At 28.8% G+C, this 72089-nt stretch overlaps 2 protein-coding genes and 1 non-coding gene across 3 annotated transcripts in view; all 3 read left to right on the top strand.

Moving 5' to 3' along the window:
* The first annotated feature begins 20282 nt into the window (after window positions 1-20282).
* Window positions 20283-20389, top strand: LOC149516189 (small nucleolar RNA R71). The gene has a single exon (XR_016346757.1). It is a non-coding gene; the product is annotated as a small nucleolar RNA R71 (small nucleolar RNA).
* Window positions 20390-42336: 21947 nt separating this feature from the next.
* LOC111290654 (uncharacterized) lies at window positions 42337-47382 on the top strand. Its single transcript, XM_022882058.2, has 2 exons — window positions 42337-45737; window positions 46720-47382. Exons 1-2 carry the CDS (start codon window positions 42878-42880, stop codon window positions 47220-47222), a joined length of 3363 nt encoding a protein of 1120 aa, XP_022737793.1. The 5' UTR covers window positions 42337-42877; the 3' UTR covers window positions 47223-47382.
* Window positions 47383-71302: 23920 nt separating this feature from the next.
* LOC111291134 (2-oxoglutarate (2OG) and Fe(II)-dependent oxygenase superfamily protein) overlaps window positions 71303-72089 on the top strand; it is a 4461-nt gene continuing 3674 nt past the window's right edge. Inside the window, exons 1-2 of the mRNA XM_022882734.2 lie at window positions 71303-71630; window positions 71780-71935. Coding sequence (XP_022738469.2) covers window positions 71421-71630; window positions 71780-71935 — 366 coding nt within the window. The 5' untranslated portion in view covers window positions 71303-71420. The remainder of the gene's footprint in view (window positions 71631-71779; window positions 71936-72089) is intronic.

The following is a 72089-nucleotide window of genomic DNA, read 5'->3' as shown; positions in this document are numbered from 1 at the left end:
AAAATACATAAATTAATGTAGCTTTTTAAAATCCAACCACTCATTTCACATTTTTTGCGCTAAGTTATCCCTCCATATAATCTATACAATAGAAGTCTCAATGCATTGAATGCTATATGCATATTGTAGTGTTTCAAATTCAACACATCCTTCAAAAATTTCAATCACAAGTTAATCAAGTGGCATTTTCTTTTTTATGTGATTAAAGTAGTTAGCGTGCTTAAGAGTTGACACAAGTGGTTGAACAAATGATGTGTGACACATTGAATCTCATATTAAGAAAATGTGAAGATGTGACAATATATATAAATAGATACTTAAATCCATACTTGTAAGGTATCTTTTATAGGATAAAATCATTAGATTTTCAAGTGAAAATGGATAATATCTTACCGGTTAGTGCGATCTTCAAAATTCGTACCGGAGTGATCATCAACTAAAAATTTGATAGCTAAATATTATTATGTAAGAGCCACCTCAAGAATTTTAGTGAGTGGGAGTTAAATGCTACATGGTAAAAATTACTTTTAGAATCTCAACTCCTGGAGGGTCCTAGTCTTGATTGAGCTTGACAAAAACATTAAGTTTTAATGAAAAAAGATCGAGACACCTCTAATCTAACATTAGAAAAATGTAAGGATATGATGTAATATATAAGTTGAAACTTAAATTCATACTTGTAAAGTATTTTTTGTGAGATAAAACTATAAGATTTTTAGATTAAAGTAAATAATACTTCGTAGGTTAAGTGTGGGTCTCCATAATAATATTATAATGTCACTAATGCTTGATTAAAAAATAAAAAGATATGATATGATATATAAGTAGAGATTTAAACTTATATTTGTCAACCGTCCTTTGTAAGATAAAACTATAAGACTTTTGGGTCTAAATGAATAATATTTCACAAGTTGAGTATGAGTTTATATAATTGGTATTTGAATAATTACTAATCGAAAATTTGAGAGCTAAATGCAACATTATAAGAGCTACCTCTAGAATTTAGTGAGTAAGAGCTAATTGCTACATAGTGTGAGCCAACTCAAAAATCTCAACATTTGGCATGATCTTAATTCTGTGTAGGACATCAAGTCTTAATGAGAGAGATTGTGAGGCCTTCAAGCCCTCATTGGAAATATATGATGACACGATATGATATGTATATATACATATATATACACACACATACAATATATTAAAGCTATCCCTTCCTTTTGGTTTAAAACCAAATCAACTTTGCCATTAAAAATGATTGTATGATAATTTTGGAAAGAACTTGTGATAAGTGATAATGTTTTTTGTTTAGTTAAAAGTTTCACATTAAGCCTTTATTTAAATAGTTATACATAGAGAACAACATAAAAGTAAAAGAAAACTTAAGAACACAATCAATGCGATAATCAAGGAAACACACAATTAAGAATCAACAATAAATACAAAAACCCAAATCCATATAACACAAAAAAAATTTCCACAATCTAATACAAAGGAAATTAGCAACCACAATCGATAATCAAACTCAAAGAGTACGAACAAAAAAATCAACAAGCAAAATAGTCACACAATAATCATAATCAATATAGTAGAAATACTCATAAGCAATATATAAGGAATTAATGAAACAACCCATAAGCAACACAGAATTGGTATCAACAAACCCAAAATCAATAATTGAAACTCAATCATAACTACTACACAATAAACAAACAAGTAACATACAATGTTAGTAAAAAATGCATAGAGTTTTTTTAGGGTTTCGTGAGATAAATTCATGAGTTTCTTTTAATCTTTAGGATTGAAAAAAGCAGAGAACAAGATAGCATTGCCAAAGTTAAAAAGGTTGTTTTAGGCATTTAGAAGCAATAATTGAAGGTGAAAAGAAATTGCAATCCTCATATTCTAAGCTTTGAACTCTTTTTAAGGTTTTTTTTTTTTTTTAGGTAACTATGACTGAAAGGAAGGCTGAAAGAAAAAAATGGACCTTTTTGGTGGCTACAATGGCCGATGATCAAAGGAAAGCGTGGTTAGTGACTAAAGTCTCAAAACGTTTAAGAGAGAGGTAGAAGATAATGATGCCAAATAAAGAAAAAGAAGAAGCAAAATAATTAAGGCTTTAGTTGTTTTTATATTCATATGTTAAACGATTGTGTTTTAAGTACATAGTAAAATTCAAAATAAAACATGGAAAAGAGAAAGAAGAGGAATCAAGTCAATTTGGTATCACATGGAGCTTTTACTCCAAATTTTTGGTATTCTTTTTTTTTTTTTTCTTATTTTGTTTTCTTATTTAATTTTTTCTTATTTACTTATTTACTTATTTATTTATTAGAAAAATATTTTAATTATTTGATAATAAAAAATAAAAGAAAAAAATGATTTAATAAATCTATAAATTTATTTTTTTTGTTTGAATAAAAAATTCCACTCACAACATAAAGACAAAAAAATAAAAAAAAGTTAATTAAATTAATTTCCTTAAGCAAATGAAATAAAGATATTTGTGTTAACTTTCATAAGTAAATGAAATAATATATATTTATTAGAAATATTTTTATTTCATATTGTTATTTATAATTTCAAAAAGAAATAAATGAAAGTATGAAAATAATATATTAAATTAAATAAGATAAGATTAGATAATACATTTAAAATATTTACTTATTTTATGGGTAATATATTTTTATAAGAAATGATATAATGCATGAAAATTATATTCATACTTAATTTTATTTTTAAGTATAATTAAAAAACAGAAATAAAAAAAAAACTCTTTAATATGAATATAGATATTTATCATTAAATAAAATGTTCAAGTACTAATTTTATTTTTTTGAGATGTTTAATTAATAATATCAACTAAAGTAAAATATTCATATTTTTAAAAATAAAAAACCTTATAACTAAATAAAAACTTAAACCTCATCCTTGTAAGATACATTTTACAAGATAAAATTATAAGATTTTCATATTAAAATAAATAATATCTCACAAATTAAGTACGGATCTTTACGTAACATAACTCTTAGTTCACTCCTTATTTTATTTATTTCTAATAGTTATGAGTTCAACTATTTTAGTTTTTGTAAAAGCTACAAGTTTATATGTATAAATAAGATACCATTTAATAATTTTAATCAGGATTTATGGATATGAATTATTTGGGCAAATAAGTTTTGTAATTTTTGTGAAGTCATATTACATTCAATTCAAGGAGTGTCTTGGTTGATGACCAATGAGGCCGAATAAAAAAAGTATGGGACCAAATGGCCAAAATTAGGTTGTTATTTATGAGATTGTTTTGAGCTAGAATAACAAATGGGCTTGGCCTGGCAAATAACAATGAATGCTTACAAAACCAGTGAGGCAGTGACCGGGTGGGTTCTTTCTTGAAGGAGTATTGAATCTTACAAATGGATATGTGTTTGTTAGGCCTTTCCACCACAGCTTGCTCATTTTGCTTGGGTTTTGTTTTTACTAATTTGGGCTTTTGATTTAGGCCTTGAAAATGAATAAACACAATTTGCTAAATTTTTAAGATCCTTTCATTGGTGTTTTTGCTTTTTTTTTTTTATTTGTCTTTTGTTTTTCATTAATTTTTATTTTTTGCTTTTCATTTTCTATTAGAAAAAGAAAAAAACAAATAAAAAGAAGTATCGTCCAAATAAAACCTTTGAAAAATTGAATGAATACATTTTACCTTTCACATAGAAAACTAAAGGTTACCAATCAATTTGCTCTTTTATCTGGACGAACGAGTCTCTGTTAAATGAATAAATTAACTCACATTGCATGGCCAAAATAGTCTATTATATTATATCCAAATTTTATGTGATAAGAAAAAGTAAAAGGGTAGATTATTTGCACCTTAAAAAATTTTTCAATACATCCTATAAAATTAATCAAATAGAAAATTATTAAATACCTATTAGTTAATTATCTTTTTATCTTTTACACCCCTTCTCAATAAATTATCGAAAATAAATTTTTGGAAACTTTTTTAGTGTATCAAAAATGCATTTTGGAAAACTTCTTAACTATACCAAAAATTCATTTTCGAAAATCATTATAATTATCCAAAAATGCATTTTCAAAAAGCATTGCAATTATCCATAAATACATTTTCGGAAGTAATTTTTTACTTCAGTTTTTTTGTTGCGATCTTCAAATGAGTCTGTAATGATTTTTCCAATATATATGATGTTCAATTTCGATAGTAAAAATCTCTAATCTTTTAGTCAAATACTATTCATTCAATAATGTTTGAAAACATTTATCAATTATAATAAAAATGCATTTGAAAGGAATCATTGAGTGCGAAAAGCACTCATGTAAGTGGTTACTGCATCATATGTGATGAAATAGTCACACTTTATCACATATAGTGTAGCAACCAATTTGCACAAGTGCCTTTTCACACTAAATGATTTCTTTCAAATGCACATTTTTCATAATTGCAAAATGTTACAAACGTTATTAAACGTATAGTGTTTGGTGATCGAAAGATTAAAAATCCTTATTGATGGATTTGTCAATCTGATAATGATATAATGAGGTCAATTTTTATATATTGAGAAATTATTTGGTCTCTATTGGTGGTTGAAGATTATTGTGTATTGAAAATTCATTTTCGTTAATTTTTTTAAAGATTCCGGAAGTGAATATTTAGAATCATTAAGAAATTCTGGAAAACACTTTTGAAAATTCTCAAAAGTTTTTCAAATTGGATTTTTGAAAAGGGATTTCAAAAATGAATTTCTAGTACTTTGAAAAAGTTTTCAAATATCTATTTTCGAAAACTTTCAAAGCATTTTGGAAATTCATTTCCAGAATACTCAAATCATCATCTAAACTAAAAATCTTAAATTTTTAGAAAATAAACACAAAATCAAATGAAAAAATAGAAAAAAATAATATTCCTATGATTCCAAGTTTTCTAACATCAAAATCAAGGTTGAGGCTTGATTTGAAACTCTTAAAGGGTTTAGATTTTAGTAAAGAGGAAGAGAGGGGGTGTGATATTTGGTTTTTTAAAAAGTTAATGTTTTAGATTGGAGTATGACAAAAAAAAAAAAAAGAAGAGATGAGTGTTAACAATAGTAGGGTTTGAAAAGACGAAATGGAGGTGTAAATAATCTCTTTGAAAATAAAATACAAAAACCTATTTTAAATTTAGTAAAAGATAACTTACTCCCATTTAATTTGAAAAATAATTTCTCTCTCTTAGTTTTTTTCATTTGAAAATAACCCTGTTACTCTCCTGCGACTTGATTGAAATTACACAATTCCTTCAACAAAATAATGCTAATAATTAACTTTAAACAAAAGAACAAGCATACCCTTTCTTGATTATTTGATTTTCAATTTAATTTTTTCTTTCCTTTTTTTTCTTTTATCCAAGAAATTTTTAACATCAAAATTTCATATTTAATTAGTTTAAAAATTATCCTCAATTACTATTAAATTTAAATTTAAGTACAATTTCTAAACAGAAAATTATATTTTTCAAAAAAATGAGATTTTTTATTATTTGATTGACTTAATACAAATATTTTTTATTATTTGATTATTTTCGAAAAGATCTTCACTTTTATCAAATCAATAATACTGACTTAAGTATTAAAATATGAAAATATTTATTCTTAAAATATTAAAACTTTTATAACAATACTCATTATTAAAATATAAAAACACTATTATTATTCAAATATTATTTATATTAAATTTTAAAATCTTTAAAATAGTACTATTATTATTAAAATATTATTTTTAACAATATAAAATATAAAATAATCATTTTTATTATGAAAACATTAAAAATATTAATACTATTAAAATAATAATATTTTATATATTGAAAATATTTATTATTAAATCATAAAAAGTATTATTGATTATATTTATTATTGAAATATTACAAATTATTTAAATATTAAAACAACTATATAATTTAATGTGAAAATATTAAGAAATCATTAAAATATGAAAAATATTCACATTAAAACTAAAAGTTATTATTAAAATAGTAATATTATTGTATAAAATAATATTTATTATTAAAATAATAGAAATATTATTTACTATTAAAATAATAGTAATATAATATTATATACTATTTTCAATAATATTCAAAATAGAAATATTTAAAATTAAAATATTAAAAGATACTTTAATTAATATTTTAATATTTTTGAAATAATTTTAAACAAAATTATTTTTACTAATATAATAAATTTTAGATTGTGCAAAACCAAGTCCCAGCCTAGAAAATCATATGCAAGGCATGGTTTAAGTCAAATTAAACTCATGAATCCAGCATGTAGATACCCTTTTATGAAAATTGTTTTCTCCTTTTCAATAGGGAAGACAATTTAAAAAATAAATAAATATTTTTTTATTTTTATCAAATTGTTTTTCATTGACCAATCTATTTTCTATTAGACAAATATAAGAAGCATACCCTTAAATTATAACTAAGTTATATATTAATTTTGAGACGATATTTATAATTTATTAAACCAAAACATAAAGCTTTGAACAAAAGAAAAAGGAAAAGAGAAAAATGGATATATTTGTCTTTTGATTGAAGTTAACTTGGCAATTGACATCTTTAAATTAGTAATTTTCAAAGTAACGGAACGTAAATATATATTTTTTGAATGATTAAAATATTTAAAAAGTTCCTGAATTATTTTAATTTTTTAAATAAATCATTATATTTTATTGTATTTAAATAAGTTTTATTTTTTAATTTTTATGTTCAAGTAAGTCATTATTTTAAATAAAAAATAATTTATATTAAGAATATTTTTATATAAAAATTAAAGATTAAAGGTTTATTTGGATATAAATTAAAGGTTAAAAATTTATTAAGGCATAAATTAAAGTTCAAGGACTCATTTAAATGTAATAAAAGTATAAATATTTATCTAAATAAAATAATTAAATTTTAAATTTTTTTTGTTATTTTAGCGTTTTTGAAACAATGGTAAATACATTGTTAACCAGGGGACTTTTTCCTTTAGGAAAAAGAAAAAAAAGGTTAAAGCTTGGGTCTATGGTCAATTATTATAGGATTTGGCTTTTAATATGTTAGACCACATGGACTTGTAGTTAGCTTAAAATTCAAGCAAAAAATAGATGGGCAAAGAACAAGTCATGTGCTTGGTTAGATAATATGATCAAGACAGAGATGTTGAGGTATACCCATATTTGGAGGCTGATGTTGTGGAATTATGCAATCCCCATTCTCATTCCATTAGTAACAACGTGATTATCATAACAAGATTGAAAAATAAAAGCAAAATTTAATAATTTAATGTTATTGATTTATGTAATTTACTATACACTAGTTTACATGGATTTATAATGTTATATATTAATAATATGTTTGATGTATAAAATTATGCATATAATTAAATAAGATAAAATAAAATTATGGATATAGGATTAAATTGGATTAAAGATATAAGTTTTTTCTTTTTTCCTTCTGTGAGCAAGGGGCCAATTGCCTGGGTCGAACTGGCCCTTTTTGTTCTCAACATGGTTGACGGAGCGTCAGACGGCTTGGGAGGGCCCATGGCCCTCACCACGTGTAATATGGTGCAGGAGCCAAATGTGGCCGCTTTCGACGTTGATCTGGCATAAGGCCACTGCTTCCTCATTCGTAGAAGTTCGCTTGGTGCTGAAATCTAGTCGACAGTTGTGGAGGAAGGGGAAGGGAAGGAAGATAAAGGAAAAAATAGAAAAAAAAAATCATTGCATAACATTTGTAATTTTTACCAATGGTTTATATCAATTTATTAATGTAATATTTTAAAATGTAATAAAAATATAAAATTAATCTAATAAATTAATAAAATCATTTTTATTTTGAAAAAATTGAATTATTTTATAAAAAAAAATAATTTTTGGTAAAACGATAAAAAAAGTCATCAATCGAAAATTTAATAATAATTTAAACTTATGATATTTTATTTTAATCAATTAAATCTTAAATTTTCTATTTTTGATTAATTAAACTTTTAAATATTAATTTTCATTAAATTAAATCTTTAAATTTATATTTTTATTTCAATTAAGCCATCGATTAGATGAAAATGGACGTTGATGTTAATCAATTTTCATCTAATAAAAATTTAATTAATGAAAATAGATGTTTAAGAGCTTAATTTATTATAATAAAATGATAAGTATTTGAATTATAATTAAATTTTTATTTGAGGTTTTTTTTTTTAAAAAAAAAAACGTTTTAACCATAATCTTTCATGCAATGCAATTATACCCTTTAGATACAAACTAAACATTAAATAAGATAATTATCATCTTATCATTTTTATCATTTTATACAACAAATATGTCATAAATTTATAAAGTAATTAATAAATTGACCTTTAATCTGGGGTTCATTAATGCCAAGTTGCCCAATGCTAATACTATTGTGTTTGTTTCGCAAACAACACTTAGAGTGAAATCACATTCCACATTGTAAAAAACAATGTCTATTTCTTAATTTTTTTCCAATTTTTTATTTGAAAAAAGGAGAAATTTAAGCTTACTTTTTGATTAAGAAATCATGTATAAATTAATTGAATTTAAGGATGTCAATTTTATCTATATCTCATGAAAAACTTGATTTTTAATCTGAATACAAATGAAGATGGATATTACATTATAGGTATAAAAGTGAGAATATATATAATTTTAAATTTTTATTGGATATAGAGATAGATATGGAGACAAATAATATAACACTTGCACCTTATTTATACCTTACATATATATTTATATATATTTAGTAAATAAATTTTTTATTAAATAATATAAATTATTATTTTAGATTAATTAAAATTAATATATTCTTATTAAAAGATATAGTTAATATATATTTATAAAAATTACTTAAATAAACAAGATAAAAATAAAAAAAACTAAAAAATAAATTTTTATTTTTTAAAAAAAGTTACGAGAATGAAAATTACTCATACTCATTAAATATCCGTAAAAGATGAAATATTTATTGAATATGGATATGTAAATATTTATAATATAAAAATTTAAAGATGAGAATGAAAAATGTTTTACCTTTTTTATACCCAACCTATTAACATCCTTAATCAAATTAAATGCTTCGATTAAATTTTATAGTGTCGTACAAGACCCAAAAAAATAAAAAAGTTCACTACACTTTATTTGATAAAAAGGAAAGGAGTAAAGAAAAAAAATTATAATCCAATAATTGAGCTGTAAATAACATGTTATTTTGTAACTTAATTACTATATTATAAATTTTTAATTTTTTCTTTTTATCAAACAGTGTACAAAGGCATGTTCAACTTATCCTGCGTTGTTTTTAAGAAGCCAAAATGTTTTTTTCCAAAAAAAAAAAAAAAAATTGCTGTCCATGCCCAAGCGCAAAGGAATTCTGTCTGTTCGGAAAGGAAATTGGTTTTTTTTTTGCCATCAAAGGCGGATCAATATTCGTAAAGGAGATAAAAAATATTGTAATTAACAAAATCTCTTTTTGCAAGATAATTATATTTATATGGATTAAAGAAGTGAATTGGTAGCCCAAAGAAGAAAAGTAAAAGAGGCCATTGATCTTGAAAGAAGGGAAGAACGTTCCAAGAAACAAAGAGAGCTGAGCGAGCTAGTGGAAGATCAGGATTCAAAGGGAAAAGAAGACAAAACCCACGTAGGAAACACGCACACACACACATAAGTCGTTGAGGAAATAATTGCTTTCACAAAGTACTCAATATATATGTAGTATAATTGTTTTCAGGTATTAAATAGATTGGCTATGCTTAGAAAAGGTTTCATAAGGAAAAAAAAAAAAAAATCATATGGTTGACTAACTGTTGATTTCAGACCTTTTTCATTGGGATTGTCTCTTACACAATTATTGCTAAAAGGCAACCAATCAACGGAACCCTTTGCTTTGCCCCGGCACATTTTTATATTAATGTTAATGCCAAATATCAAGCATAGATAAATTAAATGTTTATTTATAAATTAGATGCAAAGAGTCAATTTTAAGATTGAAAGTTCCGAATTCAAATCCCAGTCAAAAGATAAAAAAATTAAAGTAATGTTTGGTTTTGGAAAATAAAGTTATCTTTTATTTTTATTTTTAAAAAAAATAAAAAATATGATTAAAAACATATTTAGTAATTAAAAATAAAAATAAATTTTTAGAAAATAAAAATGAAAATAAGTTGAAATATGAAAAAAAAAAAAGATATCTTGAATTGTGAAAACAAGAAATGTATATTAATTTTTTTCTTGTATTTTACAATTTTTCTTATATTTTGCAAGTTATCGTATTTGAACACTTTTTAATATCATTTATTAATAAATATATATTATATTTATAATTAGATGTCACTTATAGTAATATCATTGAATATTTTATTTATTTCCTTATTTTTGCATGTTAGAAAATAATTTTTATTTTTTATTAGCAAATATATTTTTAGAAAACAAAAATAAAAAATAAAAACTATTTTTTAAAAAATAAAAATACAAAAGAAAAATGAAAAACATTTTTCTTAAACTAAACAAAGCCTAAAGGTTTATATGATATTGAAAAACCTAATTCTATATTTTTGCATTTAATTTAGATGACTTTAAACTCTTAAAACTCTCTTAAAGCTCAATTCAAGATCTAAAATTGAGCTACTTGAGTTTACATATGAAGAAACACACATCTAATCAAGGTCATAAATTTTGCTTAGTTGATAATAGAAGTCTACTAATCAATCAATAAAGCAATTAACTAGTTTGTATTAAAAAATTTTAAGAAATCTTAACTTTGAAAACTCCCTTCCCTTTTTAAATCAAACATTCAAACAAAAGTAAACAATAAAAAAGGTATGAACAATTGATAGTATTAATTATCAATCATTACATCATCTTTCAACATCTTTAATTTGTCCATTATGCTTACTTTCAAGTTTAAAATTAAAAAATGATCCAACCTTTTCATCATTTAGACTTTCCTAGGCTTAAAAATATAAATCAGTGAGGTTCTACAGATTAAAGAAAAGAATGTCTGAGCAAATTAAATAGCATGGTTGAAATTCCATTTTGCATTGTTTGACTGTTCTTATGCATGACTACTACAACCAATTACCCTTTCTTCTTTTCTCTTTTCTCTTTTCTCTTAACAAAGTCACAAGATTGCAAATAAGGGAGATCCATTCATTAAATTATCCCAAAACTTCTTTACTTTCTTTTGAAGAATCAAGGAATCTTCCAATTAGGGATAGGATTGATCTGCATTGCTAACTTTGAAAGGGAAAACTAACAAATATGTACATGCATTATATATATTAGAATTTTCACACATCACTAACAGATAGTTGGCTTAAGTGGGAAAAATGTGCTCCTTTATTTGTTATTTGGATTTGAATCTATTGGAAAACTACTAAAAGGTAATTTTTTTATGAATTCACTAAATTTGGCATAGGTAAACTTACTTGAATCAGTCCTAAGAAGAGATTTATTGGATAAAACTTAAGAATTACTTGTCGCTAGATAAATTTTTTTTAACACATCCATTACATGGATGCTTTTTTTTTTCTTTAAAAAAAGAAGTTTTGAAAAACATAACATATATGAAAATCAGAAGAATCAAAGAAAAAAATGTATGTTAATAGAAAGAAACAAATGGAGAAAATGAAAAAGATAAAAAAAAAAAGAAGAGAGAAATAAAAGAAACTAAGCATAAAAGGAAAAAGGTAATCATGGTTCCTAGGGAGAAAACGCTCCTAGCTGACTTTTTTATTTTGCAAATAAGTTTTTTAGACTTTTCATTTGTTACGCCTAATTACTTAGTTAACAAAGTCAACCTTCATACTCGTCCAATCAATACATTCTTGCATGCCATGTCACTCACTTAAAGAGGATTGACATGCGATACATGTTTGCTTCCCAAAGTTACTCGATTACCTGTACCTCTTTGGCCATAGATACAGCTTGCTCAACTACCTTCACTAATGTCTCATAAACAGGTCACTTTATGGTAATCCAATTTATCTAAGATCATTAAATGCTACCCACTCTCAACCCATATGGACCTTCTTCGATTCCACATGGACTTATCATTAACTATTAACTGCTTATGTCCAATTATCACTTGTTTCATGTGTAAAGTAAAAAGAGATCTAGTTACATTATTTTGAACCTTCTCTCTTATGCCATTATTCTCTGTAATCTATTTCATTTTTTTTAACCTTAAATTTCTATATTTATCTAACTTGAGTGTCAAAATACACCTTGGAAACCAAACTCTATAGCCTTTTGATTATGCTTTCCTTTTTGTAGGTCTAGTTCCCTTCCAACTCACCTCTCAATTGATCACTACCCAAAATACCCTAAACAATTGGCACTGTCTGTAGGAAATGACAACTATGTTTCTCTCTCATTTCTTTGAAGCTACAATCTAGTCACCTAAACATTTTTCAAACTTGTAGTTACCTTTAATGCCATTGCCATGTTACTTAATCTAGCATATATTCCATCACCAAACTTACATTTTTGGACATCGAGGTATGATAATGCCTTTCTTTATGTTAGTAACCCTATGTCATTAAGTGCTTGGACAATAAAATCGATAAATTATTTCCTAAGCTTAATAGGAGTTTCACCTTCAATGATGTTCGTACCCCCACTTTTTGCACATATTGGTGTTGGACCCTTAAACCCAGCTTCTAACCCCCTATTACCATTTGCCGTAGTGTCACAGCCCCTAACAACAAATGCCATTCATTTGCAGAATATATTCTTCACTACATCCACTGTACAAGTTACACTCTTACCTCTACCAATTCTTAAACCTTTAATAAATATGCAATAAACTCCCTTAGAAATGTATTAGACTTTGTTAACCCAAATTCAACTATTAAATGCTAAATTAGCCATCCAACAATAGCTGATCCAACATTACTAGTATACCACTGTACCACCACTACAAGAAATACCTCATCCTAGAGAAAACTCTACTTTTTTTTTCAAAGAGCCCTATCCAACACCAACCTATGTTTAAGTAAACCACCCACCACTATTTGAAAAAGATGTTTCTTACCTTAAAAAATCATAGGGAACATGATTGTTACTTTTTATAATGTCTTTAAGTGCAATATTGTAATGAAGTAATAAAGTGATGAAATAGAGTATCAGCCACATAGATTATAGAATTGAATTGTTAGGTGGATTTAAGTACCAAAGGTGATAAGCTAACTCTTTATGTCTAAACTAATAAAAACTTTGATAGGTTGCAAATGAAAATAATCAAGAATGAAAACCAAATCTTGTATAGGCCTAGATCTACTTATCCAATCGTCATTTGAAAAGTATTTTGATATGGCTGAATCTAACTAAGAAGCCTTAGAAAAAAAAATTGAATAATTGATACAAATAAAGATTGCATAAAAAAAGAATATAGCAAAATTGAATGCAAATCTAAACTTAAAATGGGAACAAAAAAGATTATTGAAACTTGTAATCAATAAAATAGCTTGTAAACTGAAAATAAATAAAGAAAGATTTAAAGAACTTGATCTTGAAAATAAAAAAAAATGATTGTATTAAAAAGATTTAAGAAACAAGAATTCTTGTAATGGCTAATTTGTCACCTTAACCTAATACAAAGACAGCTAAAAAAAAACTAAAGAAAAGAGAAATGAAGAATGGTATGGAGTGGGATGTGAAATACAAGAGTTAGCCTCTCTATTTATAGATAGGAGTTTCGACTATGGAATAAAGATTAAGATTACAAGTTTAATTCTATCTAAACTCCAAAAGGATAAAACTCATCTTGATCTTGTATTATTGGTTGAACATAGGAATCTTGAACTTTGAAAAGCCTTGGCCGATCATGTTTCTGGAAATACAATCTGACCATTCATCACACTTGTATATATCTTAATCTTGAAATCTTGAAGAGTTTCAGCTATCTTGAATTCTAAGATCTTGTTGTTACTTTTCATTCAAATTTTTAAGATTAATCTTGCAAAAGTCTTTCTTGAAATATAACTCTTTATTGGTTAATAAAAAAAGTCATGGTTGAATAAAAACTCTTTTGATAGAATGCTTTATAGAGTCATTCCTTGATTAAAAGTCTTCAGTTATCACACATGCATGTAGAAGTCCTTTTGGCTTTAGGAAAATCAAATGCTTGTAGGAGTCTAAGTACCATTAGGATTTTTACTTCAAGTCAAATATAGGAAACCTATTTCAAGTATAATTCAGTTACATCCTTAATATGCACAGCTGAATATTACAAGAATGGATCTTGTCTTAATGTTGCATAGACTTTGCATGAAAAGGAATAGAAATCTTATTTCAAGTAGAAAAATCTAAAGATTAAAAAAAAAAAAACAACATTAAACACTCCAAATTCATGCAAATGTTAAAAATTTTCAACTCAATTGAACATGTAAATCTTTATATATTTTAGTGCTATTATACCCTTACACTAAAATCTTTGCTTGTCCTCAAGCAAAATTCTCAAATCTTGCACTATAGTATAATATAAAGATAATTACAAACATACATCACAAGAAACTCATTCAAAAGTAAGCTTCCAATATCATACAACTCTTGTGTATATGAAATTATTTAATCTCTAATTCATATATAAAATTTAAATTACATATTAACTCAATGATAGAATATACCTCATATGTTTACTTTTCCTTTTCTCTTTCCATTAATGATAGACTTACATACTTGACTTAAGATCTAAAAGTCTTTAAGGCTTGTAATATAAGTTTTGGGTCAAGGTAAGAAAAAAAAAATTTTGGGCTCATAACCTTTTTTCTTAATTTTCTTTTAATTTCTTCGACTTTAGAACTTTGAATTGAAAACTTTGAACTTTCAAGACTTTGAGGCATCATTTTATTTTGGCATTTACTTTTTTTTTTACTAGGCCATTTTTGGCTTTTGTTTTTTCTTTTCTTTTGCCAATTCTTTTTTTTTTTTTCACTTCCTTGTGCCTTTTTTCCTCCTAAATACAATAATTTGTGCAAAACATGTGTATAAGCAACATTGGGTTAGGTAAAATAATAAAAAGGGATAATATAAAAAAAAGACTTAGACTTATTATTATGGCTAAATAAATAAAAAAGATAAATATAAAAGGCTAAAAAATAAAGGTGCTAAGGATGCTTCACAAAATGGTAGGCTTGAAATAGGCTCAACCTATTTAAAAAATACCAAAATCATCTATTGAGTTAAATACAGTCTAAAATTTCCTTCAAAAGTTAAGTATGTAAATTCTAAAGTCATACTCTTACAAAATTTCCTTCAAAAGTTAAGTATGTAAATTCTAAAGTCATACTCTTACTTTAAATTTCTATGCAACTTAATATATCATCGGTCTCTTTAGCTAAATCAATGTATATCATAGATTAAGACTAAAAATATAAACATAAAAATCATATTCAAGAGAAAAACATATTTAAGAACTTGTTTCATGTTTCACTGTATGAACTTGTTTCATGCCTCACTATATTCATACTTCTTCTTATATCATATTAAAGTTATTTTTGAACAATTCATGAAACATTAACTAAGCTTGCATAATAAAGACTATAGCATGCTAATTCGATTTGAAAGCAAAGCAATTAGGGTTAAGATTTTAAAAGCAAGTTAGTTTTTAAAAGCGTTTCCCCCTCACATTTACATTAAGCAATATTTCAACACAAAACATTTAAGAACTAGGAAATAGAAATACTTTTAAAACTTTGCTTTAAGGCTAAATCTCTTTGCATTTTTCATGAGGCGTTTCTTTGCATCACTTTTCTCACTACAAAATCTCAAAAGTATAAAAAAATCAAAACATACTTATCCTAAAAATAAAACAAAATAAAGAAATGAAATGTATAAATCATTAATGTAAATCTTGAGTTGCCTTCCAAGCAGTGTTAGTTTTGATCAAGCTTAACCATCCCTAATTAGTTGGTTCAATTAAGTGCACCACTTCTTCAACTTGCTTTATAGGTCCCTCTTAGTAAATCTTCAATATGTGCCTATCAACCTTAAAATGGGTTTCTTTTCTTCATCATCCATAATTTTTACAACTCTATGCAGAAGAACTTTAGTCACAATGAAGGGTCCAATCCATCTTAATTTAAGTTTGCCAGGGAACAATTTTAGCCAAGAATTGAAATGCAACATTCACTAACTGGGTTCAAAGTTTTTCTTCAAGATCTTTTTATCATGCCATCTTTTCATTTTTTCTTTATATAAGTTGGCATTTTCATAAGCTCTCAATCTGAATTCATCCAACTCGTTTAATTATAACAACCTACTTTCACTTGCCAATTTTTGATCAAGGTTAAGGTTCTTAATGGCACAATATGTCTTATGCTTTAATTCCACAGGTAGATGACAAGTTTTTCCATAAACTAGTTGGATAAAGACATTGCTAAATGGGTTTTAAAAGCTATTCTGTATGCCCATAAGGAATCATCCAATTTAGCAGCCTAATTTTTTCTGGATAGATCATAATTTTCTCAAGGATCCTCTTAATTTCCTTATTAAAAACCTTAGCTTGGCTAGTAGTTTGAGGTTGATATTGAGTAGTTATCCTATGGGTTACTCTCTATTTAATTTTATAGTTTTTCAAAAATTTTGTTACAAAAATAGGTGTTTTCATCATTTATAATGGCCCTAAGTGTACCAAGCCTCGAAAAAATATTTTTCTTTAAAAATTTAAGTACTACTTTGGTGTCATTAGAAGGTGAGGCTATTGCTTCAACCTATTTGGAAACATAGTCGACTGTTAGCAAAATATAAACATTCCCATTAGATGACACAAAAGGCCCCATAAGTGTATCCCTAGACATTGAAGATCTTAACTTCCTAAATGCTATTAAGTGGCCTCTCATGTCTTTTGGTTAAATTCCTTATCTTTTGACATTTTTCGCATTGATTGACAAATCTGTATGAGTTTTTAAATAAGGTAGGCCAATAAAAACCACATTACAATACCTTTGCTATCGTTCTTTCCCCTATATAATGTTCTCCATATTTTAATGCATGGCATTATTCTAGGATGCTCTCCACTTTTTCTTTTAGTACACATTTTCTCAGTAACTAGTCTTTACATTACTTAAACAGAAAAGAGTCATCCCACACATAATATTTAATATCATGCAAAATTTTTTTCTTTTATTGATAATTCAAATTAGGTGGAAGGACATTACCAATAAAGTAGTTTACCAGGTCAGCATACCATGGTGGTTCTTATATTGCAAAAAGTTGCTCATTTGGTAAGAATTCTTGAATAATTTCTTCATCACCTATTTCATTTTTTATTCTCGACAAGTGATCCGCTACATAATTTTCACAACCTTTTTTTCTTTAATTTTCAAATTGAACTATTGTAACAACAAGACCTTACTAATTAGTCATGGTTTTATATTTTTCTTTATGATTAAATACTTGACAGTAGCATGATTTGTATACATAATCACCTTTGTTCCTATCAAGTAAGATTTGAATTTTTCCAAGGTAAAGACTATAGCAAGCATATTTTTTTTTGTGTTGTGGCATAATTAAGTTACATGTCATTGAGGGTTTTACTTGCATAGTAAATAAGGTGAAAGATCATGTCTTTCCTTTGCCCTAATACAGCTCACATTACAAAATTACTTGCCTCACACATAAGCTTAAAATATTGATTTCAATTTGGCTATGAGAGGATGTGTGTCGTAATTAACTTATCTTATAGAGTTTGAAATGTTTGTGCACGATATTGGTTAAACTCAAACTTGGCATCTTTTTTCAATATCTTGCATAGTAGTTTAGAGATTTTTGAGAAATTTTGGATAAATCTCAGATAAAAACCAGCATGCCTTAAGAAACTCCTAATCTCTTTGATTAATGTGGGCAAGGGTCATTTTTCAATGACTTTCAATCCCCTTTACATATACCTTGTGGCCAAGTATAATTTTTTCTTACACCATGAAGTGGCAGTTTTACCAATCAAGTACTAAATTGGTTTCCTCATATCTTTGAAGTACCTTAGATAAATTAGCAAGGCAAAAATAATAATTATCACCAAAAACTAAAAAGTCACCCATAAATACCTCTAAAATATCTTTCACCATGTATAAAAATTGCCATAATAGATCGTTAGAGTGTGGCTGGAGTGTTGTAAAACCAAAGGGCATTCTTTTGAAGGTAAATGTGTCTTAAAAACAAGTAAAAAAAAGGTATTTTCTTAGTCTTGCAGTGCTATGGCTTTTTACTCGTACCGTGAATATCCATTAAGTGGATAGTAGTATTCATGACCAACCAATTTATCAAGCATTTGGTTTACAAATGACAATGGGAAATGATTCTTGTGAGTTGCTTTGTTTAATTTCTTATAATCTATGCAAACTCTTTATCTAGTAACAGTTTGAATCAAAATCAACTCATTATACTCATTGGTGACCATAGTCATTCTTTTGTTTTTTGGTACACATTGCATTGGGCTCACCTATGAACTATTAAAAATAGGATAGATAATTTCAGCATCCAACGACTTGATAATCTCTTTTTCTACCACTTTTTTCATGGTAGTATTTAAACACCTTTGTTGTTCAGTCATTGCCTTATGGTCATCTTCCAACGAGATCTTATGCATGTATATAGTTGGGTTAATATCTTTAATGTCTACTATCGACCAAGTAAATACCTTTTTATGTTTCTTTAAAACTACTAGTAATTTATCCTCTTACTCTTTGCTTAAGGGTACAGAGATGATGACTGGAAGGGTAGATTATTCACTTAAAAATGCATACCTTAGGTGAGACAATAAGGGTTTTGACTCTAATATTGTTGGTTCCCTAATATATAGTTTAAGATTTTAAGTAGACGATCCCAACTTATCATCTTTTCTTGGTTCGAAGCATAATGTTATGAGTCCAGCCTCTTTATAATTTGCTTAGGCTTTCACCTTTATAGATATCTTTATGTTAAAAGTCTCCTTTTGATCATGAATCCTCATTGTAAGTTCCCCTTTTTGTATATCAATCATGGCCTTTCTAGTTCTCAAGAATGGTCTTTCTAATATAATTGGTACCTTAACCTTTTTTTCAATATCTAAAACTACAAAGTCAGTTGGTAACATTAGTTTTCCTACTAGTACCACTAAATCTTTTGCTATGCCCTTAGGCCATTTAAGGGACCCATTGGCTAGTTAAATAGTTGTCATGGTTGGTTTCAGATCTCTTTCATCAATTTTTTTGAAAATGGATGAAAGCATTATGTTAACACTAGCACAAATATCACACAATGGTTTTTACAAAATATTGATTACTAATAGTACAAAGGATAGTAATACTTCATAGATCTTTGAGTTTTTACGACATCCCATTTTGCAAGATGGTACTGAATTCTTGAATTACTACTATTGTTTCATAGTCCTCCTATCACCTCTTGTTAGACAAAATCCCTTTAAAAATTTTGGTATACTTAGACATGTGTTTAATGGCTTCGATAAAAGGAATAGTGACTTGTAAGTTTTTAAAGGTTTTGACAAATCTTACAAATTACCTTTCTTCTTTTTGTTATTGTAACCTTGTGGGAATGGGATTGTTGGATACGTTAATTATGGGGGGACTCTTTTTTTAGGTAGCTTTTTTCTCTATTTACTTGATTTTTTACAATTACCTCTTCAACTTGTTCTTTGAAGGTTACTTTTCGAATAACTGGTTGCTTAGCCAAAGTTTTTTCATTTCTCAAAGTTATGGTAACTATCTTTTTATGTACTAGATTACTTAGTAGGTTTTTGGCTAATTGGGTAATTTGTAGTTCTAGATTCTTAATGGATTTAGCTTGATCTTGTAAGGTACCTTTTAGGGAAACTACTTGTTTAAGGATGGGTGATTTTTTATAGGTTGGCTGATGTAAGGCAAACTGGACCATTTCTATTCTAAATTGGCATTTTTCCCTAGATGAGGCTCATCACAAATTTCATAAGACATAAACGGTTTTTGTACGGCATTAACAAGGGCGATGGGGTTTTTAAGGCTTCAATTTTTTTGGTCAAATTTGCTAGTTGTGAATTAATGAAAGTAAAAGCATCAAGTTCATACACACCATTAGTTTTTTTGTGTATCTTACATTTCATGCCTCATTGATAGTTATTGGCTGCCATTTTCTCAATAAGTTCATGTGCTTTTTTAATAGTCTTGCTCATAATGGTTAATTCAATAGCTGGATCTAATATAGTTATTATGGATGGTTTCAATCCATTGTAAAAGATTTTTATTTTTAGGCATTAAAGGAGGCCATGATGTGGACACTTTCTCAATAGTTCCTTGAATCTTTCCTAAGCATCATAAAGATTCTCACCATCAAACTACATAAAAGTTGTTATTCCATTCCTTAACTTGGCTATCTTGGTAGGTGGAAAGAACTTAGTAAGAAACTTTTGCACCAAATCATCCTAAATTGTGATTGATCCAAATGGTAAGGAAGCTAACTAACTCTTTGCCTTATCCCCGAGAGAAAACCAAAAAAGTTTTAGTCTAATTGCATCATCTAAAATATCATTATATTTAAAAGTATCACATAATTCAAGAAAATTAGACAAGTGAAGATTTTGATCATCGCTTGGTAAACCATCAAACTGTACAAAAGTTTGGATCATTTGAATAATAAAAGGCTTGATTTTGAAATTATTTGCTTGTATAGCCAGCCTTTTTATGAATGGTTGAAAATCATCAGCATTAGGGACAACATAATCCCTAAATATTCTATGAACTTCATTGTTCGCATTTGCCATTTGCATAGATACAGCTGGTGTTGTTTGTTATCTTCTCAAATGTATAAAAATTCTTTTGATTTCTTTGTTAAGTGAAACTAGGTCAACACTTCTAGATCTACACATACAAATAAAAAAAGATCAAAACAAACACATACAAACAAAAAAAGATCAAAACAATTTAAAGCAAATAAAAGTAAATGTTTAGATTATAAGAGAGTAGAAAATCTTTATTGATATTGAATCGAATACTGTTATAATCCTTAACAACGGACTCAAAAACTTGATTGCTACTTTTTATCATACCTATAAATACATAGATCATAATCAAGTAATAAAGTAATGAAATAGAGTATCATTCCATAAGGATTATAAAATTAAATTGTTGGGTGGATTCAAGTACCAAAGGTGGTAAGCTAACTCCTTATATCTAAACTAATGAAAACTTTGATTGATTGCAATAAAAATAATTAAGAATGAAAATCGAATCTCGTATAGACCTAGATCTACTTATTCAACAATAACTTGGAAAGTATTTTGATTTGGCCAAATCTAACTAGTAAGCTTTAGAAAAGAAATTGAATGACTGCCACAAATAAAGATTGCATAAAAGAAAAAATAGAGCAAAGTTGCATGAAAACTGAAACTTAGAATGGGAACAAGAAATAATGTCGAAGTTTGTAATCAATAAAATAACTTGTAAACTAGAAATAAATAAAGAAAGATTTAAAGAACTTGATCTTGAAAATAAAAGAATAATTGTATTGAAAAGATTTAAGAAAACAAGAATTCTTGTAATAGCTAATTTGTCACCTTAGCCTAATACCAAGAAAGCTAAAAAGAAACTAGAAAACTAAATAAAAAAGAGAAGAAGAATGGTTTGGAGTGAAATGTGAAATACAAGATCTAACCTTCCTATTTATAGATAGGAGTTTCGGTTATGGGATAAATATTAAGATTACAAGTTTAATTCTATCTAAACTCCAAAGGATAAAACTCATCTTGATCTTGCACTGTTGATCAAACATAGGAATCTTGAACATTAAAAATCCTTGGCTGATCATGCTTCTTGAAATACAATCTTGACCATTCATCATGCTTGCTTGCATCTTGATCTTATAATTTTGAAGAGTTTTGACTATCTTAAATTTTAAGACCTTGTTATTGCTTTTTATCCAAACTCTTAAGATTAATCTTGCAAAAGTCTTTCTTGAAATAACTTTTTAATGGTTAATCAAAAGAGTCATGGTTGAATAAAAATTCTTTTGCCGAATGTTTTATAGAGTCCTTTCTTGATTAAAAGTTTTCAATTATCACACATGCATGTAGAAGTCCTCTTGGCTTTAGAAAAATCAAATGCTTGTAGGAGTCAAAGTACCATTAGGATTTCTACTTCAAGTCAAATTTAAAAATCCTACTTCAAGTAGAATTCAATTACATCTTTATTATGCATAGCCGAATATTTCAAGAATGGATCTTGTTTTAATTTTGCATAGACTTTGTATGAAAATGAATTGAAATCCTACCTCAAGTTGAAAAACCTAAAGATCAAGCAGACAAACATTAAACGCACCAAATTCAAGCAAATTTTAAAAATTTTCAACTAAATTGAACTTATAAATTTCTATATATTTTAGTGCTATCAAAACCTGACCTTTCTCATCCTTAACTCAAATTATGAGTTAGTAACACAAGTTGCTACCTTCTTTAAAAAACTAATTGACATTAAAAAGGAAAAAAAAAAAAAAAAAGACCTGTTGTGGCTTAAAGATGATCATAACCCTTTCTCTATCAGAATTTGTTAAATAGAAGTTCCTTCCACCCTAAAACTCTTGAAAGACACTTATAATGGTACATTTGACCTTGAGGATCATCTTAACCATTTCAAAACCTTTATGGATCTTTCTAATGTCTCAATTACCTTTAAGTGCAAATTCTTTCTAGCCATAATACATGGCAGAGCACTCACGTAGTTTTACTCAATTCCAAAGCAACCATTGATAGCTTTGATATTTTAAGCCATCATTTTTGGCTCATTTTCTTAGTAGTAGAATCATTGTATGTTTTTCTGTAAGCCTACCAATTGTAAAATATAAATTGCATGAGCTTTTATAGTAATATCTAAAATGGTTTAAAGTGGTAACACTAGAGTTCAAGGACTTGAATATTGATGAACCATTCAAGAGTTTACATCTAGAGTTAGACAAGACCATTTAAAGTATACCCTTATTAAGAATTAGCTTGAACAATTGTATCAGCTAAACAAGTGAGCTCAATAATTTATAAAAGTTAAAGTGCTTAAGGTAGCTAAAAAAAGGAGCAATATATGTGACCAACATCATAAACACCTGCGTAGTGACAACGAACTGGCAGATACATCTAGCTAGAATCATCAGTTTAATAGTCAGTCCAAAAGGCATCAGTGAACACCTAACCATCCAAAAACCAACCAACAAAGCAATCAAACTCAACCATACCATCAAACCTTAAACATCATATCCAGATAACCTAACTAAACATGCCTTAACCATCATCTAAAAGATAGGATGATAGACTACCCTCAAATGACATTATAGCAATCATTTCATAGGGGATCACTTTACTGAAGAATGTATTTCTCTCTAGAAAGAAATTGAAAGGCTAGAAACAATGATGAATAACCCTTTAGCCTAACCAATTGAGCATGGTAAAAGTGCACCTACTTGTTAGCCTAGAGAGGCACTTGCTCACTAACAAGGGAAGGGCTCATTGAGGTAAAAAAATGAGGCTTAACAAGCCAAGGTAGTAGGTAAACGCCTAATCCAAAGTGTAATTAATGTCATTGTAGAAGCAATAGAGGATTGGGCAAGTAGCAAGTCTAAGCATAAGTCTTACTTATGTAATACGATATCCATTAACTTGGATCATAAGAAGTTGAAAATAAATGATTGGTAAGTCACATTCTCTGAGGAGGATGCATACATTCTAGTTGACATGAAAACAAACCCATTGTAGTATCTGCCAACAATGAAAATTATAAGGTGAAACAGATTTTTGGTGGATAGTGGCAGCAAATGTTGTAAACAAATAGAGCTTTTGATGAATCGTTCATGAACATGTTTAGTTTTTATTCATTTATGTTTATTTATTAAACTTAACAAACAATCTTCGACAACTTTTTTATGTTTGTTTATTAAATGAACCAAATATGAACAAAAATCTATTTGATTCATTTATGTTCACGAATAAACTCATTTAAGGATTGTTTATCATTAAACTTAATAAACAATCTTCAACAACTTTTTATCTTTGTTTATTAAATGAACCAAACATGAACAAAAATCTATTTGATTTATTTATGTTCACGAATAAGCTCATTTAAGGATTGTTTAAAACTCGTCATTTAAGATTTATTTATGCTCATTTAGGGTTAGTTTATTATTCTGTAATAATAATAAAAATAAAATTATATTTTTATCCTTTATCTTAATTCTATTTTAAGATTTGTTTATGTTCATTTTTGGTCTATTTGTTTAAATTTATTTGGTTATGGTTTGTTTATTGTTTATGGCCATGTTCATTTATATATATATATATATTTTTTTTTTTGAACATATTCATTTAATGTTCACTAAAGAGTTTGTTTAACTTAATCAATTCGAACATAGATTGAATGTGAACATTTTACCTATTAAATGAACTGAACTTGAATGACCAAACCAATTTTCTTATCGAACACGTACTATTGCTACCTTTAGTTTGCAAGTTCAAATATCGCTATTAAGTAATAATAGTAGTGAGTAAGTATCATTCTCTCAAGGATTATGTAATGGGTGCTAAAAACCAAGTACCAAAATTAGTTTTTTTGCCTTATATTTAGACAAGTCGAAAGTTGAATGGAAAAAACATAAACCAAATACAATAGTGCTATAAAGGCCGGTTGCAATGCTATACAAGATGATTGCTTGCTAGCACTTGGTTTGGCTGAATATAACAAGGTATAAAAAAGTAAATGAAACAAATGTAAATGAAAGAATGAGTAATAAAATCGAAAGATTTTAAGAAAGTGAATTGAAATGCCTAAGCTTGGAAGTGAATTTGGATCATTGCATAAAACATAAATGGAAAGAGCTTTAAAGAGAACTTGGAGCTAAACTTGAACTTTAAAATGCATGAAAATATAAAAGAGCTTTGAAAAGAACTTGCAAAGAACTTGTGTTAAAAAGTGAGAAAGCTTGAAAATAAAAGCTTTTTGGCTAGTTTGTCATCCTAGCTAAATTTAACTTAAAATACAAGATAATTACTTTAAGAAACCCTATTACCCTTGGATAGATTGGCCTATGAAAAAAAAATGAAGGAAGAACAAGTTTGGAATAGGCCAAAGATGTTGGTCGAATTGAGTTGTCACATTTGCATAGTTTGCATGGCTTTCATGCAAGTTGAATTATTTCAAAGCTTGAGTGGTCAATTGAACATGTAGGCTTTCTTGGTCTTTGACTGTATACTAGTTCACCACATTTGCATTGATTTTGAATTTCATGCAAGCCATGCAAGACATGTAAGCTTTTTAACATTTTTTATCCAAATTAGCTAGAATTTTTGAATTCTTCATGTAAACCTACAAAACAAGAATTTGAGCGCATTATGGTAGGAATTCATTAAAGATCATAAAATTTTTTAAATTTTTAGACAAAAATGACTTTAAAAAACCATACTTTTTACAGTCATCATGTTCTAAGCCCAAACATTTATAAAAATAAACAAACCAACCATAAACACATGTTCATTTGTTAATGTCTGATTCATTTACATTTCTAGTAGTAGTTTAGTGGATCTGGTTCAATATCAAGCTTTTAAGTAGATGCGATTTAGTAATATAAAGCTGTGACCATCAAGGCTTATTTTTGGGTTCGAGAACCAACCTATCATAGTGAAAGGGTTTATTTTTTTTTTCTAGTTACTAAAATGATTATGAGAATGTGGCACAGTACTGGTAGATTTTCTTGTTGTTGATTAACCTTTTACAAACAATGTAATTTTTGGCAAGCCATTAATGAAATGAATGAAAATGATTACAACTATATATTACCTAAAGGTAGAGTTTCCTACAACCATAAGAACTAGCTATATATGGACAATCAAGTAATAGCTCACCAATGCCAATTGCACTAACTATAGTTGACATAAAAAATAAGGTATGAAAAAAAGTTAATTGAAAGTCATATATCTAAAATCAATAAACAGGTTAGGGTAGCAGCTAATCTTCACCCTCAGTAGATGTAATCAACCCCACCCGAGCCTAAACCCCAAGCATTGATAGCTTGGATATTCATGTAAGAACTAGTCAGTATAAGGCTTATCTTGTAAACCTAATTACACAAACAGGCTTCTTAATTGATCAACAATCCAGAGGAATACATAGTGATTTTTATAGAAGAGTGCAAATGTGTTTGCATGGTCCATAGCTAACATCTTTGGTATTAGAAAAAATGTTTTTATTCATCACTTATATATGGACCTAATAGCTAAACTAGTGAGGTAAAAGAAAATGTGTTTTGCTTTTGGACACATATAGACAATTAGGAAAGAAATGAATAAGTTGTTGCCTATTGGATATGTCAGGGAGATGAAGTATCTTGATTGGTTAGCTAATATGGTGATGGCGAAGAAAGCTAATGAGAAATGGCAAATGTATGTGGTTATCAAGATTTGAACAATGCTTGCCTAAAAAATAATTTCTCTTTATCATCTATTGACAGAATAGTAGACCCATTTTGTGGGTTACCAATATTTGAACTTCATGAATGTTTTCTTGAGGTATAATTAGATTAAGCTTGCGTTGTCAGATCAAGAGAATACATCTTTCATCACTAAGGATGGTTAATTCTATTACACTATTATATTATTTAGGTTGAAGAATGTTAGGGTAACTATCAGAGGTTAGCTAATAAAATTTTCAAGGATCAAATTGGGTGATCTTTGAGGGTGTATATAAATGATATATTGGTGAAAAGAACTTCATTGGAACAATACATATAAGATTTAAGAGAAGCTTTATCCAATCTTTGCTATATAAAATAAAGTTACATCCTGCCAAGTGTATTTTTGACGTGAAAATAGGAAAATTCTTGAGATTCATGGTCTCTAACAAAAGCATTAAGACCAACCTCAAAAAAGTCAAGGCTATATTAGAGATGAATCCCTTATGAACTACCAATAAGGTGTAGAGATTGACAGGGTAAGTAACGGCTCTAAATTGTTTGATTTTGGAACTAAAGGATAAATGCCTCCCATTTTTTAAAGTTATTTAAAGTGCACCAAATTCAAGTGGAATGATCAGTGCCATAATGCCTTCAAAGAACTTAAGCAGTACCTTACTTCCTCATTTATGCTCATCGATTTTGTACTAAAGGAGCTTCTGTACTTATATTTTGCCACTTTAGATGACATTATTGCTACAGTGTTAGCAAGGGAGAAAATGAAAGTTAGATACCAATGTACTATACTAACAAGTTATTACAAAATGGGGAAATCAATTATATAAAGCTAGAATAGATTGCATTTGCATTGATTATGGCTGTTTACCATCTCAAACAGTACTTACTACCTCATACCATTATTATAATAATTGGCCAATAAGTTAGGAAAGTACTAAATAAGATTAAAACTTTAGGTAGGATGGTGAAGTAGAGTGTCGACCTCAATTAGTATCATATTGAATACAAAAGGATATTTGAATGTTATATGTTGATGGCTCTCTTGATAAGGATGGATTAGGAGCAAGTATTTTGTTAGTTAATCATTATGGACAAAATTAGTGGTATTTTTTTTTTTGTGACTAATAACACAACAGAATAGAAACATTGATACCAGGATTAAAATTGGTAGCCAAATAGCATGTAAAGCATTTATTGGTGTATACTAATTTCTATTTGGTTGCTCACCAAGTTAATAGTGAGTATGAAGTTAAAGACCTAACAATTGCTAAATACCATTCTATTGTTCACCAAGTTAGCCATTCTTTTGTTAGTATCTCTTTAGAACAGGTCTCTTGCAATAACAACACCATGAAAAATTCTTTGTCAAAGTTAGCAACCTCCATCAAGATAAAAAAGAGTGGAAAAAATATTATTAGAAGAGCCTACCCCAATGCCATGCTTAGAAGAGGATAAAAACTGGATGACATTTTTATTGCCTTTTTTAAAAGTGAGAACACTCTTTTTAAACTAGTGACTAATAAGAGACTTTAGAAGAAGGTAACTAAATTTGTTCTTTTGGGGGATATACTGCACAAAATCTTTTTTTTCCCATTGTTTAGATGCTTGATGTCTGATAACTATTTAATTTTTTAGAGTTATCATAGTGCTTGGTGTTTAATTTTACTTAGTTATAAGCAATTTCATTAAAATATCCTTTTAAATTTATAAGTTGTCTCATATGTAGGTAATTTGATCAAATAAAGAAAAAAGTGACAAATTATGGTAGCATTGGACTTAAGTTGATCATAATGTATCTAGCAAAACTAATGGCTAAACCTTATAAGGAGTTGCTATTGTTAGTCGAGACTTACATGAAAATGTGAGTTGTTTTTCAGTCAAATAAGGAGTTATGAAGAGAGCTTGGAGCTACCAAAGTCATGAAGCTAGCTTCAAGCCATATTTAGTAAGCTGAAGAAGTGAAAAAAGTTAAAACAGTTGCACAAAAAGTCAAAAAAAATAATAAGTTATTTATACAATTTTGTAGTTTAATTTGGACCTAATTTCCTTTCACATTTGGAGAGCAAACAAGTGCTATGGTTGGCTAAGATGTTGACTTTGAAGATTTAAGAAATGGTCACATTTTTTTCATAGAAAAGAAGAGAAATCTTGCTATCCAAGCTCTATCCATTCGATTTTGATAGGTTAGACTTCTTTAACTAAATTTGATAGCTTGGTTGCTCACATGAACAAATGAGGGAATGGCATTAGTTCAAATGACATAAGAGCTTTTTATAAATAAACTATTCAACTACCAAAGTAGAGAGAGGAGTGTAAAGTAAAGAGTAGTGGTTTATTTTATTTTCTTAGCTTTTAAACAGTCTTGCTTCTTTTCATGGAGATTAGATTGTTTAGCTAGTATTTTCTAGCATTTTCTCTTTAATTTTTTACTTTTAAAATATTTTAAGCTTTCTTTTACATTTCTTTATTGTTAATTCAATTTATTTGCATTTTTTAAAAAAAACCAATTTACTCTTGAGCTTACAACTTTAAATTTCTTCAATTTTGTTTTCAAATTTCCAATTTTAGTCTTAACTTCTATTTTAATGAATTTCAATTACATTTTGATTTCAATTATTCTTAAACCTTAAAATATATTTTCATACATTAGTTACTAGCTTTTATAATTAATTGGAGATCAAACAACATGAAATAACAGTGAAAATCAAAGGTTGATTGAAGAGTGCTTTAGTTTCTGCTTTTGATATTGATGTATGGTTTATCTTGATTTTTTTTTTTTTTGGCTTCTAAGTTAGAAGAGGATTGTTAACATTTACTATTAGGTTGAAATATCACCTATGAGGCAACTTTTAACTTGAATCAACCTTGTTTTTCAATTGATTTTTTTTGAAAATCTTGATGTTTATGTGTTGTTTGGTTAAATTCATGTTTTGTTTTCATTTCAATTTTAGATTTAAGTTCTTGAGCTCATGTTATTGCTTTTTTTTGTTAATTCAGTGCATTATTCTTTTACTTTCATGTTTATTTACATGGTTGTTAATTTTCAAGTTTAGTTACTTTCTAATTTATGTTAAATAGTTGTTGTTAATATGCTAAATTTAAATTCTATTTTTTGATCCTATTCTCTTTTAGTTTATTTACATCTTTTCACTTTCATTGCCATTTGAATTCCAAGTATTTTTCATTTACACTGATCAATTATTGTTCTTTTGATGTCTCAATTTCAAGTTCTTAGTTTAATTCAATTTCTAGTGCGATCTATTAATTTTTTTTTTGTTCCAAGTTGATTAGTAATAGATTTAATTTTCTATTTGAGTGTTCTTAATACAAGGTGTTTTTAGAATTCAAACTTTTTAAATTTTATGCAACTTTATTTCCATGTTCTTTATATGTTTTTGTTTTTTATTTTATGTGATTAAGTTCATACTAGTTCATGTTAATGCTTTTCATGTTCGAATGTTCTTAATGCACTTATGTTAGTTCATTTTCATCTTAATTGCTATCAATTGCCATTTACTTAGTTTCAATTTCTTTAAATTTATGCTAGTAGTTTAATTAATATTGAAGTGGAATTTAGTTTACATGCATTTAGAGTAGGTTAAATACAATTTAAATTCTCATGTAATTACTATAGAACTAAATTAGTTAAAATGCCTAATTTTGATAGTTAGTACTAGATACTACTGCAATCCTTAAAAGATGATACTGAGGGTTAATAATTCTATTTTATTACTTGTGTAATTGTATACTAGTGGTAGCCATAATAGCGCAAATTGAGGTTGATTACGTTTTAAGGGAGATTCATGAAGGAGTAAATGACAAACACATGGGTAACTTGCCCTAGTACAGAAGGCATTAAGATAAATGTACTTTTGGCCAACCATGAGAGAAGATATAGTGGATTTAGTAAATAGGTGTGACAAGTGTCAAAAGTTCATTAAAATCTCTCAATAGCTAGTTGAACTACTTAACTAGATTTTTAGTCCTTAGCCTTTTGCATAACAAGGTTCGGTATTTTTAGGCCATTTACTACTATTGCTGAAAAAAATTTTTAATTATTGCATGCCACTACTTCACCAAAAGGTAGAGGTAGAATCGATTGAAACCATCCCTGTAAAGACAGTGGAGGATTTTGTTTGAAAATTTATAATATGTCATTTTAGTCTCCTAAACACCATTATAGCTGACAATGATACCTTATTTCAAGCTTATAAGTTGAAATAGTTCTATAAGAATTTCAAAGTTGAATTGGTATATTGTTTGATGGCACACCATAGATAAATGGACAAGTACAGTTTATGAACCAAAAGATCCTTAATACCTTGAAGAAAAACTTGAAAAAGCTAAAGGTGCTTGGGTTGAAAAAGCTTTTGGGATGTTATGGGTGATTAGAATGACAAATCATTCTTCTACCAATGATACTCTATTTAGCTTGACTTATGAAAAAAAATTGTGATACCAGCTTAAATAGGGGTGAATACTATGAAAACAACACATTTTAATCTTGAGTTGAATGAAGAAGCCTTAAAAACTTGGATTTGTTGCAAGAAACCAATGACTTGGTCAGAGTTAACATGGCTGTTAGGGTTCAACAAGTTACTAAGTATTACAATGCCAAATTTAAGCATAGACACTTCCAAGTTGGTGACTTGGTACTTAGGAAATGTGAGGCTAGTAAACCAATTGGGGAAAGAAAAAAGTTGTCACCAAATTGAGAAAAATACCATTTAGAATTTCCATTGATTGGTTTTGAGGCAAACAAGCTATAATACATAGGGGCAACCTAGTACCTAAGGCACAAAATGCCATCCATTTTAAAAAAACTATCTTTGATCAGACTTTTTACTGATCTATCAAGTTTCTAACTTCCTAAAAAATATTTTAATTAATTTTTGTTGTTGTTGCTATTTTGCTTGTTTTCATTCTTGTAGATACCATACTATTTTGTTACGCACTTGTGTTGTAAAGTTCTTGTATAGACATTTTTAATGAAAAACAAGATGGTGGTATTCTTCTATCACAATGCATATTTTTGCATTAAAGCATATAAGCGAAAACAAAACTCACTTTTTGCTAACATATTTAACGATCGCCTATACGCCTTAGTTCATTCGTGTTAAGGCCCTAGCACCAAAATGTTTATGCTTTTTACATGTTAGCCTTTTTTGCGTATCAAGGCATATGAACGAGCATAGTCCCCACTTTCTATCAACATATCTAAGTGTCATTGTGCACTTTAATTAATTTGTGTTATGGCTTTTGCACCAACACGCTGAATGAGCCTTGTACACCAACTCTTTTTACGTATTACGGCATATGGGCGAACAACCCTACTTTTTGCTGACATGCCCAAAGTGCCCCTATACGCCTTAGTTTATTTGCATTAAGGCCTTTGTTCCAATATGCTCAATGCACTTTGCATACCAACCCTTTTTATACATTAAGGTATATTGGCGAGTACAAACCTCACTTTTTGCCAACATGTTCAACGTGCCATATTTACATTTTATGTTCATGCCTTCATGCTAATATGCCTGATGCACCTTACACGTCATAACATATCATGACACCCTTTCTAGCTCTTTCAAGTGCTTGACAATCCATGTGAGCCACACCATACTAAGGTATTCTTACAACACTTATTCTATTGCTTACATCCAAGCATTATCGCTAGAACATTTTTTTCATGCATTACACAAGTCATTATGAGGATAACTTATAGTTATTCAACCAAGATCATGCATGGTCCACAAAATGCTTAAGATATAAGAAAATTAGTGTTGCATATATAATAACTTTTACTCTATTCTCTATCAACCAACTTATTACCCTCATAACAAGAAAAAAACCATCATACAAAGTTTTTCTATGAATAACTCAAAAATTTCTATACATGTAGTAAACCCTTAAAACATGAACATTTTCTTACGCCAAGGGTTATGTGTACAAGCCAATTTTTACAAATAAGTCAAAATCCAAAATATTTTGGACACTTATAACTTTCATAAACTTTGTGAATTACCTTTTGCATAAGGAAAACGATTACAAATAATGTGCAAAAGGCTGGGCACAAGTCCAATCAAGTCAATTATAGAGAATTAACCTAGTTGTACCAAATATTCACTTTTTTATTATTAATCTTAACCAATGTGTATAAAAGAAGAGAAATAACAAATCATAGATAAAAAGAAAAAACTATGATTTAAGAGCTTAAGAATTTAGAGAAACAATAGTATTGAAAGAGGAAAGACCAATAACATAAGACAGTAAGAGTGAGGCAATGATAATAGTTATAGTAGTAGTTGATCCCATGCTACCACTCTCGCCACTAAGAGTAGCTTCAATCCTAAAACTATTTGTTAGAGTCTTAATTGTGGTGTTTGAAATAATATTGAGGTTAGACATTGCAAACGTCCCATTAAGGCCTTCCAAGACCTTTAACATTTCTAGTTAGGCTTTATCTTTAGAGAAATCAATTAGAAAGCCTTTTGGAGCATTTTTCATCTCAACCTTCATGTCTAAAGGGCCCAAATACAGTTGCAATTGGTATATAGTAGATAGCTAGTACAATTCACCAGCAGCAATATACTATGAAGCATAATATCTCTTCTAATATGCCTCAAGCTCAACATGCTTCTTCATGCCCCTTAAACGATCAACCTTCAGTTCCTTCTATTTTGCCTCAAGACCTTAGGATAGCATGCCTAACCTTTTTTTCAACTTTTTAAATCTTGCTAAGGCCTATCCTTATCCACTTTAGCTTGACAAGTATAGATAATGGCAAACACCTGCTCCTACTATAACATATTCCTTTTTTACTTGACTTTTTTTAGGCGAGTAGTAATGTTAAAACATTGTTATATAATAGCCAACTTATTTGCAACATCTTTAATTTAGGCCTCGGAGGTTTTAACCTTGTTGGCCTTTTATTGTAGTTGCTGTACAATGTTTTGAAAAGTAGTGGTTAGTAACTCCAACTCTTTAATCTTCATATCTTTGTCTATAAGCAATGCAATATACTTAGTTCTGGCATTGATTTCATTTTTCAGGTATTACCTTCTCAAATCAACCTCTTTTAACACAACATTTATTTACTCAAATAGAGTAACCTTATTGGTTAATGACTAAAAAAGTAATTATTAATATATGCATGCAAGAAAGCATTATAATCGAAAAGTAAACATCATGCAATAAACTATGTACTTACCTCTGCCCCTAACAAAAATTCATTTTGTAGATTACGTAGCATCAAGAATCCTTTATTCTTCAATAGAGATTAAGACAGGCTAGTCATAACCCACATGCCCCTTTTAAAAAGGCATCCCTGATAAAGGCTTTTTGTGTATAGCAAAAAAATTGCTAGAAGCCTTATGCTCGCTCACCTATTTTTTTTTTAGCCCTAGTTGTTGCTATGACCTTCAAAGTAATTTTTGTTGTAGTATCTGATTGGCAACCCCACATTGGTAGTTATAGTCACTGCTGGGTTCGTTATTATAATGGTACCCTAGTAAACTTGGATGGCAACTATGTTAATGTTGTAATTGCTATTTTAGTTGGGGCATCATTAGTGGTAGTCTTCTTCCATGCGTAGGTAGAAGTGGTAGAACTAGTTTTAATAGCCATTAGACATAGGTTGATAGGCACTAAACTAGAAGGAATCATTTTTGGTGCATTAGGTGGAGCAGTCAAGTTAATGGCCTTTTATGTAACAAGACTGACCACCATTGCCTCGGTGGCAACTCTAGTGGTTTTCATAGCTTACTTTTTGGTGGGAGATAGGCTAAATTGTAGCAAAAACTTATTTTTTTTGCTTTTTTCTTGCAGAGCTATCTCTAACATGACATGATCCATATTTGCAAAGCCAAATAAAATGTTAGAATTAGTACTTACGAGATATAATTCATTTTAAAAAAATAAATACCCATGGCCATATCCTTGATGTCACACCTTAGGTGTGCACTAAGAGTTGAGGCCTGAGCACTTACGACCAAGGCTTGAGCATTAAGGATAGTTACAAGGGTTGGCATAATAAGCATGGGAGAAGAGTCTAAACTGTTTGCACAGCTTACAGGCCTATCGATACAGCTAGGGCTTGGCCTGCAACATGCTCGTACTGTATCTAGGTGGACCTAAAAGAGCTTGACCAATCTAAAATCTTTCATAAGAATCCATGATTGGCAGCATTCAATAGAAGGATCTAGTTGACCTTTAGAATCAGAAAGAGCCTTATGTAATCTATGGATTAATGTGTAATCTCTGATTTTTAAGAATATTGTAAATTCTTTGATTTTAGGAGATAACCATAAGTAAAGCTAAGGGCCTCAACTATAAATAAAGGGTCACCCTGCCTTCAATTGTATATCATCAGACACACTATTTTTCAGTAATATACTACATATTCCAACATTCTTTGTGATCTCTCTAACTTGCGTATTCTAGACTAGGAATGTGTTCTTTATGTCTAAGTTAGCCTATGAACCAACCGTGACAAACAATTGACAATGTAGGTTAGACATAACTTAGATATAATTCATTTTAAAAAAATAAATACCCATGGCCATATCCTTGATGTCACACCTTAGGTGTGCACTAAGAGTTGAGGCCTGAGCACTTACGACCAAGGCTTGAGCATTAAGGATAGTTACAAGGGTTGGCATAATAAGCATGGGAGAAGAGTCCAAACTGTTTGCACAGCTTACAGGCCTATCGATACAGCTAGGGCTTGGCCTGCAACATGCTCGTACTGTATCTAGGTGGACCTAAAAGAGCTTGACCAATCTAAAATCTTTCATAAGAATCCATGATTGGCAGCATTCAATAGAAGGATCTAGTTGACCTTTAGAATCAGAAAGAGCCTTATGTAATCTATGGATTAATGTGTAATCTCTGATTTTTAAGAATATTGTAAATTCTTTGATTTTAGGAGATAACCATAAGTAAAGCTAAGGGCCTCAACTATAAATAAAGGGTCACCCTGCCTTCAATTGTATATCATCAGACACACTATTTTTCAGTAATATACTACATATTCCAACATTCTTTGTGATCTCTCTAACTTGCGTATTCTACATTGTCAATTGTTTGTCACGGTTGGTTCATAGGCTAACTTAGACATAAAGAACACATTCCTAGTCTAAAGTCACACAAATTTTGAGTCAGAAGTTGAAGTCCGTGACATTTGATACTTGGTATAACATACTAACTCTTCCTACAACCCTTAAACTTTCCTCAATAGGACCTAACCTATTATACATTAAATTTTTTTGCACCAACACCTTATATAGTTGCTATCTTTTGTTCAATAGTTTTCTTCTAGGGCACTACATTCTTTGGTCCCCTTTGCCATCAGTCCCATTTGTTACAAATGAAATATACAAATAAACATAAGCACAAGTCTACCACACTACTCGACATCCAAATTTAATAGAGTAAAAACTTAGATAACCATACTTAACTTAAAAATGAGGTGACCACATTTCCATTAGCCAACCTTTCCAATGGTTGTTGGTTCAATCAATGCCTCATTCACCTGGATTAAAAGCTAGTGGTCCTCTTCAGCAACCAAACAACATTATTCATTATTTTCAAAGCTCACCAACTTTGTGAAAGATAACTTTTCTTTCTTCAACCTATTCACTTGGTGTTGCTTGAAAGACATTAAGGTATGTGCATCTTTTACTTCATCACTAGCATGTGACCACTTTACCTTGAAGAGAAATGATAGACTATTTGCTACCACTTTGGCAAACAATGTTTCTATTGTAATTAGAATGATTATTTGAAAGGGAAGCAGTCACATATAATTTTTTTTGCACCTGTAAAATGTATAACTATTTGTTTTATATCTTCAGCCTAAACAACATTATCAGGATATTTATCGAAAGGACCTAACCTTTAATCTTGCAAGTGATGAAGTAGGTCACCATTATCTTCTAAGCATTAGGTGACAATTATGCAATTACTAGATTAAATATTGCTCATATCATGTTGAAGAATGGATTTAGTGGTAGATGAAACCCTGCTTTGAAAAAATGTACAAGTAGAACATCATGATGCCATCATGATCTCTTACATAGCTGATAGTAAACCCAGTGGGTGGTAACTATGCCAAGTAAAGGCCATCTTAGTCGAAAGCTACATTTTTTAGTGTGGTATTTATCATGTAAATGTCTTATTACATAGATACTTGTCTACTAAAACCCATATTGGTCGAAAGCCATATTTTTTAGTGTGGTATTCATCATGTAAATGTCTTACTACATAGATACTTGTGTACTAACCATTGCCCTGGCTTAAGCTTTATCATTACTTCCACCATCACTTGTTTCTCTTTTTCTTTGCCTCTCTTAACACTAACACCACTACTGGACCCAAAAATACCCCCTTCAATATTACAATGCTAGTACATCTACCCCTATCCCTATCACTAACTTCTTGAGCACCTTTAGCCCCAAACATTATCACTGCTACCCATCATCAAGAAGTCACACTCTCTTTGCTCTCAGACTTTGCCATAATCACCTATTTAGTTCTCTTAGATGCCATTCTTTTTTCCCTCAAACCCTAATAACTCCTCACCCAAAAAAAAAGAAAAAACGAACTTACCAAACACTTAGTTTTCTTATGGCAAACACCCATGATTAATTTTGCACTAAACAACTCACAAACTCACAAACTTTCTTATTTGTTGAATATGGGTAAAGTGATTTTTAGAAATCTCTATTCTCTTATTTAAAAGGTCTAAACCTTTCCCACAAACTAACCCTATTATGCGTTTCAATTAAAGAAAAAATGCAACTATTAAAAAATGGGTTAGTTGAAATGACCCAAAATTTAAAATTAAAATTAACCTTGTTCCCACCTAAAATGGTACATTCACATTAAAAAAAATAAATGTTGTCATTACATTTCAACACTTTTACGCCACGTGTATAGCATAACCAAACAAGTAAACTAACGGATCGTATGCTCAACAATGGGTTGAATGATATGCTTAACTCACCCACATCATATGCATTTCACAATGTGCAAAGCACAACAATTTTTCTAAATCCTCATCTTCTACCTCCTATAGCTCAATTTAACATGTCAAAATTAAGGTTTGCCAAGGCAAATCCTTTCGCCAAAGATTACACATAATTAACAAGGGTCACCATAACATTTTGCCTCGTCTAAATTGATACTTCATCGATAAGTCTTACCAAAATTGGTTGCCTCGATAAAAATTATACTTCATCAACAAGGTTTCCTAAAATAGCTCATCTTGCCACAATGTACACATCATCATCAGTGTTTACCTCGATAGGTAAGTGCTCGCCTCACCACACCTACACGTCATTACCAAAGGTTCATTGTCATATATTCGACATGAAAACCCATTCGAAAAAAGGCTTGAAGGTAGCTAACAATTGTTATGCCAATTGTTTAGTCAACAAAGTTATCTTTCACATTTGCCAACTCAGTACACTCTCGCCTACCACGTTACTCGACTTAGAAAGACTTACACGTCATACATGATTGCCTCCCAAAGTTGCTTAATTACATGGACCCCCTCTCCCATAAAGATAGCTATTTTAATTCTCCATTATATGCCATCAACGGTCCACCTTACAATAATCTAACTTGCTTGGGAACATTAATTGTTAGCAACTCGCAACCCAAGTGAACTTTTCTCAAACTCTATAATAAAGAAAGCTCACCCAACTACCTCCACGAATGTCTTATTAACAGGTCACCTCATGATAATCCAACTTGTTTAGGATCATTAAATGTTGTCAACTTTCAACCTACATAGACCTTCCTCAAGCACCATATAAACTTTTTATCAACTATCAAATGCTCACATCCCATCATTGTCTGTCTTATATATAAGATAAAATGGGTTCCAAGTACACTATTTTGAACTTTTTTCTTAAGCTTTCTCTATTATTCTCTGCAACCCATTTTCTTCTTTTTCAACCTAATTTCTTACTCTTGGTTGACTTAAACATTAAAGCATGGCCTGAAAACCAAATTTCGGTGCTCTTTGACTGTCTTTCCTTACTACAGGTCTAGTTCTCTTCCAATTCATCTTCCAGCTCACCATTCTATTCATCAATACCTAAAATATCCTTGACTTCATTAATTATTAAGTGTTTCATTTATCAAAACAAGTTTTTGAGTACATTTCTATGTAAATTTTAAAGAGCTTTTTTATGTATTCAATATTAAAAATGTAATCAATTTGAATAAATTAGTACATAGTCAAACTTAAGCTCGCTCAATTAAAAAGGTCAAAGCTTGAAACTCAATATAATAAATTAATCGAGCTTAAGTTTTCATTATTCAAATCCAAACAACTTTGAGCAACTTAACTCATTTGCATCTCATATTCAATACATTTTTTGTATTTTGTAGGAATACTCCTTTTTATATAATTAATTTGACCTTGTCAATTTACCATTTGGACGTTGATTTTACATGGCTTGTTAGCTTTATATATGTGTGTATGTGTGTGTATGTGTGTGTATGTGTGTGTATGTGTGTGTACGAATGATCAATGAACTTAAGTATAAAATTTTTAGTTTTACATTTTTTTAACTATTGATTTTAATAGATTTAAGAGATGAGATTAAACAATTTTTTTTAACTTATTTCTTTTATCCCTTGGAACTATTGAAATCAATAATTAAGAAATATGTAAAACTAAAAAATTTATACTAATATAAGTTGATCTTACTCCACACACACACACATACACATATATATATATAAATATGAAAATTAAAATAAAAATCTAAATTTCTTTGTGGTGGGAAAAAATATTTAAGAATCAAACATTTTGATTTGCATTAAATATTTTGTTTCATAAAATTTATTAAACATTTTTAATATATTTATTTTGTTTCATAAAACTATACTTCTCTATATAATTATCTTTATGGTGGATATTATTTGAAATGCATTAAATACAATAATAGAAGAAAAATTATGCAAATAAACTTCAATTTAATTTATATTTTTTTCAAAACTATGAATAATTAAATAGTTATAAATCATTATAGTGGCGGATTTAAAATTTTTTTTTGGGAGTGTTCACTTATTGCTGTGGGTGTTTGCTGGGTGCAAAGTGTTAGTTGGCTATGTATTTTGATTGGGTATCGGATGGTGACAGTGAGTGGAGTCATTAAAAAATTATAAAAAATATTTTCATAAAAAATTTTAAGGGTATCCTGAAAAAATTTTCTTTTAAATTTTTTTATTTTCCAATCTTTAGAATGTCAGTGATCACTTTACCAAAACATTTGCATCTGCCACTGAAACCTTATTTATTTTCTTAACATAATTCTTAAAAAGAAAAACTTTAATTAATGTATATTGAGACCCTCATTTTTAATCTTGAGTCCTTTTTTAATAGTAGCAGTGAGATTGAAATCATAAACGGATAAATTGTTTGATAAAAGAGAGTGGGGACGTGTGATAAGCTCACTGAGAGCATTTCCTTCGTAATCAAGTTCTTCATTCATCCAATATTGAAGATTTGTAATCTACAAATATTTTTTTCAGAGTATCATTATAAATCTTTCAAAGATAAGATAGTGCAAACCATCTTATCAACATGGTTTGCAATTCATTCGTTTGATAATTGGAAAAGAGTGAGAACCCTCACTCAATTGAGATTTACTATCCACTTTATTACTTTGAGACTTGAGTAAGGTCATAGGGTCTTTGGGATCCTATTCAATGTATAATTAACCATGTGGAACAAAGTTATTTATCTTTTTTTCAAAAACAAAAATTATCGAACTTGATTAGAGCATTTGTCTCAATAATAAATACATGTATCTATCTTATAGAGTAGGTTTGAATTCATCTTCTCTCAAAATAAAAAAAGAAAAAAATTCTATGCCTTGAATAGAATTTGAGAATGTTAAAAAGAAAAAAAAAAACATAAAGATTTAAGTAAAAACCCAACTCATTTAAAAAATGACAAATATGAGAAATTTTTTTCCTCTAGTAGTACAAGTTTTCGTGAGACTTGTCATAGAGAAAGTAGGAGTAGTAGAGGTCATGATGGAAAAGATGAAGATTAGAAAGGGAGTCGCTCTACTTTTTGATGGGGTTTGCTTTGTCTCTTCCTCTTTTCCATTCCACTGGACATAATAATAGTCATCAAAGTTATACTACTACTGCTACTACTACTTCACTTCTACTATCTCCCACAAAAGCTGTCCTACTCCATGCCATGGGCCCTTTTAATTACTTGTATGTGGAAACCTATAAACTAAACAAAACAAAACAAATCTCTCTCTCTTTTGCTCATGTGCCAGCCAGCCAGCCAGCCCCTCTCGTGCCTAGATTCCCCATTACACACACATTTTCAGTAAAATAATGGCAAAGCCACTGCAAAGTCACGAGCCTCCCAAGATATTTGTGGACTGATGATATTATTATCATTCAAGTAAAACTCTCTAACACCCAAATCGTATTATTATTATTATTCTTCTTCTTCTCACTAACACCTCATCATTCACGTGATTATGCCTGCATTTTCATTTATTTTTCTTTTCTTTCCGAACTTATAGAGGAAAAAAAATATCCGATAATCTTAGATTTGTATACATGAAAAGGGCATCTGATTTTGTAGGTATCTCTGATTTTGATTTGTTGATTTTTTTTTTTTTTGCAGGTTCTGCTTGATCTGCCCCATAATCCTGGTCATGGATTAGATCTTGAATCTGGATTGGATATAATTAATGGTTATACAAAATTTGATTTGGTGTGTTATATTTTTAAATTAGCATTACGTTTTTTTTAATAAATATTATAAGATTCATAGTACAAATTATTTAAAGGGCGGACCATGTCATAGATCTCGTCATGAAACAAGTAGTAGAATTTTTGGATTAGGTTATGTTTTTCAATTTTTTTTCTTTGAAAAAAAAAAAGAAAAAGAAAGCACAACAACTGGTACGAATTTAGATTAGGATCCATCCCAATAGTTTTAAAGTGGGATTTTGGACATTAATTAGTAAACCGCAAATTAACTTTCGGAAACCAATATTGGATATTTTATTAATAAAGTTAAAATTTATAAAAAGTTTTCAGAAATATTTAAAGAATGGTCTAAGAATATCTGTAAAACGAGAGCAACCGCATCGCTTTACGGTCTATTTTGATTCCACTGACCCCCGTTGGGGTTTTGATTATTATAAAAAATAATATCAAACGAATCGAACAGATTCAAACGAAGTAGTCTGATTGTGCGGTTGATCACGGTAAGTTACTGGCCAATTTTGCTGCAGTTGCTTCGTCGCAATGGACTGTTAACTTTTTTTTTTCTTTTTTTATCCTTAAATTTTGGTTATAAAAATAAAAATATCCTTACAAATTATAAAATAATAAATAAATAAATAAAAATATATTAGTATATAATAAGTGAATAAATAAATTTTAATTAATTATTATCAAAATTATTATTTGATATAAAATAATTTAACAATTTTTAAATAATTTATTAATTTTATAAATTTTAAATAATTAAAAATTTTTATTAGAGAAACATTTTAATTTAATATCTCTAATGTTAATTTCTTTTTTTACACTAATTTATTTATTTTTCACCATTTCATTTGTATTCAAACATATATTTTTTTAATAATTTTAATTTTACTATTACAATAATTAATCTCTTCCTATTATTATTTTTTATCTCACCAAAATTAATTTCATTATGTATCCAAATAGTCCTTTAGTTAAAGCAATTTTTCGTAAACGGGACTATGGCTGTGTTTTCACTTTTCACCAAGGGGAGATTATGAATAATTTTTGACAATCTTTTCCAGTGGAGTTTTTAGTTCAAGACTCGAGTATTTAAATTTAACTGGGATTTCATCTCCTAATCCTATTTGACTCATTCAAGACCCGCAAAGACAAAAGCTGAGCGAGAATCCTCAAATGCATATTGGCCAAATATGGGGGCAACCAGCAGTATGAATTATGGATTTGGCAAAATATTTATCCAAGTATTCTCGTTTGCTATGAAAACTCCAAGAGAAAATTAAAGGTAATTGCATAAGGCCATATAAAGAGATGAAAAGCAGCATTTTTTCACACTAAAAAAATTGCAGACAAAGCCACTCACTGAACAACTTTTTTCCATTTCGTTCAAATTAAAAAACAGTTATCCCCGTTCCCCCCACCTCTCCTCCACCATAAACAAATGCTAAAAACACCCATCTAGAATTCCATTTTCTCTCTGCGCAAACATCATGGCCTAGTTGTTTCTTGGATCCGGAGATTCTGGGTCTTGCTTATTAGTTTATACATGTCTTTAAAATACACATAGCCCACAAGACATGATTTGGTTTCTCTCACTGTCCCTCCCTCGGCTCAAACCCTCCTTTCTGTTCCTCTCATTGAAGTTTGTAGCATAGCTGTAATGCCTGTAAGTCCATGGACCCTCTTCTCCTCCTTATTCCTCTCTTTGTCAATTCTAATTCCCTTCCTTTACACTGCTTTGGCCGTTAACCAACAAGGTGAAGCTCTTCTTTCCTGGAAAGGAAGCTTCAATGGATCACCGGAGGCCTTAAGCAATTGGGATGACGGGGATGAAACTCCATGCAAGTGGTTCGGTATCGTCTGCAACTTTAATAATGAGGTTGTGGAACTGGAATTGAGGTATGTTGATTTGTTTGGAATAGTTCCAGCTAATTTCACCTCTTTGTTAAATTTGAAGAAGCTTGTTCTCTCTGGAACAAACCTCACTGGTTCAATCCCAAAAGAGATAAGCATTCTCAACCAATTGAGCCACTTAGATTTGAGTGAAAATGTCTTAACTGGTGAAATCCCAAGTGAGCTCTGCAGCTTGCATAGGCTTGAACAACTCTATCTTAACTCAAACCAACTCAAGGGCTCGATGCCAATCCAAATTGGGAACCTCACAAGTTTGAAATGGCTAATCCTATATGACAATCAATTAAGCGGGGAAATTCCCAGCACCATAGGCAACTTAAAGAATCTTGAAGTGATTAGAGCTGGTGGCAACAAGAACCTTGAAGGCCCTCTCCCACAAGCAATAGGCAACTGCACCAATTTGGTAATGTTAGGCCTTGCTGAAACAAGCATCTCAGGTTTCCTCCCTCCAACTCTAGGCCTCCTAAAGAAGCTTCAAACCATCGCAATCTACACAGCTTATCTATCCGGTCAAATCCCCGCCGAACTAGGGGACTGCACTGAGCTTCAAAACATTTACTTATATGAAAACTCCATGGGTGGATCAATACCGAGAAGCCTTGGCAATCTGAGAAATCTTCAAAGCCTGTTGCTGTGGCAAAACAACTTGGTAGGAATCATTCCTCCTGAGCTTGGAAACTGCAACGGACTATTAGTCATCGATGCTTCCATGAATTCATTATCCGGAAGTATTCCTCAATCATTTGGGAACCTGACATCACTCCAGGAACTTCAGCTGAGCGTCAACCAAATCTCGGGAGAAATTCCTTCCACACTGGGAAACTGTCGTCAGATGACTCATATCGAACTTGACAACAATCAGATCACTGGAACAATACCTGGGGAATTGGGGAACTTAACAAACTTAACGCTTCTGTTTCTGTGGCAGAATAAACTGGAAGGCAACATTCCGGCGTCCATTTCCAACTGCCAGAATCTGGAAGCCGTTGATTTATCACAAAACAGCCTAACGGGTCCAATCCCCAATGGCATCTTCCAGCTTAAGAAACTCAACAAACTGTTGCTTCTCTCCAACAACCTCTCGGGGGAAATCCCGCCGGAGATCGGAAACTGCTCAGCCTTGATTCGGTTTCGCGCCGGCAATAACGAGATAACCGGATCCATTCCTATCCAGATTGGGAGCTTAGAGAACTTGAACTTCTTGGATCTCGGGTCGAACCGATTAACCGGATTTATACCCGAAGAAATATCCGGTTGTCGGAATCTGACTTTTCTGGATCTGCATTCCAACTCTATCGGCGGTACCTTGCCCCTCAGCTTAAGCACGCTTGTTTCACTTCAGTTCGTTGATTTCTCCGATAACTTAATCCAAGGAACGCTGAGTTCGAGTCTCGGTTCACTGAGTTCACTCACCAAACTGGTTCTTGGAAATAACCGATTCTCTGGTTCAATCCCGCCTCAACTGGGGTCCTGTTCGAAGCTACAGTTACTAGACTTGAGTTCAAATCAGCTGATGGGGAATATTCCGGGAAGTTTGGGGAAGATTCCGGCGCTTGAAATTGCTCTCAATCTGAGCTGGAACCAGCTCACCGGCGAGATACCGGGGGAGTTCACGGCATTGGATAAGCTTGGTATTCTGGATATATCTCATAATCAACTTGTTGGAGATCTTCAATATCTTGCCGGGTTGCAAAATCTCGTGCTTCTCAACGTGTCGCACAACAACCTCACAGGGCGAGTGCCAGACACGCCCTTCTTTTCGAAGCTCCCGCTCAGCGTGCTTACAGGGAACCCCTCGCTTTGCTTCTCCGGCAACCAGTGTTTTGCTGCCGATTACGACGGGAAAGGCGGTGGCTCCTCTTCTAAACGCACGGCAGCTCGCGTGGCGATGGTGGTGTTGCTCTGTACCGCTTGCTCTCTCCTCCTAGCGGCGCTCTACATCATCATCAGCTCCAAAAAGCGAAGCCGTGGTCCTCACCATGATTGTGACATTGACAGAGACGCTGACCTGGAAATGGGCCCACCTTGGGAGATGACTTTATACCAGAAACTCGACTTGTCAATCGCTGACGTGGCAAAATCCCTGACAGCTGGCAACGTAATCGGCTGCGGCCGAACTGGCGTTGTTTACAAAGTCACCGTACCGTCGGGAGTAACCATCGCCGTTAAAAGATTCCGCACATTGGAAAAAACATCGGCCTCCTCGTTTTCGTCCGAAATCGCAACGTTGGCGAGAGTCCGACACCGTAACATCGTACGATTACTAGGTTGGGGAGCCAACAGAAAAACAAAACTGTTATTTTACGATTACATGGCCAACGGTACTCTGGGCGCGTTGTTGCACGAAGGTTGCGGGAGAGAAGTGTTAGATTGGGACATGAGATTCAAGATTGCATTAGGCCTGGCGGAAGGGTTAGCTTATTTGCACCACGATTGCGTGCCAGCGATCTTACACCGTGATGTGAAGGCTCATAATATTCTGCTAGGGGACCGTTACGAGCCCCGCTTGGCGGATTTTGGGCTGGCTAGATTGGTAGAGGATGAAAATGGTGGCTCGTTTTCTGCCAACCCTGAGTTTGCTGGGTCCTATGGTTACATGGCACCAGGTAAGCTTAATGGGTACTGTTTTAGTGAAAAATATGTTTATGTTTCTTCCGTCTCGCTTAGATTAGATTAAATAAAATTAGGCTTTAGTGATAATCATGGTTAAGATGCTAGTAATTGGGACTTAGGAGAATATAGGATTATCCTGGATGATTGTTGATTATGATAGTGGGACTTGGTGTGCGGGGTGAGACAAATATGGGATTATGTCCGGATTCGAAGGGTTGATGGAGACTTAAAGCTATGATTTATTTTAATTTTCTTTTCTTGCTAATAAAATTAGAAAATTATTCGAGTTTATATTTGATATATTAATAATGTATAAATTTTATATATTATCAATAAATTATATTATATGAGATATTATCGTATAATTTATTAATTTTATATAAAATTTATATATTAATAATATATTAAATATAATATATCATTATATAATTTATTAATCTTGTATAAAACTTTTATATTACGAGTGCATCAAGTGCATCAAATATAATATCTGTTTGATTACTGCTAATGCTTTATTTTGGTTATTTTATAGAACATGTACTGGTAGTGGAGATAAATCAATCGACTTCAAAACTTGCTTCTTGCTTTTGTTCGTTTCGGTGTTATGACAATTGTTGCAACTGTTAAAGGTGCACGCTCCTTTGATTGGAAGTTCACCCTACAGTTCATATAAATAGGATTTTGAACCCCCTCCCCCAACCAAAAATTAAAAAAAAAAAAAGGCAAAAGTTTTATATTCAGCTTTCATGGCTTCTGTTTGAAAAAGTTAAAAAATGACCAGCCAACCAACGATTGCACTGTTCTGTCTGAGCGGCCCCTGTTAATTTGCTTTTGCATGATGCTATTGCATTACATGATCCCTTTTGCCTGTTTTATTTGGTGTGCCATTCCGCATAGAATACCAGATTGAGAAATAACTGGAAATTTTTGCTTATGAAATGGAGTAATTTCTTGTTTTTTAAATGATTTCTGCAGAGTATGCTTGCATGTTAAAGATCACAGAAAAGAGCGATGTGTATAGCTATGGAGTAGTCTTGCTGGAGATCATAACGGGAAAAAAACCCGTGGACCCATCATTCCCTGACGGCCACCACGTAATCCAATGGGTCCGAGATCATCTGAAAAACAAGAAGGACCCAGTAGAAATCCTTGATCCTAAACTCCAAGGTCATCCAGACACTCAGATACAGGAAATGCTTCAAGCTCTAGGAATCTCATTGCTTTGCACTAGTAATCGCCAAGAAGATCGGCCTATCATGAAAGATGTGGCGGCATTATTAAAAGAAATTCGACAGGAGCCCGTGCAAGGGAGCGAGGCCCACAAGCCGACTAGCAACTCCTCAAAAAAGACAGAAACTACTCCTTCATATTCGTCATCATCAGTGACCCCAGCTCAATTGCTACTCCTCCAGGGGTCCTCTCAAAGCTCACTTGCTTACTCTTCTTCCTCTGCAAATTATTTCCCAAGAAGCCAATAATAGTAAGCCTGTCTTTCGTAAAATTATTATTCCATGTATAAAGGTAGCAGTAGCAGTTAATTAATGGGGTTCTAGAATTAGGTTTTGATGAGAAGGTGGCTCCTGATGAGTGTATAGCAACTTGATGACTTTCCTTGCCGAATGAAGGCATTATTTCTCATGGTTGGCCTTTTTTTATAGTTCCTAAATGAAGGGCATATATATTTTTCATTAAAATGGATGGAAGACTAACAGATGCAAAAGAAGAAGCTAGATAAGGATGTTAAAATATGATATCATTAAATGACATGAAAATCATAGAAAAATAAGAATATAACACAAATTAAAATTTTAAAAAAATTATATATAATATTTAAAAAATATTTCATATTTTTAATTTGATATAAATTAAAACATAATTGTTATATAAAATATGATTTAAATACATAAATTATTAAATTTTTACGTTATAAAAACACAAATTATAAAGTAGGGAACATGAATATGTTGCTTTTATGTAAAGTCATTTTCCAATAATTTCTGTGGAAACCAACATCTCAAGGATGTGTGTTGCGTGGTGTGACGTCTGTAGTTTGTTAAAGGGCGTTTTCGAGGATGATTTTTCACTGCTTGGAGAAATAAAAGAGAGAGAGAGAGAGAGAGAGAGAGAGAGGGGAGCAGAGGGATGTGTGGTTGTGAGGAAATGTCGGCAATGATTATCCGTGTGAACCCGCCCCCAGCTTCCACTCTTTCTGTTTCCATGTTATTGTTTTGAAGGAAAAATTAGAATAGGCGTTCTTGGATTCAATGCAACCATCCTGGTCCCCACCATGTGAGGTATATAGATGCAACGTGCTGCTATTGCAAGAATCTATCAACATTTAATTGCTAATGGAAATATTGGATGTGAGATCATATGAAAAAACAAAGCTTCTAGCTACAACTAGAAGCAAACCAGAAATGTCTACAAATCTGCATGCACTTTCCATCAGCACATCTGGCTCGCTGGCTGTCTTCCTCAAATAACTTATTCAGGTTTTGAGACTGATCATTGAAAGATTGCTTCCAAGCAACCTTGTGCATTTGTGATCTTGTTAATCTTAATTAATTGGTTTACTTAGAGGGCTAGCAGCAGTTGGCAAACTAATTTCCACATCACAGCGTCATCAGCTTCCATTTTTTACTTGGACAATCAGATGCAAAGGAAAGCTTCTGGCTTAACTAATACTATATTGTCAAAATACTTCCTGGAAAAATAATTTCCACCTGTGCAAATCAGACTTTTCACAGCCTATTGGAGCCCTCATTGGACAGTTATCATCTGGTTAATTGTAATGCAATGATTATAGACGAATCGTTCTCATCATCTGGTGCGTTGCCCCACCCTGATTCCTGAAAATATAGAAGAGAAGACCTTCAATTCTACTAGAAATAAACCATGTATTCTGTTGTTCTATATAAAAAATATCCGCTTTATATTGTTGAGGACATGATAGGTAGAATGCTGTATTTTGTTTGTAAGGAGATCTAAGGTAAACTAAAAGGTCCACCACATGCGCGCAGCGGGGAGGTGATCCAACTGATGGCTGATCATCAAGTAGATCAGTAGAAAGAAATGGACGCAGAAAGGACCACTAATGAGGGTTCATTTTCACCACAGCTGTATCGTTATGAATATTGGTTCACCCAATTTATAGTATTGGCATCAGAAGATGAAACTGAGGTTTTGTGTGCTCTAAGTTTTTCTCACCGTGGAAGCGATAGTAACCTTTTTGGCCATTTCTGTTTATACCATAATATGTTTGGTTCAAATAAAAAAAAAAAAAGATGTGCCTTTTTCTTATCTCCCGATTCCTTGTAATGTTAACATCTAACTTTCCAGGTGAAGGTTCTAAGGCCAAAACAACTCTGTTTTTTTGAACCCAATTCACGGCAAAAAGTCGTGACGGATGGATTGATAATTGATTCTTGTAAAAATGTCGGTAGGGGGTCTCAATTTGAATTGCTCTAAGTAGTCTCTAACCATTCTTAAATGAGACTACAAAATCTTTTCTATGTTTGTCATTCAGAGATGCTTAATTGAACCCCAATGCAAGGCAATGGGGGCAATGGGCTCAAACTGTGCCAATATCCAAAGACATCATAGCGAGCTTCAACAAATTCAAGGAAACCAAACCACAATACCGAGTGTACACCAGACAAGACCGACTAAAGGTTCATTTAAATGGAGGAAATTTTGAAGCTGCAAGGGTTGTCCCACGAGCCATTGAGAGGGCAAAAAAATTCCAATCAATCGTGGGAAAAACCAGGAAAGTACCATTCCCTTCTTTTGTTGGGGTCCAATGGAAACCCTCCCCCCCCCCCCCCCCCCCCCAACAAGGTGGGCACAAACTAAATACTGATGTTTCCTCATTTGGAAACCCAGAAAAGGCAGGAGCTAGAACAGTCATACAAGAAAATGGCTAGCAGGATCGTCTCGACATATAACAAGGGCCAGTAGTGCGGAGGCATAATTATGGGTACTGAGAGATGGTCTTAAGCTTGCCATTGATGCAAGAGATAAAAAACTTGAAGTGGAACTGGATGCCATGGTGGTGATAAATCTTATAAATCATACTGACTATACCACCAGTTCCTTAACACCTTAGTTTGTGATTGCAGGACGATGTTGACGAGTTTCCAACAGACAGCAGTGAGACATATTTTCCGTGAAGAAAATAAGAGTGTTGATGCCCTTGCTAGAGGGGGAAATGATGCTACACGGCAGAACTCTGCTAATGTTCCTAGCCCTATCCTTTTTGAATCTTTCTTGTTCGCCGTATTTGTATCATCCCCTTTTATTAGTTGAGACTAAAGGGGTAATGATGTACCGTACTATTTTATAATTTATGCATGCATCCTTTCATGACCAAAAAAAAAAAAAGATTAGTTTTAATGAATTTAAAAATAGTGGTGAAGATGAGGTTAAAATCAATGAAAAGATTAGTATTTTGTCCTAAAAACAGTGATAACAATGAAAGAAAATTGTAAGGATGAGAGAAAATGATTATTAAAGATATTAAAAAAATTATATATAATAAAAATTTTATACACTGGTCTACTGGCAAATGGAGACCCAGATGGTTTGGTCATCCGTGCAACATAAATGCAGCTTAAGCCTTTTCTCACTAAAGTACTCAATTAGAGACCATAACATTCTTAAATGACAATAAACCTGCAAATAATGAGAAACTAAATTCAAAGCCTTCTTTCAATGAATATTGGATTACATGGATTATATTGTTGTATGTTGATATATTTTCCGGTCTGAAGGTTGAAGGCTTGCCAGAAGCTGGATGAGAGGGTCGACCTGGAAGGCTTGATGACATGTTGAGCAGAAGGACTTGGAACCCATATGAGGCCTTGTATTCTAAAATTATCCCAGCGTTTAAGTTGAAGAGCAAGATAGAGTTGGTTTTGGATATTTATAATGTCGAAATATTACTCGATTCAGAAAAATGTCACATTTCCTACATAAACTTGAAACTCTTAACATGTATAGACAAGAGAGTGGTTGAGTCAAAGGATACGCAACCATATAGTTATAAAATATAACTATAAATAGTGCGTCTCATTATGCAATGATGTCTCCAATGATAATATAAAGCAAGATAATGAAGTATCCGTTTGACAGAAGTCTAATGAGCAAATCAAAAACAAATGTTTATCAACAAGTGATTGGTTTAATTGGTTAAGGTCATTTTTTTCGACGAAGAAGTCTTGGGTTTGAGTTCTGTCAGTGACTATTTGTTAGGATCATCTCGAATACACGACTTGCAGTTATCTGTCTTAGACTGTCAGGTACGATATATCTTGTCATAACCGGAGTGACTGAGTAGCTTATCTACCCCCGGATTTTCTTACAAAAAAAAAAAAAAAAACAAATGTTTGGTCTAGTATACATCGTAGCATACATTAATGAACTAATTACATTAGCATAAGGTCATTTGCTTATTTTCTTCTTTTGTTTTAGGGCATTGATTAATACTAAGAATTTGACCATTTATCATTAGGGTGTATGAGTATAGCATTTTGTAATTGAAAATGTTTCAAGATTCTCTTAATATATGTCTATTGAGACATACTTAAAGTTTCTTGGAGTGATTTGTTTGGAATTTTACTCTTAAAATATTGTCATAACGTATAAATCTGAAAATTTATAGTTAAACATAATGTAAGAAGTCATCACAAATATTTTTTTAAGGTGTGATTGGCCACTTAATGAATCTATTCTCTTAAGGATATCCTAAGCTTGACTAAGAATCCTTAAAAGAATAGGCACTGCTCTACATTTTAGAACTAAGTTTGGGAGTTTGGTTACGTGTGAAAAAAATTATGACACCCCCATAATGTCTATTCTAAAATGTTACCATTTAATTTTAAATTATCCTAATAATCATTTGGATCTACCAGTCTATATTTTAATATTTAAATATTAAAAATAATTTTTAAGACTTTTCTATCGATCTGATAGAATCTTTAAAAATACTTCATCACCTTAAGAGTGTTCAAAATTTTCATTGATTTTTTTGAAAAGACTCCGTCGTTGAAAATTGACTTAATCATTTATTTTTTGTTAAAATTTTGTTTTATTGAAAATATATCTAATTTTTAAACTATTTGAGCCAACATTAGAAATATTTTCTCATTTAGATATTTCTTAGATAATCATCCATTTGAGATTACTAAGAATTCATCCTCGAAATTTATTTATTTTTACAAGTTTTAGTTTTAAATTTTTTTTTTATTATTTGGGCCTAATTTAGAAATATCTTTTCTAAAATTTAGTTTTCATTTATTCATTATTTATCCTTTAAAAAGAAAAATAATATGACAATTTTTTTTTGAAGTCTTATTTAAATCTTTCTTCCATTTTGATTAAATTTAGAAAAAAAAAAATTTTTACCTAGAAATCTTTTGAAGACTTAACCATTTGTGATTTTTCTTAAGATTTCATCTTTGGATAATCATCATATATTTTCCAACCAAAAAATTTTTAAAGTCATTTTTTAATTTTTAATTTAACAAGAAATACAATTACTTTTATTAAAATTTTATTTTAAATTATTTCACCATTTAGGTTAAATTTAGAAAAATTCCTTAGCTAGAGATAGCTTAGAAAATTTACCATTTGAAATATCATCATTGGAATAATTGTTAATTCATTTCAAAAAATTTTATTAATTTTATTAAATTTTTAATGTAAATTTAAAATAAATATTAATTATTGTTATTGAAATTTTATCTAAATTTTTCTTATATTTGGGTCAAATTTAAAAAAAATTTTCTCAACTTACAATTTTCTAGAAATTAACCATTTGTAATTTCTAAAATTTCATCATTGGATAATTATTATTTATTCTCAAAATCTTATGAAAATTTTATTTTATATTTATTATAATTTAAAATTAACTTCCTTAACAATTTTCCTAAAATAAAAAAAATCAAATGAAATATATCACAAATAAATAAATAATAATAATAATTAAATAAATAGAACTCATAAAAAAATAAATAAATAAAATGGAGAAAAAAAATAATGCCAAAACATCACGGCTCAACTTAGTGGCAGAAGCAGAGCTTGGTTATGGGTATGCAACTAGCTGGAAAGGCTTAGGAAGCGGCTCAACTCAACTTAAGTGTGGATTGCTAGATTCTGGGATTGGCCATTGGAATCTGGGTAATTACGTTGGAATTTCGTGCCTAGTTGCTATCAAACTGTTATTCTCATTCTTTTTTCTCTATTTTTCTTTTCAGTTGCCCTCTGATTGTTATGTCTGTTTGTTCTGTGATTTAAAGGTCTATTTATATGGTATAATAAGGAGAATTTCATATTGATTCTAACTCCAAAAATTAGGATTATCATGAAAAAATAAAATTTATTTTTGAAAAGTTTAAATTTAATAATGATAAAATTACATTATCACCAACCATTCCTTTTGATTTATGGCCATTCATTCTTTTTTGCAATTGTATTTTTTTTTTTTTTAAATAAGTAGATAAATATAAGAAAATATAATTAAAGATAAACAACAAATAAGTAAGATAAAATAAATAACAAAATAAAATAAAAAAGATAAATAAAAAAATATATAAACAAAAGTAAAAACACAATTTTGATAATTAAGCTTGGATCAAACCTAAGCCCAATTGATTTCAAAATATTTGACCCTAAAATTAAATCAAATCTAATTGATTTAGATCCCAAACTAAATTAAGTGTTTACAAATATAATTAGGTCGATCCTTGTTTTTCATCTCAAAAGTTGATGACCACCACTCATTAATGATAACTATTAATTTTATATCATTTCCAAGTAAATGAACATTATCTACATAGAGCAATAGAATTCGAAAGACATACACACAAAAGTCCTCTTCCATTATCTCAAAGCCAACAAAAATTACAGCATAATAGAAAAGAAAATACTATTGTCAGAAGTATTACTTTAGGCTATTTTTAGAGCATTTCAAATGGCACCCTTTCCGCTCTTACCTTTTATCCTTAAAGCCGTTAAATGATCCATATTGATCTCTGTGTCTAGTTCTCCATTTAGAAATTCAGTCTTTACATTCATTTGGAAAAATTCCAAATCTAAACGTGTAATTATTTCTAAGACAATACTATTAGAGTCAAACTTTACCACAAGGGAAAATGTGTCCTCATAATCTAACCCTTGTCGTTAGGTACAACCTTTTGCCACTAATCGGTCTTGTATTTCTCAGTTAATCCATCTATTTTACGTTTGACTTTGAAAACCCATTTGTTTCCAGTAGCTTTTTGCCTAAGTGAAAGATCAATTAACTCACATACTTCATTATTAGTCATTTAGCTTAGCTTATCCTTTATTACATCCATCCAAAATTCAAAAGTTGTTGAAGTGACAATTTTCCTATTGGAAACTAGCACATCACATTCCACAAAAGTATACATAGAAAACTTTTCCTCTTAATCTTAAAATAATATCGAGGAACTGTTCCACACTTGCATTTTCAAGGATTTTGAGATTCCCCAACAAAAATGCTGCCACTAACTTTGAGATTACTCTTATTTACTAAGGGGTAACTTCCATTATTATATGTATTCATTGGATGAAGTTCTAAATTTCCACCCACATCCTCATTTAATGAAGTTGCTCACTCAAGATTTAGTTTTCCAAGTTCTTACAACTTGTATAGTTCAAGATCCTAGCTTTTTAACTTCATCAAGACTAAGAAAATCCACATCTAGAGAGTTTGTTTCATTCATCCCCCCTTTAGGATTTTCATCATGCATCACGTAGTCTTTAGAATAATTAAGGTATTATGAACATACCTAACTGAAATAGGGTTTTTCACCTTTTCATAATCCATAAGGAGTTGAAAGAGTAAACTTTGAGAATACAAATTTTATGATGTAGATAGCAATTAAAATATAACACCTCTTTAAAACTAATTTAGAGATTGATTTTGCTATAAAAAATCTCACCATATCTAAAAGATATGTACAATTCCTTCACTTTTCTCACCAATTTTGTTAAGAAGTATAAGAAATTATGAATTGCCTATTTATTTCTTGCATAATCTTTTAAATTAATTTGATAATTATTCTTAACCACATACAAGGAATAATCATTTAATCAAAGTGAAAAAATAATAGGCTCCATGGTACGCCTTCTTTTTTCAGAAGTCTATAAATATTAGGATAGACTGAATTTAATGGTTGAGTTGTCCTTTCTTACTGACCAAAAGATTTTTTGCAAGCTTTCGCTGCAAGGCAAGTTTCATAAACAAGTAGACTAATAGTCTTTCTTTAGCTAACTTTGTCATCCTATAATGCCCAATATGACTTGGAATTTTATTTCATTTAATCAAATTAGTCATATTATCAAAAAAGGATGCAACAAAAGAATCATAACTACTATTATATTACAAATCCGATATTAAGAAAAATTGTTCAAAATATCATGACAATAAAACTTGTTTTCTAAATGATATTTCCTTTAAAAAGGAAGAAAGACTTAACTTCAATAAAGCTAAAATTGAAATAGATTACAATGGGCTATCAGTGTTTGCAGCAAATCATGTAAAAGTAATGTAAAAGTAAGGTATGCCCATTACTTTTGCATGATTTGCAACGTTCCAACATAAATGACCTACTTCTGGTCTCCATTAATTTTGGTAACATGATGGTTACTTGCAAGTACTCAATGGTAATTTACAAATCATGTTCTATCCCCGATTTTATGTTTTGTTGCTATTGTATCTACAATCTAATGAGAGAATAAGCAACCAAAAAAATGTGAACTAAATAATCATAGAACTAGATATGAGTTTTACTTTCTTATGCTCAATGCAATTACGGGTAAAGTGACCTAATATTCTATAGTTTTAGTAGTTGACATTTTTCTTTACACACTTACATCCTGAGCCTTTGCCCATATTGCCAGATTTTGGTGCAAACATTCATTTTTTATAATGTCTGGATCTCTTTCTCATCATTATTCCAATGAGCAAAAGTATGTGTCACCTATTTGTGCTCTCACTCAAGCTTAAGATGACGATAGATGTCATCAAAAGTCTTCACATTGTCATTATGTGTTAGCACCCATTTCACTTGGCTCCAAGATACCTCGAGAAGAGACCATATAACTTATTAAACCTGTTGTTCATTAGTAAGCTTGGTTCTAACTACACTAAACTCTCTTATCATTGCAGTTATCACCTTTAAATGTTTTGTTGTAGAGTATGAAGGATTCATAACATATTGGTGAAACTAAAATTCTAGGCATGAAACCTAATTTTAGTTGTTCCACCAAATTTTAATTTAGTTCATCCCACCTTTGTCTAGCAGTGTGGGAAATCCGAAACTCTCCAATAAAATCATCATGCTTGCAACTTAGCATAATAAAACGTGCATTGAGATCATTTTTTCAAACCAATTTTGATCGGCCTTTAAGTCCTTATTTTTTATTGTATTCCTTTACTCAAGTGGATCCATGTTACTAGTTATAGTTTTAATAGCCTTTATATATATATATATAGAAGATATTGAATCCTCCTATGCCATATATCAATATTATTTTCAACAATATTTTCTGTCTTTTGTAAAATCTATAAATGTACTTTTTTTGTTGTCATTGTGAACATCATTGTGTAGGACTTCAATTAGATATTTTATCTTAATATTTTATTTTAAAAAACAATTAAACCATAAAATTTTTCTTATATATTAAGATTGAAAATTTCATTTGTTAGATCCATAATTCTCTCTAAGTATATAAACTGAATTAAAAATGTAATTATTTAAGATAAAATATAGAGACTTATTCCCTTGATGTGATATTTTTCATGATATATATACAATAAAATAATCATGACGTATGATATAATGACACAAAAGAAAAATGTATTCCATAAAAATATATTTTAAATATTAATGCCATAATTATCATTTATTGGATAAAAACTATTTTTTTATGAGCTCAACTATTCATTTGAAATTGAAACTATCTCCCGTTTCACCAAACTCATTTACAATTTTAAATACTAAAATTATATGATTTTTCATGAAAAAATGCAAAAACATATTTTGATGACAAAATTTTTAAAAAATATATGAAAAATAATAAATCAAAATTTCCTTTCTCTCACTTGATTTTAAGAAAAGATGTAATAAAATGGATATGTTTAGAAATTAAATTTAAACTAATAAGTAGTTTATGACCTGTGAGATGTACAAATTAATTTTATTTATTTAAATATGTATGCATAAACATAAATTAGACTTATACTTATTTTTATTACAGTAAATATCATAATAAACAAGTAAAAAAAAAGATGATTAATTGAATTGAAATCATTTTGGATTTTACTATAGAGTGTATTTACTAGTGGACCATATTATCATTGGAGTTGAAAAGTCAATTCTTAAGCTAACATTTGTTTTTGAAAAAATTAACTAAAAAGGTAATGAAATTATAAAATATTATTTGATATTATTACTATTATAATCTTAATCAAAATGCTAAGAAGATAAGAAGATGTATAAAAAAATTAACTTATATAAAATTGTTTTTTAAGAAGAACAAAATATATTGTTTTAAAAAATAACAATATATAATCATAAAATATTTACATACTTGTGCAATTTTGATTAAATTGTTGAAGAAAACATATAAAAATATTTAGCAGATGCATGTCAAAGTAAAAAATAAATTGAAAAAATATGATCTTTCAAAAGTAAAATAACAAAAGAAATATACCTTTAAAAGAAAAGTTGCAAATTAAAAATAAAATGAAAAAATATACACGATTTAAATCGAGAAATTTTGAATGACAAACAGGAGACATAGATGACTTTAGAATTGCTAACTAGCTTTTGAATTTAAAAGTAATATAATAAGTGATATGTGTTTTTTTTAATTTTAAAAAATCAAATAATGAAAGATAATTATAAGGAAATTTATGAAAATAAAATTTATATTTGAGATTTTTAAATTTTAAAAAAAGTTATTTGCAAATTGATTTGTGATGTTTAATTTGTATTAGATTGGATGCCTATTTTAGATATTTTCAAATTTTAAAAATAAATATTAACTTTTTATTTGAATTTGAAATATATCTTATGTGTCATAAAAATAAATTGTTCATATAAACGTTCATATTAGCATATTTAACTAGTAACATATCTTGTAATATATATATATATATATATTATTAAGAAATATGTTTTAAGAGATAATATATCATTATATTTGAAAATTTTAAATTTAAAAATATATTTAGATTATTATGAAATTTATTTAAAATGATAATATACTTAAATTAAATTTGGTTACCAACAATTTAAAAATAAAACGAATGGTGAAAAATATTTAGGAAAATTTTGTGTGAAAAATAATTTTTTAGTTGAAATTTATTTAAGATAATTGTAAAAAATATATAAATTAATTAAGTAAAGATATTGAAAATTTGTTGTAAATAAAATAAGCTTTCGCAATAATAATATTTTATTGTTACAAATATCGTAACGTATTGGTCTGGAGACTTGATCGTTAGACATAAAAAATTTAAAAATTGTGAAAAATATGAGGAGTCGTCACCAATCATTTTTAGGTATAATTAATCATCTAAAAATTTTCTCTTTTTAATAAAACAATAAAACATGTCTAAAGCTTTATTAAAAATATAGTTTTTGTATACAAAAACAGATTGGGTTCATAAGTCGGTTACGTGTAGAGAAGGATTAACACTCCTACAATGCCCAAAAATTGGTATCAATTAATTATGCACTATTTGTAATTTTAGATAAAAATGATCTTCTCTATGAAATTTAATCATAATTTCCTTTGATTTGTGAGAAATAAAATTTGTTTTAAAAAAATATTTTTATTTAAGAATATTAAGAAAATCTTCAAATTAAAGAAATACTTTCAAAGTCTTCAACATAAAGATAGACTTCGAAATAGTTTTTTCATTTAAAATTTATCATAACATTTTTTAAAAAAAATAAAATAACATTATTTGTAAATAATAACTATTGACGACTCTCTGACATTTAAGTAAAGTATCAATCAATTATATTTCATGGAATGGTATTTTAATTTTATTTGTTTAAAACTAAAATTTTAATAAAACTTTTGGTGTAAAAAATATAATATAATATAATTAATATTAAACCTCCATAAATACAGCAAACACATACATATGCATTACAAATGAAGACATTAATCTTAACAAAAATAAAATATATACAAAATGACGATCAAATATAAATTTAAGGATCAGGTTTAAATATAAAAGAAGCCACCTGGACTCCTCACTGTATAGATAGAGTTTAGGTGCGAACTTTTATATTCAAAATCTCGTCTTATCATCTTTTATTAATTTAACAAATTTATTTTGAGTAGCAAAAATGTATGAAAATCCTCAACTAAATAAAACTTTTTGAATACCCTAACATCTAGACAGCATTCAGGAACAATTTATTTCATAAAAAATTTTCATGCAAATCGTTAAAATTTTAAATTTTAAGAAAACTTTTTATGCGGTAAAAAAAGAAAATATAATATTATAATTAATATTAAACAACCATAACTAAAACAGACATATGTATTATAAATGAAGACATTAATTTACAAATAAAACATATACAAAATGATGATCAAGTGTGAATTTAAAGAAAATCAAGTCTTTAAATATAAAGAGACCACCTGGACTCTTTAGCTTCTAAGCAGAGTTTAGGTGTGACTTTTTGTATTTAAAAGTCTCGCTCAATAATTTTTATTATTAGTGTATTTTGATAATCAAGATTTTAACAAAATGAATTTATTTATTTTTTAGTTATGAAGAAGTATGAAAATACTTAATGAAATAAAATTTTCTAAATACCCCAATGTTTAGACGACATTCGAGAACAAATTACTTTACAAAAGATTTTTAAATCTTTTTTTTAAATGAATTTGAGATTTTAGGTAAGTTTGGGTTTAAATTTTAAGAATTTATGAGTCTATCTAAAAGCCTCCAATATCTAGGTAGACTTTTGGAGCAAGCTCGTTTTTATAACTTTCAAAAATTTATTAATATTCTTTATATAACTAATTATATTTTTTAGCATGAAATTATTATTACTATTAGTAAAAACTTCGAAATGCAAATAGCAATCAAAATACATAAAATGTTTTCAAGGAAAATAAACGAATCAATTTAAAAGCTAATACATGCACAAAAGCTAATACATTCAAAACCTACATAATCCAAAAATAAACATGATTATCATGCTAAAATAATTATGCAAAATAATGCTTAAACATTCTTATACCCTAATTAAAATTATTATTGTTCTATTATCCACTTTAACAATATTTTTTTACTATTAACATATTTTCTAAAACAATATAGTAACCATAATGCCATACAATGTATGTGAAAATTTCTCCTACACCAAGAAAGCCAATCAACAAGATAGCGGTGGGACCATGTAGTATACATAACACTTTGCCTTTATCTACAAAGGATTCATGCACTAAATGAAATGCCAAGAGCATGCAAGGAAGCCAAGCAAACAACACAACAATGGACAATTTGCAATCATGTGAAACTTGTCTTTTTTATCACTAAAAAACCAGCCCACATAGTTCCAAAACTTTTGGCCATAAGCTTTTTACATGTAAGGAAACAAAGTTAATCAATAGAATAAAGGACCACTTGCAAAGCATTCAAATACCAGCCTCCATATTTCCAAAGCTTTCGGCCATAAACTTATTACATGCAAGGAAGATACTTTCAAGATTTATGAGAAAAAATCCCAAATCGTGATTGCTTATGGGAATCCAAGCATCATGGTTTGGTTATTCTCAATTGATTTGTCAGTCTTTTATTTGTTTTAAACTATTCATGCATGATGGAAAACCAAAGGTGAAATAGTTTGTGGCATAGACCGAACTGCTACTACAAGAAGAAGAAACAGAGGCTATTCAATGGTTCCAGCTAGTTTTCAGGTCTTCATTTACTTTGGCTTAAGCTAGCTAAAGGCTAGATATGAATGATGGAAAAGCAAAGGGTTTTGAAGTAGCAAAGCAATGGTGGAAATGTTTATGGAGTGAGTCAATTGCTATTGCCATTAGAATATGAAGCATCTATTTGGCAATACCAGCAAAAGGGAGATGAAGTTTTGACCATTTTATAACAAAAAAATAAAACCAGAAACATAGGACAAATAAAGCCTTAAACTTCATCAACAATCATGCCAAAACTAAAGCATGAAAAAACAAATAAGAACACTTTTCAGAATAGATCATGATAGGTCAAGAATGGTGTAAAAACCATGATATAATCGGTAAGCAAGTGCCCTTCTATGGGCTATCTTACCTTTGATTTTTTTTGTCTATTTTTTTTGCTTTTTTTTTGTGTGTGTGTATGTGTTTTTTTTTTTTTTTTGCTTTCTCTCTCTTTTTTTTTTTCAAAAGCCTCTCTTTTTTTCCTTTTCGTTTGGCTAGCCTCATCTATTCTAGGACCTTCTAGATCCTTTCTCCTCTTATTCAATTGGCAAAAGCTTCAAGAAATGTAAGATTTTAATCTTGATCAATTAGGACATTTGGATAAAATCTCATTTAAGGGTCAAAGTTCCTCCCTTTCTTCTTTTCAAGGAGCCATCTTTGGCCATTGGATCAAAAGTTAGTACGAGATCCAATGGCTCACATTAAATACTGCAAAGGTTGAATTTTATGGCCCCAAACATATGAAAATATCATTTTACCCCTAATGCAAAATTTTAGTATTTATGACCATTTTCTTAGAAATTAATGTTCCCATGCTCATTTTTGAGATTTTAAAACACCAAAAATCATTAAATATTATAAAATTAAGGTGTGAAAAGTTTCATGAAAATTCGAGCTTTTGAAAGATAAATTATGAAAATACCCCTATAAGGGTATTTTGATAATTTCACACTTTTTTGGGTACTGTTATGATTTTAAATGCACTAAAAATCATGAATATTATAAAATTAAGATCTAAAAAGTTTCGTAAAATTTTGAACTAAAAAAGGCTAAATTACAAAAATAACTTTTAAAAATTATTTTGATAATTTCACACTTTCTTGGGGACTGCAGTGATTTTAAATGCACAAAAAATCATGAAATATTATAAAATTAAAATTTGAAAAGTTTCACTAAAATTTGAGCTCGAAAAAACTAAATTACAAAAATACCTCTAGAAGAGTATTTTGATAATTTTACCTTCTCAAGGGTACTACTGTGATTTTAAATGTACCAAAAATCATGAATAAGATTTAGAACGTTTCATGAAAATCCAAGCTTGGAAAGATCAATTTACGAAAATATTCCTATAAAGGTATTTTGGTAATTTTGTCATTTTTGGGGCATGATGAAAATTTTAGTGTTTAAAAAAAAATCTTAAATTCAATTTTAAACCACATTGACTTCAATTGAGGTTTTGAGTTTTGAGAATTAAATCGGGCTCTTATCCATTTTGATCAAGTTTTGCATAATTTAGATTTTATTTGATCAAATTTGATCCGAGTTGACTTTGGATTTTTGAATAAGCGAATTTATGAGCTCTTTATGGGTCATAAATGGTCCTTCTAAATGGTCTCGACCCATATTCGCAAATAAACCCCGGATTAATCATGTTGAAAAAAATTTCGGATAAAATTCGATGTCTACAACAATGTGATAATAATTTTCATAACAACTTCTTTGTCCTTGTATAAAATTTTTAAAAAATAAATTAAACAATGATATTGAAAAATCATTGCAAATAATACAAATTTTTGCAAAACTAATATTTTATCCTTACAAATATGATAAAACATTTTCGTAACAACATTTTTGTCATTATATAAAATTAAAAAAAAATAAATTAAGTAACGATAATGAAAAATTGTTACAAATAAAACAAGTTTTTACAATAATAATATTTTATCATTACAAATAACAACTTTTTTATTGTTGTATAAAATTTTTAAAAAAATAAATTAAGTAACGACATTGAAAAATTGTTGCAAATAAAACAAGTTTTTACAACAATAATTTTTTATCGTTACAAATATGATAAAAGTTTTTGTAACAATTTTTTTTTTGTCTTTGTATAAAATATTAAACAAATAAATTAAGCAACTAAATTGAAAAATTGTTACAAATAAAGCAAAATTTTGCAACAATAATTTTTTACTATTACAAATATAATAAAAAATTTCATAACAACTTTTATGTTATTGCATAAAATATTAAACAAATAAATTAAGTAAAAATATTGAAAAATCATTACAAATAAAAAAGTTTTAGCTATATTAATTTTTTATCGTTACAAATATGATATAAATTTTTGTAACAACTTTTTTTTGTCATTGTATAAAATAATAAACAAATAAATTAAGCAATGACATTAAAAATTGTAAATAAAAAGGTTTTCACAACAATAATTTTTAATCTTTACAAATATGATAAAAATTTTCATAATAACTTTTTTTTGTTGTTGTGTAAATGTTAAAAAATAAATTGAGCAACTACATCAATAAATCATTACAAATAAAATAAGTTTTCACAACAGCTTTTTGTTGTTGTTTCAAATAGAAAAGGAATTCACAACGGTAAAATTTATGGTTGTACAAAGTATTAAAAAATTCAATTAAACAATGATTATAAAAAATCATTGTAAATATAATAATATTTCGTAATAATATTTTCAGTTGTTGTAAAATAGGATTGCTACATATCAAATATTGTAGTGTACCAAACATATATAAAAGCAAATTTAAGGGTGAAAACAATTTTTCTAGTACTCTAATATCATGAGTATTAGTATATTTAAATATTTTTTTTAGATAAATGCATTTTATTCATCCAAAGAAGAAAATTAAGTTTGCTACTATAAACTTGTTAAAACCTAAGGCAATACAAACTTAAAAAAAACAATTAACTAATAAGTTTGGAGAATAAAAGAAACTATAGTTCTTAAAAGATATAACTAAGGGGAGTTACAAATCTTTAGTTGAACTACCTCATTGATACAAGAATTATAGAAGAAACATTGTAAGGGGTTTGTAAAATTTCTTTTGATCCTTTTAGTCTAAAAAATAGATATAAGCCGTTCAAGCAAGTCTAAGGACGATAAAGTTCAAAGACATGCCTTTGAGAAAACAAATTGCCCATTGGAGTTTAGAGTTTCGATTACCAACAACATGATGGATGTTAGGGGTTTGCAAAAGAGTTGCCCAAACTTGATGAGAGAAAAGACATAAGGAAAAAGATGATTTCTGGATTCTAGATTAAATCCACAAAATAAGCAATTTGTGCACACAATAGTTGAGATTTCCCAATTTAAGAGTTACTGAAGAGTAAAAAGTCTATCTAGGATTGCTGCTAACTTAGCAATGAAAAATATTTAGGCACATATAGAGGAAATCAAATAACTCTATGCCAAGAAACAATATGCTTCTTTGGCATGATATCCTTTCAAGCACTAGCAATAGAAAAAATATTTAAGGGATTAGTTGTCCAAACAACTGTCATAACATTCAAGTTTACGAACCTGACGCTTAGATAAATTTTAAAATTAAAATAGGAAGTCGCTACCAATCTTTTTTGTTAGGTGTGATAGGCCACCTAAAAAATTTATTTTTTAATAAAACCTTATAACTAGTTAAGGTTTATCAAAAAGACAATTTTTGATCTTTGAAAATACAGTTGGGTTTGAAAGTATGGTTATGCATGAGGAAAGCTTAGCACCCCTATAGTGTCCACTTTAAAAACTATATCAATTAATCATATGTTATCCTTTAGCATTGATAAAAATGGTTTTGACTTTAAATCTAAAATTAATTCCTTGAATTTCATTTATTTCCATAAAATCTCATTTTTGTATTTCTTTGTAAATGCAAATCATTTTATTTTGGATTAAAGTGGAAACTTTTGGTATCGGAACATTTTTTAAACTTCTCAATATCTAAGTGGAATTTCGAAAACATTTTTTTATCTTAGAATTTCCATGATAATCTAACAAAATGAAGATAATATTCTTGATAAAAGATAATGATTGAGAATTCCTTCAATATCTAGATAAAGTGTCAAGAATTATTTTTACTTGAAATATTATCTTATTTTATTTCTAAAACATTTCTTTTTCTTATTTTTGAATAAAATAAAATAAATAATGTGAATGTAAAATAAAATGCATTAATGCAATAAAATATGTTATATAGAAGACAATTAAAAATGTAAATGTATGCAACTGATTATAATGGATAAATATTATCTTATTTTATTTCTAAAACATTTCTTTTTCTTATTTTTGAATAAAATAAAATAAATAATGTGAATGTAAAATAAAATGCATTAATGCAATAAAATATGTTATATAGAAGACAATTAAAAATGTAAATGTATGCAACTGATTATAATGGATAAATAAAATGCAAATGCATGGAAATGCAATATGGATTTAGGGTTTGGGGTTAAAATTTATGATTTGGAAAAAGGTTCACTTTATGGGATTTGACTTTTTAGGGTTTAAGTTTGACTAAGGTTTAGGGTTTGACTTAGGGTTTAGGGTTTGACCTAGGGTTTAAAGTTTAGCTAGGGTTTAGGGTTTAGTTTTAGAGTTTGACTTGGGTTTACGGTTTTACTTAGGGTTAGGGTTTGATTTTAAAGAAGGTTTAGGGTTTTAGAATTAGAGTTTAGGGTTTAGTGTTAAGGCTTATTTTTGGGTAGGTTTATGGTTAAGGTTTAGGCTTTAGGGTTGGATTTTGGGAAGGTTTAAGGTTTTGGAAATCATAATTACTAAACACCCTCTCAAGTACCTTATATCTACTAAGACTTTAAAAGCAAGTTTAATAATCATGATTCAATATCCTAATTAGGGATCAATATGTAAGTAAATATATTAAAACAGTGCATAAAAATGCTCATGACATTTAAATGTTAAACCTAGTATCAAACTAATGTGCAAATGATGCATGAGATTAAACTACCATGATGATCACATGATAAGAACAAATCAACAAACACTTGGAAAACATGGTAAAAGACCATATTTTTTTTTCATCAAACATTTAGAGAATTCCTATGATACCATTTTCTTATTTCAAAAATTTTCATCAAAAATTTAGAAAACATACTTAGAGAACTATTTTTATTGTCAAAAGACTTTATTCAAGCATTTAGAGAACTTTCAAAATTGGAAAATCTAAAAAAAAAAAATTTTATTCACAAAAATACATAAAATGAATGAATTAAGTGGTAAGAAAACATAACCACAAAGCTCTAACATCATAAACATGCCAAGATAAGTAAAACAAAGCAAGGAAAACATCAAAAAGTCAAGAGGAAGTTTTGGCCTTCTACGTCGAGAGCTTTTCTTTGTGGTTTCATGGCTTTTTTTAATTCCTTTTTCATTTCAAAACACTACCATTAGTTTGGTAGAATGAAAATAATGGATAAAGAGAGAAAGTAGAAGAGAACAACCATGGGAAAATGTTGTCTCTTTTTCAACAACATTAAACAAGGAAATAACTACATACATAAGTATGAAGCTAGCATGGAAGAATACATGAAAGAAAAATTATCATTCCAAGCTTTCAAGAAATTTTTTATTTTTTTATTTTTTCCTTTAGTATTGCCACCCTTTTTTACCAAAAGTTCTCTATTCAGCCCTACAATATTCTACTTAAAAAAAAAAAAACCTCTAATGTTGGCCAATAAATCAAATTTCATCTAATGGTCGAGAATGGTTTGTCTTTTTTTTACTAAACTTGGTGACCAAGTATGCAATGTGGATCATTAGATGGTTGTACTCCAAGATCTACAGGTTGATATCATTTACAACACATTGTTTTGGTTAATGTGGAGTTATCTTTGAAGGCATGTAAAATTACAAATTTACCTTTGAGCGAACTAGGCCTTTTTCATGGTTTTCTTCTGATTTTTTCGTTCTAATATTGATCCCTTGACTTTAATTTGTTGAAAAAAAAATGAAAACGGTGTCTTTAAACTTGAATTCCTACCTTCACCCAAAATTCGACCTTGTTTTGACCATGTTTACTAAAATGCCCTGAAAAAGTGCTTTTAGACTTTTGTAGCTTGTTTGAGGTTAAAATTTAGTTTTTAAGATCTCAAGTCACAATTTTATTAAAATTAAGTAGTTTCAAGCAATATATCACTTGATTTTAATGGTTTAACTCAAGTTTGACTAAGTTTGACTAAAGTTTAACTGAATGGTATTTTGGTCAAAATCTAAGTTTTGTTTAAACCCATAGGTTTCTTAATTAATTTCTTTCAAAATTCTACCATATGACCAAGTTTGACCAAATGGGCCTAGGCTTGGGTTTGATTGAATGGCATTTGGTCAAAATCCAAGTTTTGTTCAAACCCATTGGTTTTTTAATTAATTTCTTTCAAAATTTTAATATTTGATCAAGTTTGACCAAATGGGCTTGAGTTTGGCTAAAGGTGGCAAATTGACCCGTTTAGGTTGACTCATATCAAATTGGTTTTGGATTCGAATCATGCAGATTTGATCATTTTGGATTTGGAGATTTTCGGGTTAGATAATTTCAAACTCAAGCCTTTTTGGGTTCAAACAATTTTAGATACAAATTATTTCTTGTTCGAATTATTTTGAATTTAGTTCGATTCGAGTTGAGTAGGCCTAGATGAATCCAAATAGTTTTGAAATTTTATAAGTTATAGAATTTTTTTTTATATAATTTCAAATGTAATAATTAATTTTACTTTTTAAATAATTAAATAAAAATATGACAAAAATACTGAAGTTAAAAATTTTTTGGTTTTAAATTTTGAAACAATTAAAGTCAAAATTAACTATTTGACTAAATGTTCAATTTAGAATGTTAAATAGTATACATTAAAATATTATTATTTAATTGGCTTAATTTTAATAATCAATACTTAGAAAATTTGAATAATCATGATATGATATGTAAAAATTAATTGATATAGTATTGATTTAATTTTCATATTTGATCATTTTGAAATTAACATTAGATTAAGAATATTTATCAATTATCAATTGGTCAATATAATGTTGATCAATAGTAGATATTATAACAAAAAGTATTAACCTCATTTACAAACAAATATTTAATATAAATAATTGATCAATTAATAAGTTCAACCATATATCTATTTTATTTTTGGTTTGTATATGAATTATTATATTAATATTACCATGTTAATTATAATCATATACAATAATTGATCAAATGTTCCATTATAATATTGAATAAAAAAAATCATATACACCAATTGACTTTAACATAATAACATTGGATATATTCATATATACCGATTGATCAAAATTCACAAAGTTGAATAGTAAACAATATTAAAATAGCACTAATTTAATCATTTAACATTAACATAAATATAATAACATTGGATATACACCAATTGACCAAATATTCAATTGAAATGTTAAATAGTAAACATTATTAAATTAATTAATATAATGCTAATAACTATAAACTCAACGAGTGTAGTTACTTAAATATAATTAATCTTAATATCAATTAAGTATAAAAATTAATTGTATTAAAACTATTGCTAGTATAATATACTTCTAAATTATACTTTTAATTTACTATTGATAGTAATTAATTCTATTATCACCTTAATTATACTTATAATATATATTAATAAATCAATTATACATCAAATTAAAATAAATTTTTTATCTAATATTAAACTTAAAAAGTAAAAAATGTGAAAAAAAATAACAAAAATTAAAAGTGATGGCTTTCCCAATTTCATAATACCCTCCAAACGAAAATTTCCAATTTCACAGTCCACTCCAAACAACAAATTTTGAAACCAATACTATATCCTAAACTCTCAAGCGACCCGTTGTTTAACCTTTTCGTTATTATATTTCAATTTTAAAAACAATATGTTTTAATTTATAAAATAATATTTTATTTTCAAGAAAATTTAATGTTTTAAAACGTTTAAACACTAAGAAAAATATAATCTAAAGTTAATTTTGTGAATAGTGGGATTAATGTTTTCTTTAAAACATCAAATTCAATCAAATGTTAAAATTATAATATATTTTTATATTTGAATTATTGTTAGATTAAATTTAAAATTTAAATATGGAATAAATTTAATAAATAATATATTTTAAATGATTATTTCTATAATGAAATTGAATTTTAAATTAACGATATTATTTATTTTTATTAATAATTATTGAATACAATAAAGATAATATTAAAAATCGTTTGATATTCATATTTAATATATTTCAAAATTAATATTACTTCATATTCAAATTTAAAGATTCAATACTAATTTTGTTGATGATAAATTATTAATATAATTATAAATAATAATAGTTTAAAATTTTTACTTAAAAAATGTTTATCATTTATTTTTATTATTTTTTAAAAACAATCATAATTAGTTTTTTTGGATTATAATTTATTTTAATGAGTTTCGAACAGGAACGATCTCAAATTCAAATCACTACGAATTTGGGTCATGACAGGTTAAAATTATGTTGGTGTCAAACTTTTTTTAAGTTTACATTTTTTTGAATTGAAAATTTTCAGATTTTGGTCTTTGACTTTTCTTGATCAATTCGGATCAATTTAATTTCAATCATGAATTAAGTCGAATAAGTTTTCAGGTTTAAATTAATATTTTTAGTTTTAAGTTTGATTAAATTCAATAAAAAATTTGATTGAAGAATTTTCAAAGTTTTTAGACATGTGTTTGACTAATGGTTCCGATTTCAAACAAGTGCAAAACTTTTCTCATAGATTTTGTCATAAAAGTTCATATTTAATCAAGTTAATTTTTAGAACTGATTTTGACTTTATGTTGACTTTCACATTTTCTTTGAATATTAAATCTAAAAATTAACTTGTTTGGTAGACTAAAAATACTTGGTGAGGTTCAAAACTTTTTGAAAAAGGCTCGTATCATGATTTAAAATATAGAATTTTGATTGAAATATGTATGAATAAAATTAAATATCTATAACAACAAAATTAGGTTTTATAGTGCTAGAAAAAAATAATGCCACATACGGATATAGCTATAGCTTTTATTTATTGATTTGTAAATAAATTTATAATTATTTGAAACAAATCGTGTTTTTTCTTTTTAATGTTGTGAAAATTAAAGTTTATAGTTTTTCTATAAAGGTTAAAAATTTATTGAATATTAAAATCCTATAAATCATATAACTTACCAATGATATCCAAAACTTTTTAAAAATGAAAAAATTAATGAAAAAATTTTATTTAAAAATCATTTGAAAAAAAAATGTTAAGAGAAATCCCGTGCAAATAGAAGCTCCCTAATATTTATGTAACTAGAATTAAATGTGCGCTTCGCCTTGAGATAATTTTTTATTTTTTAAAATTATATTTTAAATATGAGAGAAATAAAATTTTTATATTAAATTTTAATGGATGACCACATAGAGATAAATATAAGTGTATTCATTTGTTAATATAAATTAAAAATTAATTAAATATAAATGTAATTTTTATTAAATTAAAATATTAAATAATATCTTATTAATAAAATACATATAGATAAATATAAATTAAATAAATAATAAAATATATATTTTTATATATTTCAAAAAGGGTTAAGGCAAGCATTCCAAACCTAATCTAAATTTGAGCCAAAATTTTCAAAAAAGTAAAATTTAATTTAATTTTTATTATTTTTAAAAATTATATTGATTGAATTGTGACGAATCAAAACTCCTTGAACATAGATTAATTTGTAATCCTTACATCCATTAATTTTTTTCTTTACAAAATTTATCTAATAAAAAATTTTAAAAAATAAAAAAAATGACAAAAAAAAAGTTAAATGAAATAACATGTGAATTTATTAAATTAAAATATTAAATAATATTTTTTAAAATATATAAATATAAAATTAAATAAATAATAAAAAAATATTTTTCATATATACCAAAGCTAAGGTGTAATATTCAAAATTTTACTCTAACATGAATTCAATTTAAAAAATAAAAAAAACTTAATCCAATTATCCCAAATTAAATGAAAGCTCAAAATTTGATTGAGATTAATCGAAATTCATTAAATACATGTTACTTTGTCATTTTTATCTCAATTAATTTTTTTATTTTTTAAAATTTATTTAATAAAAGATAAAAATTAAAAATTAAAAAAAACTTTAAACCAATAAAGAAAATAAAAAAAAAATAAAGATGTCACATGAACATTTGAGATGAGATAAAATATTTTAAATTCATTTTTAACTTGATCTAATTTAAAAAAAAAAACTCAATCCAATTTTTAATTTTTTTTAAAAAAAATGCAATTACGTTAAAATCAATAGAATAAAATTTGTTTTATCTTTATTTTTATTAATTTTTTATTTTATAAAATTTATCCAATAAAAAAATAATTTTAATAAAAACTAAAGAGAGAGAGAGAGAGAGAGAGAGAGAACGAAGGCGAACCCCACCTTCCTCCATAATTGTGTTCCGTAAAAAAAATTAATATCATTGATGCGTCCGATTCCTATAAAAAAAAAAGAAAGACAACATACTTAACTCAGCGACTCGTAGTCCTAGTAACAGTGCGTGAGAACTGAGAATAGATACATGCCCTTGCCCTTTGTCTTAACTCTTGCCGTAAAGGAAAACAGAGACAGTAGAAATTTAAAAAAAAAAAATGGGTGTAAAAATTGGAGGGCAGATAGAGAAGGTGAATGGAAGAGAACTTTCCTACACTGAATTTGCTGAAAGATACTTAGCCCAAAACCAGCCTGTGGTTTTAACTGGTTTGATGGATGATTGGAAAGCTTCCAAAGAATGGGTTTTTACCCATGGCCAACCTAACCTTCATTTCTTCTCTACCCATTTTTCTAAATCCAAAGTTCAGGTATTTCTTTTTCTTCTTTCTCAATTTTTCATCTTCCTTTTAGACAGGATGGTTTCATTCACTCTTTTTTTGGTTCTTTTGTACACTTGGGGTTTTGGCTGTTTAATTGAATTCTTCCGAATTTATGTACGACTATATGATATTTATAGGTTGCAGATTGCGGTACAAGGGCATTCAGTGATCAGAAAAGGCTAGAGATGTCTGTTTTGGAGTTTGTTAATCACTGGCTTCTTCAGGGTTCTGGGGACAACTTTGATGGTAATGGCCAGTCCGTGCTTTATTTGAAGGACTGGCATTTTGTGAAGGTGCGTTTTTAACCTTTTAATACAAGTTGTTTGTTGATGATTTTTTCGTTGTGGTTCCTCTCTCTTTTTGTTTTTTAACCTCTAATCTTCCTAAATGTCCATTCTCAAGCAGTATCAATTTCAGAACTCATATATCATCACAGTTTGTTAAAAT

Source organism: Durio zibethinus, chromosome 11 (genome assembly GCF_047325235.1).
Source record: "Durio zibethinus cultivar Kanyao isolate XHJ-2024 chromosome 11, ASM4732523v1, whole genome shotgun sequence".
In the NCBI taxonomy this organism is placed as follows: domain Eukaryota; kingdom Viridiplantae; phylum Streptophyta; class Magnoliopsida; order Malvales; family Malvaceae; genus Durio; species Durio zibethinus.
This window is presented reverse-complemented; position numbering and strand designations above follow the sequence as displayed.

Coding starts and splice junctions, on each gene's coding strand:
- LOC111290654 (XM_022882058.2), top strand. CDS start 42,878: ATGCCTGTAAGTCCATGGACCCTCTTCTCCTCCTTATTCCTCTCTTTG. Junction 45,738..46,719: donor CTATGGTTACATGGCACCAG/GTAAGCTTAATG, acceptor TGATTTCTGCAG/AGTATGCTTGCATGTTAAAG.